The 67,390-nt window shown below is 43.0% G+C and overlaps 2 protein-coding genes and 2 long non-coding RNA genes across 6 annotated transcripts; 3 read left to right on the top strand and 1 right to left on the bottom strand.

Annotated features, from left to right (window-relative positions):
- The first annotated feature begins 17,626 nt into the window (after positions 1 to 17,626).
- On the top strand, positions 17,627 to 40,946 carry gosr1 (golgi SNAP receptor complex member 1). Of its 3 annotated transcripts, XM_019345244.2 has the most exons (9): positions 17,627 to 17,781; positions 20,090 to 20,201; positions 21,186 to 21,273; positions 21,399 to 21,506; positions 21,756 to 21,847; positions 25,156 to 25,230; positions 37,130 to 37,159; positions 39,077 to 39,159; positions 39,392 to 40,876. In XM_019345244.2, the coding sequence occupies exons 1-9, from the start codon at positions 17,748 to 17,750 to the stop codon at positions 39,514 to 39,516; spliced, it is 747 nt and encodes a 248-aa protein (XP_019200789.1). In that variant the 5' UTR covers positions 17,627 to 17,747; the 3' UTR covers positions 39,517 to 40,876. The 3 variants fall into 3 exon arrangements, with proteins under 3 accessions (XP_019200789.1, XP_019200790.1, XP_025754064.1); XM_019345245.2 differs by lacking the exon at positions 39,077 to 39,159 and having other exon boundaries at positions 39,392 to 40,946; XM_025898279.1 differs by lacking the exons at positions 37,130 to 37,159; positions 39,077 to 39,159; positions 39,392 to 40,876 and adding an exon at positions 25,310 to 26,235.
- Positions 40,947 to 42,583: 1,637 nt separating this feature from the next.
- Positions 42,584 to 64,860, bottom strand: trarg1a (trafficking regulator of GLUT4 (SLC2A4) 1a). Its single transcript, XM_025898473.1, has 3 exons — positions 63,827 to 64,860; positions 45,521 to 45,647; positions 42,584 to 45,113 (listed from the first exon to the last, which is right to left on the bottom strand). The coding sequence occupies exons 1-3, from the start codon at positions 64,229 to 64,231 to the stop codon at positions 45,103 to 45,105; spliced, it is 543 nt and encodes a 180-aa protein (XP_025754258.1). The 5' UTR covers positions 64,232 to 64,860; the 3' UTR covers positions 42,584 to 45,102.
- Positions 50,771 to 51,481, top strand: LOC109204983 (uncharacterized). Its single transcript, XR_003213903.1, has 2 exons — positions 50,771 to 50,950; positions 51,383 to 51,481. It is a non-coding gene; the product is annotated as an uncharacterized LOC109204983 (long non-coding RNA).
- Positions 57,454 to 58,237, top strand: LOC106097979 (uncharacterized). The gene is made up of 2 exons (XR_002056455.2): positions 57,454 to 57,706; positions 58,139 to 58,237. It is a non-coding gene; the product is annotated as an uncharacterized LOC106097979 (long non-coding RNA).
- Positions 64,861 to 67,390: the final 2,530 nt, after the last annotated feature.

The raw sequence follows: 67,390 nt of genomic DNA, 5'->3' as shown, positions 1-67,390 counted from the left end.
ACACTTCAAACCTCATCTGAGGACAAAAACTACAAGAACAACAGAAACAAGAAAGAAACAGCTTAGGACCGTGCATTACACAGGAGACGGCACCACTGCAGAGGTGAGGACCGGCAGCTGTCTGAAAGAACAAAACAATACACACAAACACACACAACAACAGAGGAGAAACAAACAGAGAGAGGGGAAAAAGGGTTATCACGAACTTGAGGACATTACCTACATATAAATAATTATAAATTTGTTGTTCTTTTTTTTTAAACAATGTCAGAAGGACGAGGCACTGAGGCACCGTCTTCCGCCCCCGACGCTCCTGCTGTGCCTTCTCCTTCTGACAGGAAGTGCCTACATAGCAAGTATGAATGATACCTGAGTGGACGTACACAACTCACAAGTTCCTGGCTCTCTCGGCTCCTCTGCGGAGGGTTTCCCTAAGAAGGTCCTAGCAGGTCACCGGGGACGGGGGGCTGTGCCTCACTCCCTGCCCTCGTCGGAGAAACCCTCGTGCAGAGGACTTCAGAAAGCCAGAAACTTGTGTGTTGAGTATGTCCTTGTGAGCCTCCACCATTACTGGTGGGTGCAGCCTGGACTGTCTAGAGACAGACCAGACCAGCTGCACAACACAGACACTTCAAACCTCATCTGAGGACAAAAACTACAAGAACAACAGAAACAAGAAAGAAAACAGCTTAGGACCGTGCAGGGTTACACAGGAGACGCACCACTGCAGAGGTGAGGACCGGCAGCTGTCTGAAAGAGACAAAACAATACACACAAACACACACAACAACAGAGAGAAACAAACAGAGAGAGGGAAAAGTGGTTATCACGAACTTGAGGACATTACCTACATATAAATAATTATAAATTTGTTGTTTTTTTTTTAAACAATGTCAGAAGGAGAGGCACTGAGGCACCGTCTTCCGCCCCCCGACGCTCCTGCTGTGCCTTCTCCTTCTGACAGGAAGTGCCTACATAGCAAGTATGAATGATACCTGAGTGGACGTACACAACTCACAAGTTCCTGGCTCTCTCGGCTCCTCTGCAGAGGGTTTCCCTAAGAAGGTGGGCCTAGCAGGGTCACCGGGGGACGGGGGCTGTGCCTCACTGCCCTGCCCTCGTCGGAGAAACCCTCGTGCAGAGGACTTCAGAAAGCCAGAAACTTGTGTGTTGAGTATGTCCTTGTGAGCCTCCACCATTTACTGGTGGTGCAGCCTGGACTGTCTAGAGACAGACCAGACCAGCTGCACAACACAGACACTTCAAACCTCATCTGAGGACAAAAACTACAAGAACAACAGAAACAAGAAAGAAAACAGCTTAGGACCGTGCAGGGTTACACAGGAGACGGCACCACTGCAGAGGTGAGGACCGGCAGCTGTCTGAAAGAGACAAAACAATACACACAAACACACACAACAACAGAGGAGAAACAAACAGAGAGAGGGGAAAAGTGGTTATCACGAACTTGAGGACATTACCTACATATAAATAATTATAAATTTGTTGTTTTTTTTTAAACAATGTCAGAAGGAGCGAGGCACTGAGGCACCGTCTTCCGCCCCCCGACGCTCCTGCTGTGCCTTCTCCTTCTGACAGGAAGTGCCTACATAGCAAGTATGAATGATACCTGAGTGGACGTACACAACTCACAAGTTCCTGGCTCTCTCGGCTCCTCTGCAGGGTTTCCCTAAGAAGGTGGCCTAGCAGGGTCACCGGGGACGGGGGCTGTGCCTCACTGCCCTGCCCTCGTCGGAGAAACCCTCGTGCAGAGGACTTCAGAAAGCCAGAAACTTGTGTGTTGAGTATGTCCTTGTGAGCCTCCACCATTTACTGGTGGGTGCAGCCTGGACTGTCTAGAGACAGACCAGACCAGCTGCACAACACAGACACTTCAAACCTCATCTGAGGACAAAAACTACAAGAACAACAGAAACAAGAAAGAAAACAGCTTAGGACCGTGCAGGGTTACACAGGAGACGGCACCACTGCAGAGGTGAGGACCGGCAGCTGTCTGAAAGAGACAAAACAATACACACAAACACACACAACAACAGAGGAGAAACAAACAGAGAGGGGGAAAAAGTGGTTATCACGAACTTGAGGACATTACCTACATATAAATAATTATAAATTTGTTGTTTTTTTTTTAAACAATGTCAGAAGGAGCGAGGCACTGAGGCACCGTCTTCCGCCCCCCGACGCTCCTGCTGTGCCTTCTCCTTCTGACAGGAAGTGCCTACATAGCAAGTATGAATGATACCTGAGTGGACGTACACAACTCACAAGTTCCTGGCTCTCTCGGCTCCTCTGCGGAGGGTTTCCCTAAGAAGGTGGGCCTAGCAGGGTCACCGGGGGACGGGGGCTGTGCCTCACTGCCCTGCCCTCGTCGGAGAAACCCTCGTGCAGAGGACTTCAGAAAGCCAGAAACTTGTGTGTTGAGTATGTCCTTGTGAGCCTCCACCATTTACTGGTGGGTGCAGCCTGGACTGTCTAGAGACAGACCAGACCAGCTGCACAACACAGACACTTCAAACCTCATCTGAGGACAAAAACTACAAGAACAACAGAAAAAAAGAAAACAGCTTAGGACCGTGCAGGGTTACACAGGAGACGGCACCACTGCAGAGGTGAGGACCGGCAGCTGTCTGAAAGAGACAAAACAATACACACAAACACACACAACAACAGAGGAGAAACAAACAGAGAGAGGGGAAAAAGTGGTTATCACGAACTTGAGGACATTACCTACATATAAATAATTATAAATTTGTTGTTCTTTTTTTTTAAACAATGTCAGAAGGAGCGAGGCACTGAGGCACCGTCTTCCGCCCCCGACGCTCCTGCTGTGCCTTCTCCTTCTGACAGGAAGTGCCTACATAGCAAGTATGAATGATACCTGAGTGGACGTACACAACTCACAAGTTCCTGGCTCTCTCGGCTCCTCTGCGGAGGGTTTCCCTAAGAAGGTGGGCCTAGCAGGGTCACCGGGGGACGGGGGCTGTGCCTCACTGCCCTGCCCTCGTCGGAGAAACCCTCGTGCAGAGGACTTCAGAAAGCCAGAAACTTGTGTGTTGAGTATGTCCTTGTGAGCCTCCACCATTTACTGGTGGGTGCAGCCTGGACTGTCTAGAGACAGACCAGACCAGCTGCACAACACAGACACTTCAAACCTCATCTGAGGACAAAAACTACAAGAACAACAGAAACAAGAAAGAAAACAGCTTAGGACCGTGCAGGGTTACACAGGAGACGGCACCACTGCAGAGGTGAGGACCGGCAGCTGTCTGAAAGAGACAAAACAATACACACAAACACACACAACAACAGAGGAGAAACAAACAGAGAGAGGGGAAAAAGTGGTTATCACGAACTTGAGGACATTACCTACATATAAATAATTATAAATTTGTTGTTCTTTTTTTTTTAAACAATGTCAGAAGGAGCGAGGCACTGAGGCACCGTCTTCCGCCCCCGACGCTCCTGCTGTGCCTTCTCCTTCTGACAGGAAGTGCCTACATAGCAAGTATGAATGATACCTGAGTGGACGTACACAACTCACAAGTTCCTGGCTCTCTCGGCTCCTCTGCGGAGGGTTTCCTAAGAAGGTGGGCCTAGCAGGGTCACCGGGGACGGGGGCTGTGCCTCACTGCCCTGCCCTCGTCGGAGAAACCCTCGTGCAGAGGACTTCAGAAAGCCAGAAACTTGTGTGTTGAGTATGTCCTTGTGAGCCTCCACCATTTACTGGTGGGTGCAGCCTGGACTGTCTAGAGACAGACCAGACCAGCTGCACAACACAGACACTTCAAACCTCATCTGAGGACAAAAACTACAAGAACAACAGAAACAAGAAAGAAAACAGCTTAGGACCGTGCAGGGTTACACAGGAGACGGCACCACTGCAGAGGTGAGGACCGGCAGCTGTCTGAAAGAGACAAAACAATACACACAAACACCACAACAACAGAGGAGAAACAAACAGAGAGAGGGGAAAAAGTGGTTATCACGAACTTGAGGACATTACCTACATATAAATAATTATAAATTTGTTGTTCTTTTTTTTTAAAACAATGTCAGAAGGAGCGAGGCACTGAGGCACCGTCTTCCGCCCCCCGACGCTCCTGCTGTGCCTTCTCCTTCTGACAGGAAGTGCCTACATAGCAAGTATGAATGATACCTGAGTGGACGTACACAACTCACAAGTTCCTGGCTCTCTCGGCTCCTCTGCGGAGGGTTTCCCTAAGAAGGTGGGCCTAGCAGGGTCACCGGGGGACGGGGGGCTGTGCCTCACTGCCCTGCCCTCGTCGGAGAAACCCTCGTGCAGAGGACTTCAGAAGCCAGAAACTTGTGTGTTGAGTATGTCTTGTGAGCCTCCACCATTACTGGTGGGTGCAGCCTGGACTGTCTAGAGACAGACCAGACCAGCTGCACAACACAGACACTTCAAACCTCATCTGAGGACAAAAACTACAAGAACAACAGAAACAAGAAAGAAAACAGCTTAGGACCGTGCAGGGTTACACAGGAGACGGCACCACTGCAGAGGTGAGGACCGGCAGCTGTCTGAAAGAGACAAAACAATACACACAAACACACACAACAACAGAGGAGAAACAAACAGAGAGAGGGGAAAAAGTGGTTATCACGAACTTGAGGACATTACCTACATATAAATAATTATAAATTTGTTGTTCTTTTTTTTTTAAACAATGTCAGAAGGAGCGAGGCACTGAGGCACCGTCTTCCGCCCCCCGACGCTCCTGCTGTGCCTTCTCCTTCTGACAGGAAGTGCCTACATAGCAAGTATGAATGATACCTGAGTGGACGTACACAACTCACAAGTTCCTGGCTCTCTCGGCTCCTCTGCGAGGGTTTCCCTAAGAAGGTGGGCCTAGCAGGGTCACCGGGGGACGGGGGGCTGTGCTCACTGCCCTGCCCTCGTCGGAGAAACCCTCGTGCAGAGGACTTCAGAAAGCCAGAAACTTGTGTGTTGAGTATGTCCTTGTGAGCCTCCACCATTTACTGGTGGGTGCAGCCTGGACTGTCTAGAGACAGACCAGACCAGCTGCACAACACAGACACTTCAAACCTCATCTGAGGACAAAAACTACAAGAACAACAGAAACAAGAAAGAAAACAGCTTAGGACCGTGCAGGGTTACACAGGAGACGGCACCACTGCAGAGGTGAGGACCGGCAGCTGTCTGAAAGAGACAAAACAATACACACAAACACACACAACAACAGAGGAGAAACAAACAGAGAGAGGGGAAAAAGTGGTTATCACGAACTTGAGGACATTACCTACATATAAATAATTATAAATTTGTTGTTCTTTTTTTTTAAACAATGTCAGAAGGAGCGAGGCACTGAGGCACCGTCTTCCGCCCCCCGACGCTCCTGCTGTGCCTTCTCCTTCTGACAGGAAGTGCCTACATAGCAAGTATGAATGATACCTGAGTGGACGTACACAACTCACAAGTTCCTGGCTCTCTCGGCTCCTCTGCGGAGGGTTTCCCTAAGAAGGTGGGCCTAGCAGGGTCACCGGGGGACGGGGGCTGTGCCTCACTGCCCTGCCCTCGTCGGAGAAACCCTCGTGCAGAGGACTTCAGAAAGCCAGAAACTTGTGTGTTGAGTATGTCCTTGTGAGCCTCCACCATTTACTGGTGGGTGCAGCCTGGACTGTCTAGAGACAGACCAGACCAGCTGCACAACACAGACACTTCAAACCTCATCTGAGGACAAAAACTACAAGAACAACAGAAACAAGAAAGAAAACAGCTTAGGACCGTGCAGGGTTACACAGGAGACGGCACCACTGCAGAGGTGAGGACCGGCAGCTGTCTGAAAGAGACAAAACAATACACACAAACACACACAACAACAGAGGAGAAACAAACAGAGAGAGGGGAAAAAGTGGTTATCACGAACTTGAGGACATTACCTACATATAAATAATTATAAATTTGTTGTCTTTTTTTTTTTAAACAATGTCAGAAGGAGCGAGGCACTGAGGCACCGTCTTCCGCCCCCCGACGCTCCTGCTGTGCCTTCTCCTTCTGACAGAAGTGCCTACATAGCAAGTATGAATGATACCTGAGTGGACGTACACAACTCACAAGTTCCTGGCTCTCTCGGCTCCTCTGCGGAGGGTTTCCCTAAGAAGGTGGGCCTAGCAGGGTCACCGGGGGACGGGGGCTGTGCCTCACTGCCCTGCCCTCGTCGGAGAAACCCTCGTGCAGAGGACTTCAGAAAGCCAGAAACTGTGTGTTGAGTATGTCCTTGTGAGCCTCCACCATTTACTGGTGGGTGCAGCCTGGACTGTCTAGAGACAGACCAGACCAGCTGCACAACACAGACACTTCAAACCTCATCTGAGGACAAAAACTACAAGAACAACAGAAACAAGAAAGAAAACAGCTTAGGACCGTGCAGGGTTACACAGGAGACGGCACCACTGCAGAGGTGAGGACCGGCAGCTGTCTGAAAGAGACAAAACAATACACACAAACACACACAACAACAGAGGAGAAACAAACAGAGAGAGGGGAAAAAGTGGTTATCACGAACTTGAGGACATTACCTACATATAAATAATTATAAATTTGTTGTTCTTTTTTTTTTTAAACAATGTCAGAAGGAGCGAGGCACTGAGGCACCGTCTTCCGCCCCCCGACGCTCCTGCTGTGCCTTCTCCTTCTGACAGAAGTGCCTACATAGCAAGTATGAATGATACCTGAGTGGACGTACACAACTCACAAGTTCCTGGCTCTCTCGGCTCCTCTGCGGAGGGTTTCCCTAAGAAGGTGGGCCTAGCAGGGTCACCGGGGACGGGGGGCTGTGCCTCACTGCCCTGCCCTCGTCGGAGAAACCCTCGTGCAGAGGACTTCAGAAAGCCAGAAACTTGTGTGTTGAGTATGTCCTTGTGAGCCTCCACCATTTACTGGTGGGTGCAGCCTGGACTGTCTAGAGACAGACCAGACCAGCTGCACAACACAGACACTTCAAACCTCATCTGAGGACAAAAACTACAAGAACAACAGAACAAGAAAGAAAACAGCTTAGGACCGTGCAGGGTTACACAGGAGACGGCACCACTGCAGAGGTGAGGACCGGCAGCTGTCTGAAAGAGACAAAACAATACACACAAACACACACAACAACAGAGGAGAAACAAACAGAGAGAGGGGAAAAAGTGGTTATCACGAACTTGAGGACATTACCTACATATAAATAATTATAAATTTGTTGTTCTTTTTTTTTTAAACAATGTCAGAAGGAGCGAGGCACTGAGGCACCGTCTTCCGCCCCCCGACGCTCCTGCTGTGCCTTCTCCTTCTGACAGGAAGTGCCTACATAGCAAGTATGAATGATACCTGAGTGGACGTACACAACTCACAAGTTCCTGGCTCTCTCGGCTCCTCTGCGGAGGGTTTCCCTAAGAAGGTGGGCCTAGCAGGGTCACCGGGGGACGGGGGCTGTGCCTCACTGCCCTGCCCTCGTCGGAGAAACCCTCGTGCAGAGGACTTCAGAAAGCCAGAAACTTGTGTGTTGAGTATGTCCTTGTGAGCCTCCACCATTTACTGGTGGGTGCAGCCTGGACTGTCTAGAGACAGACCAGACCAGCTGCACAACACAGACACTTCAAACCTCATCTGAGGACAAAAACTACAAGAACAACAGAAACAGAAAGAAAACAGCTTAGGACCGTGCAGGGTTACACAGGAGACGGCACCACTGCAGAGGTGAGGACCGGCAGCTGTCTGAAAGAGACAAAACAATACACACAAACACACACAACAACAGAGGAGAAACAAACAGAGAGAGGGGAAAAGTGGTTATCACGAACTTGAGGACATTACCTACATATAAATAATTATAAATTTGTTGTTCTTTTTTTTTTAAACAATGTCAGAAGGAGCGAGGCACTGAGGCACCGTCTTCCGCCCCCCGACGCTCCTGCTGTGCCTTCTCCTTCTGACAGGAAGTGCCTACATAGCAAGTATGAATGATACCTGAGTGGACGTACACAACTCACAAGTTCCTGGCTCTCTCGGCTCCTCTGCGGAGGGTTTCCCTAAGAAGGTGGGCCTAGCAGGGTCACCGGGGGACGGGGGGCTGTGCCTCACTGCCCTGCCCTCGTCGGAGAAACCCTCGTGCAGAGGACTTCAGAAAGCCAGAAACTTGTGTGTTGAGTATGTCCTGTGAGCCTCCACCATTTACTGGTGGGTGCAGCCTGGACTGTCTAGAGACAGACCAGACCAGCTGCACAACACAGACACTTCAAACCTCATCTGAGGACAAAAACTACAAGAACAACAGAACAAGAAAGAAAACAGCTTAGGACCGTGCAGGGTTACACAGGAGACGGCACCACTGCAGAGGTGAGGACCGGCAGCTGTCTGAAAGAGACAAAACAATACACACAAACACACACAACAACAGAGGAGAAACAAACAGAGAGAGGGGAAAAGTGGTTATCACGAACTTGAGGACATTACCTACATATAAATAATTATAAATTTGTTGTTCTTTTTTTTTTTAAACAATGTCAGAAGGAGCGAGGCACTGAGGCACCGTCTTCCGCCCCCCGACGCTCCTGCTGTGCCTTCTCCTTCTGACAGGAAGTGCCTACATAGCAAGTATGAATGATACCTGAGTGGACGTACACAACTCACAAGTTCCTGGCTCTCTCGGCTCCTCTGCGGAGGGTTTCCCTAAGAAGGTGGGCCTAGCAGGGTCACCGGGGGACGGGGGGCTGTGCCTCACTGCCCTGCCCTCGTCGGAGAAACCCTCGTGCAGAGGACTTCAGAAAGCCAGAAACTTGTGTGTTGAGTATGTCCTTGTGAGCCTCCACCATTTACTGGTGGGTGCAGCCTGGACTGTCTAGAGACAGACCAGACCAGCTGCACAACACAGACACTTCAAACCTCATCTGAGGACAAAAACTACAAGAACAACAGAAACAAGAAAGAAAACAGCTTAGGACCGTGCAGGGTTACACAGGAGACGGCACCACTGCAGAGGTGAGGACCGGCAGCTGTCTGAAAGAGACAAAACAATACACACAAACACACACAACAACAGAGGAGAAACAAACAGAGAGAGGGAAAAAGTGGTTATCACGAACTTGAGGACATTACCTACATATAAATAATTATAAATTTGTTGTTCTTTTTTTTTTTAAACAATGTCAGAAGGAGCGAGGCACTGAGGCACCGTCTTCCGCCCCCGACGCTCCTGCTGTGCCTTCTCCTTCTGACAGGAAGTGCCTACATAGCAAGTATGAATGATACCTGAGTGGACGTACACAACTCACAAGTTCCTGGCTCTCTCGGCTCCTCTGCGGAGGGTTTCCCTAAGAAGGTGGGCCTAGCAGGGTCACCGGGGACGGGGGCTGTGCCTCACTGCCCTGCCCTCGTCGGAGAAACCCTCGTGCAGAGGACTTCAGAAAGCCAGAAACTTGTGTGTTGAGTATGTCCTTGTGAGCCTCCACCATTTACTGGTGGGTGCAGCCTGGACTGTCTAGAGACAGACCAGACCAGCTGCACAACACAGACACTTCAAACCTCATCTGAGGACAAAAACTACAAGAACAACAGAAACAAGAAAGAAACAGCTTAGGACCGTGCAGGGTTACACAGGAGACGGCACCACTGCAGAGGTGAGGACCGGCAGCTGTCTGAAAGAGACAAAACAATACACACAAACACACACAACAACAGAGGAGAAACAAACAGAGAGAGGGGAAAAAGTGGTTATCACGAACTTGAGGACATTACCTACATATAAATAATTATAAATTTGTTGTTCTTTTTTTTTTAAACAATGTCAGAAGGAGCGAGGCACTGAGGCACCGTCTTCCGCCCCCGACGCTCCTGCTGTGCCTTCTCCTTCTGACAGGAAGTGCCTACATAGCAAGTATGAATGATACCTGAGTGGACGTACACAACTCACAAGTTCCTGGCTCTCTCGGCTCCTCTGCGGAGGGTTTCCCTAAGAAGGTGGGCCTAGCAGGGTCACCGGGGGACGGGGGCTGTGCCTCACTGCCCTGCCCTCGTCGGAGAAACCCTCGTGCAGAGGACTTCAGAAAGCCAGAAACTTGTGTGTTGAGTATGTCCTTGTGAGCCTCCACCATTTACTGGTGGGTGCAGCCTGGACTGTCTAGAGACAGACCAGACCAGCTGCACAACACAGACACTTCAAACCTCATCTGAGGACAAAAACTACAAGAACAACAGAAACAAGAAAGAAAACAGCTTAGGACCGTGCAGGGTTACACAGGAGACGGCACCACTGCAGAGGTGAGGACCGGCAGCTGTCTGAAAGAGACAAAACAATACACACAAACACACACAACAACAGAGGAGAAACAAACAGAGAGAGGGGAAAAGTGGTTATCACGAACTTGAGGACATTACCTACATATAAATAATTATAATTTGTTGTTCTTTTTTTTTTAAACAATGTCAGAAGGAGCGAGGCACTGAGGCACCGTCTTCCGCCCCCCGACGCTCCTGCTGTGCCTTCTCCTTCTGACAGGAAGTGCCTACATAGCAAGTATGAATGATACCTGAGTGGACGTACACAACTCACAAGTTCCTGGCTCTCTCGGCTCCTCTGCGGAGGGTTTCCCTAAGAAGGTGGGCCTAGCAGGGTCACCGGGGGACGGGGGGCTGTGCCTCACTGCCCTGCCCTCGTCGGAGAAACCCTCGTGCAGAGGACTTCAGAAAGCCAGAAACTTGTGTGTTGAGTATGTCCTTGTGAGCCTCCACCATTTACTGGTGGGTGCAGCCTGGACTGTCTAGAGACAGACCAGACCAGCTGCACAACACAGACACTTCAAACCTCATCTGAGGACAAAAACTACAAGAACAACAGAAACAAGAAAGAAAACAGCTTAGGACCGTGCAGGGTTACACAGGAGACGGCACCACTGCAGAGGTGAGGACCGGCAGCTGTCTGAAAGAGACAAAACAATACACACAAACACACACAACAACAGAGGAGAAACAAACAGAGAGAGGGGAAAAAGTGGTTATCACGAACTTGAGGACATTACCTACATATAAATAATTATAAATTTGTTGTTCTTTTTTTTTTAAACAATGTCAGAAGGAGCGAGGCACTGAGGCACCGTCTTCCGCCCCCCGACGCTCCTGCTGTGCCTTCTCCTTCTGACAGGAAGTGCCTACATAGCAAGTATGAATGATACCTGAGTGGACGTACACAACTCACAAGTTCCTGGCTCTCTCGGCTCCTCTGCGGAGGGTTTCCCTAAGAAGGTGGGCCTAGCAGGGTCACCGGGGGACGGGGGGCTGTGCCTCACTGCCCTGCCCTCGTCGGAGAAACCCTCGTGCAGAGGACTTCAGAAAGCCAGAAACTTGTGTGTTGAGTATGTCCTTGTGAGCCTCCACCATTTACTGGTGGGTGCAGCCTGGACTGTCTAGAGACAGACCAGACCAGCTGCACAACACAGACACTTCAAACCTCATCTGAGGACAAAAACTACAAGAACAACAGAAACAAGAAAGAAACAGCTTAGGACCGTGCAGGGTTACACAGGAGACGGCACCACTGCAGAGGTGAGGACCGGCAGCTGTCTGAAAGAGACAAAACAATACACACAAACACACACAACAACAGAGGAGAAACAAACAGAGAGAGGGGAAAAAGTGGTTATCACGAACTTGAGGACATTACCTACATATAATAATTATAAATTTGTTGTTCTTTTTTTTTTTAACAATGTCAGAAGGAGCGAGGCACTGAGGCACCGTCTTCCGCCCCCCGACGCTCCTGCTGTGCCTTCTCCTTCTGACAGGAAGTGCCTACATAGCAAGTATGAATGATACCTGAGTGGACGTACACAACTCACAAGTTCCTGGCTCTCTCGGCTCCTCTGCGGAGGGTTTCCCTAAGAAGGTGGGCCTAGCAGGGTCACCGGGGGACGGGGGGCTGTGCCTCACTGCCCTGCCCTCGTCGGAGAAACCCTCGTGCAGAGGACTTCAGAAAGCCAGAAACTTGTGTGTTGAGTATGTCCTTGTGAGCCTCCACCATTTACTGGTGGGTGCAGCCTGGACTGTCTAGAGACAGACCAGACCAGCTGCACAACACAGACACTTCAAACCTCATCTGAGGACAAAAACTACAAGAACAACAGAAACAAGAAAGAAAACAGCTTAGGACCGTGCAGGGTTACACAGGAGACGGCACCACTGCAGAGGTGAGGACCGGCAGCTGTCTGAAAGAGACAAAACAATACACACAAACACACACAACAACAGAGGAGAAACAAACAGAGAGAGGGGAAAAAGTGGTTATCACGAACTTGAGGACATTACCTACATATAAATAATTATAAATTTGTTGTTCTTTTTTTTTTTTAAACAATGTCAGAAGGAGCGAGGCACTGAGGCACCGTCTTCCGCCCCCCGACGCTCCTGCTGTGCCTTCTCCTTCTGACAGGAAGTGCCTACATAGCAAGTATGAATGATACCTGAGTGGACGTACACAACTCACAAGTTCCTGGCTCTCTCGGCTCCTCTGCGGAGGGTTTCCCTAAGAAGGTGGGCCTAGCAGGGTCACCGGGGGACGGGGGCTGTGCCTCACTGCCCTGCCCTCGTCGGAGAAACCCTCGTGCAGAGGACTTCAGAAAGCCAGAAACTTGTGTGTTGAGTATGTCCTTGTGAGCCTCCACCATTTACTGGTGGGTGCAGCCTGGACTGTCTAGAGACAGACCAGACCAGCTGCACAACACAGACACTTCAAACCTCATCTGAGGACAAAACTACAAGAACAACAGAAACAAGAAAGAAACAGCTTAGGACCGTGCAGGGTTACACAGGAGACGGCACCACTGCAGAGGTGAGGACCGGCAGCTGTCTGAAGAGACAAAACAATACACACAAACACACACAACAACAGAGGAGAAACAAACAGAGAGAGGGGAAAAAGTGGTTATCACGAACTTGAGGACATTACCTACATATAAATAATTATAAATTTGTTGTTCTTTTTTTTTTAAACAATGTCAGAAGGAGCGAGGCACTGAGGCACCGTCTTCCGCCCCCCGACGCTCCTGCTGTGCCTTCTCCTTCTGACAGGAAGTGCCTACATAGCAAGTATGAATGATACCTGAGTGGACGTACACAACTCACAAGTTCCTGGCTCTCTCGGCTCCTCTGCGGAGGGTTTCCCTAAGAAGGTGGGCCTAGCAGGGTCACCGGGGGACGGGGGGCTGTGCCTCACTGCCCTGCCCTCGTCGGAGAAACCCTCGTGCAGAGGACTTCAGAAAGCCAGAAACTTGTGTGTTGAGTATGTCCTTGTGAGCCTCCACCATTTACTGGTGGGTGCAGCCTGGACTGTCTAGAGACAGACCAGACCAGCTGCACAACACAGACACTTCAAACCTCATCTGAGGACAAAAACTACAAGAACAACAGAAACAAGAAGAAAACAGCTTAGGACCGTGCAGGGTTACACAGGAGACGGCACCACTGCAGAGGTGAGGACCGGCAGCTGTCTGAAAGAGACAAAACAATACACACAAACACACACAACAACAGAGGAGAAACAAACAGAGAGAGGGGAAAAAGTGGTTATCACGAACTTGAGGACATTACCTACATATAAATAATTATAAATTTGTTGTTCTTTTTTTTTTAAACAATGTCAGAAGGAGCGAGGCACTGAGGCACCGTCTTCCGCCCCCGACGCTCCTGCTGTGCCTTCTCCTTCTGACAGGAAGTGCCTACATAGCAAGTATGAATGATACCTGAGTGGACGTACACAACTCACAAGTTCCTGGCTCTCTCGGCTCCTCTGCGGAGGGTTTCCCTAAGAAGGTGGGCCTAGCAGGGTCACCGGGGGACGGGGGGCTGTGCCTCACTGCCCTGCCCTCGTCGGAGAAACCCTCGTGCAGAGGACTTCAGAAAGCCAGAAACTTGTGTGTTGAGTATGTCCTTGTGAGCCTCCACCATTTACTGGTGGGTGCAGCCTGGACTGTCTAGAGACAGACCAGACCAGCTGCACAACACAGACACTTCAAACCTCATCTGAGGACAAAAACTACAAGAACAACAGAAACAAGAAAGAAAACAGCTTAGGACCGTGCAGGGTTACACAGGAGATGGCAGCACTGCAGAGGTGAGGACCGGCAGCTGTCTGAAAGAGACAAAACAATACACACAAACACACACAACAACAGAGGAGAAACAAACAGAGAGAGGGGAAAAAGTGGTTATCACGAACTTGAGGACATTACCTACATATAAATAATTATAAATTTGTTGTTCTTTTTTTTTTTTAAACAATGTCAGAAGGAGCGAGGCACTGAGGCACCGTCTTCCGCCCCCCGACGCTCCTGCTGTGCCTTCTCCTTCTGACAGGAAGTGCCTACATAGCAAGTATGAATGATACCTGAGTGGACGTACACAACTCACAAGTTCCTGGCTCTCTCGGCTCCTCTGCGGAGGGTTTCCCTAAGAAGGTGGGCCTAGCAGGGTCACCGGGGGACGGGGGCTGTGCCTCACTGCCCTGCCCTCGTCGGAGAAACCCTCGTGCAGAGGACTTCAGAAAGCCAGAAACTTGTGTGTTGAGTATGTCCTTGTGAGCCTCCACCATTTACTGGTGGGTGCAGCCTGGACTGTCTAGAGACAGACCAGACCAGCTGCACAACACAGACACTTCAAACCTCATCTGAGGACAAAAACTACAAGAACAACAGAAACAAGAAAGAAAACAGCTTAGGACCGTGCAGGGTTACACAGGAGACGGCACCACTGCAGAGGTGAGGACCGGCAGCTGTCTGAAAGAGACAAAACAATACACACAAACACACACAACAACAGAGGAGAAACAAACAGAGAGAGGGGAAAAAGTGGTTATCACGAACTTGAGGACATTACCTACATATAAATAATTATAAATTTGTTGTTCTTTTTTTTTTTAAACAATGTCAGAAGGAGCGAGGCACTGAGGCACCGTCTTCCGCCCCCGACGCTCCTGCTGTGCCTTCTCCTTCTGACAGGAAGTGCCTACATAGCAAGTATGAATGATACCTGAGTGGACGTACACAACTCACAAGTTCCTGGCTCTCTCGGCTCCTCTGCGGAGGGTTTCCCTAAGAAGGTGGGCCTAGCAGGGTCACCGGGGGACGGGGGCTGTGCCTCACTGCCCTGCCCTCGTCGGAGAAACCCTCGTGCAGAGGACTTCAGAAAGCCAGAAACTTGTGTGTTGAGTATGTCCTTGTGAGCCTCCACCATTTACTGGTGGGTGCAGCCTGGACTGTCTAGAGACAGACCAGACCAGCTGCACAACACAGACACTTCAAACCTCATCTGAGGACAAAAACTACAAGAACAACAGAAACAAGAAAGAAAACAGCTTAGGACCGTGCAGGGTTACACAGGAGACGGCACCACTGCAGAGGTGAGGACCGGCAGCTGTCTGAAAGAGACAAAACAATACACACAAACACACACAACAACAGAGGAGAAACAAACAGAGAGAGGGGAAAAAGTGGTTATCACGAACTTGAGGACATTACCTACATATAAATAATTATAAATTTGTTGTTCTTTTTTTTTTAAACAATGTCAGAAGGAGCGAGGCACTGAGGCACCGTCTTCCGCCCCCGACGCTCCTGCTGTGCCTTCTCCTTCTGACAGGAAGTGCCTACATAGCAAGTATGAATGATACCTGAGTGGACGTACACAACTCACAAGTTCCTGGCTCTCTCGGCTCCTCTGCGGAGGGTTTCCCTAAGAAGGTGGGCCTAGCAGGGTCACCGGGGGACGGGGGGCTGTGCCTCACTGCCCTGCCCTCGTCGGAGAAACCCTCGTGCAGAGGACTTCAGAAAGCCAGAAACTTGTGTGTTGAGTATGTCCTTGTGAGCCTCCACCATTTACTGGTGGGTGCAGCCTGGACTGTCTAGAGACAGACCAGACCAGCTGCACAACACAGACACTTCAAACCTCATCTGAGGACAAAAACTACAAGAACAACAGAAACAAGAAAGAAAACAGCTTAGGACCGTGCAGGGTTACACAGGAGATGGCAGCACTGCAGAGGTGAGGACCGGCAGCTGTCTGAAAGAGACAAAACAATACACACAAACACACACAACAACAGAGGAGAAACAAACAGAGAGAGGGGAAAAAGTGGTTATCACGAACTTGAGGACATTACCTACATATAAATAATTATAAATTTGTTGTTCTTTTTTTTTTTAAACAATGTCAGAAGGAGCGAGGCACTGAGGCACCGTCTTCCGCCCCCGACGCTCCTGCTGTGCCTTCTCCTTCTGACAGGAAGTGCCTACATAGCAAGTATGAATGATACCTGAGTGGACGTACACAACTCACAAGTTCCTGGCTCTCTCGGCTCCTCTGCAGAGGGTTTCCCTAAGAAGGTGGGCCTAGCAGGGTCACCGGGGGACGGGGGCTGTGCCTCACTGCCCTGCCCTCGTCGGAGAAACCCTCGTGCAGAGGACTTCAGAAAGCCAGAAACTTGTGTGTTGAGTATGTCCTTGTGAGCCTCCACCATTTACTGGTGGGTGCAGCCTGGACTGTCTAGAGACAGACCAGACCAGCTGCACAACACAGACACTTCAAACCTCATCTGAGGACAAAAACTACAAGAACAACAGAAACAAGAAAGAAAACAGCTTAGGACCGTGCAGGGATACACAGGAGACGGCAGCACTGCAGAGGTGAGCCGAAAGTCACCGCTTTTCACCCCTATTCATGGATTTAGAGATCAAAAGATCAAAAGATTGTAAGATTCTAAATATATGTGATGTCAACATCCCATTACATTTGTGGACCCTGGTATGTTGTTTACTATGAGAATTTATCAGTAAGTTTCAACCTCTGTCACCCCCCTCGTCCCCCCCCAAAATAAAAATAGTGTTATTGCAATAATTAACGTTTTCTACAGTCATTGGTGCTGGCAGATGGCGGCAGTTTAAAGATGGGTCTTACTCTGCCCAGGCTGCTACCTAGAAGAATGTAGACCAATGGCACGTAAACTATCCGCTGATAGTTTTCTTGTAAATCGTAGCATTGCATTAACCGTCAAGCTAATAGTTTAGCTTCACATAGTATTTTTTTTTTACAATAACGACACATTAAAAAAAAAAAGTCCCAATTTCAAACCTCACCTGAGGACAATAACTACAAGAAGAACAGAAACAAGAAACAAAACGTACCTTAGGGTTACAGGAGACGCCAGCCGTGTAGAGGTGATCCTTTGTGAGTCTTTTTTCTGCTGCGATTAACGAACTAAAGGTCGTTGCTTTTCACTCCTATTTATGGATTTAAGGATCAAAAGATGAAAGGATCACATTTTTTGTAAGATTCTAAATATATGTGACGTCAACACCCGTAAGCCAATTAGGTTGTCATATGACATTTTTGGACCCTGGTATTTTTTTACTTGGAGAATTTATCAGTAAAGTTTCAATTTGTCACCCCCCTCCTCCACCCCAAAATAAAAATACGTGTTATTGCAATAACCGATGTTTTCTACAGTCATTGGTGCTAGCAGATGGCGGCAGTTTAAAGTTGGGTCTTACTCGGCCCAGGCTGCTACCCTAGAAGAATGCCACTTAAATAATATCTAAATGGTCTCTAGGTGACGCTGTGTTGTAGCTGATTGGCTGATGAGGTCGTGCGGCACGTCCTGTACGTCTTCTGCTGACACGTGACAGTACCCGGATTTTGGTGACGTCGCAGAACAACAAAGATGGCAGGAATAGGAAGCAGCACGTACTGGGAAGGTAAGGCAACAATTGAACCAGTTTACAGCAAACAGTATTATAACAGCAGTTTTTACCGTTTTCATAATATCAGCAATTAATTTGCCCCTGTCACACCACGTCTGGCTCTAAGAAACATGGTTTAAAAACATACATGCCACTACAATAACAAGTTAGCTCCCAACAAGCTAGCGAACTAGTCGCGGTGTAAGTTAAGTTAACGCTGTTCCTTATGCGCTTTAAGCCGTGTCGTTGATCTAAACGGCTTATCAGCCTGGCGCATCGAGTGTGTCAGCTGCTTCGTTAATTGTCGGCAGTGAGCAGATAGCGTTTTCATATTTTTCCCCCCCTTGGTTAATGTAGTGTTAAGACAATGAGCTTTGTTGCTATAACGGTCCTGTTGCTTTAGCTTTCGTCAGCACAGGAATTTTTTGTTGTTGATGTTTGATGCAGAAAAAGAAATGGCATATTTTTTTAAACCCCCCCCCCCATCCAGTGACAACTGTATCAGTTTTGATGCATTCTCAATCATCCAGGAAAGTAAATTTCCAAAAGTTGAATCTGTTCATCTGGACGTAGCGTCCAGATGAACAGATTCAACTTTTGGAGAACTGTATCAGTTGTATCAGTTGTCACTGGATTAGAGGCGGGGTACTCCCTGGATAAGTCACAACTAAAACAACTAAATTGCTCATGGGACATTTCACCTTCGTAGTACCGTGTTGGACCCGCGTTTGCCTTCAGAATTATTTTAATTCTTCATGGCATATATTCTGCAAGGTGCTGGAAACATTTCTCAGAGACTTTTGTCTATATTGGCATGAAAACATTACACAGTTGGCGCCAATTTGTGAATCTCCTGTACCACTACATCCCAAAAATGCTCTATTGAGATCTGGAGCTAGTGGTAGCCATTTGAGCACAGTAAAGTCATTATCATGTTCAGGAAACCAGTTTAAGGTGATTTGAGGTTTGTGGAATGGTGTGTTGTACTGCTGGAAACAGCCATCAAAACTGTGGTTATAAAGGGATGGATATGGTCAACAACAAGACTCTAGTAGGCTGCTGCATTTAATTGATGCTCAGTTGGAGATAAGGGACCTGGTAATAGCCAGCACACCATTACAACATCACCATCAGGTTGAGCTGTTGATTCAAGGCCGAATGGAGCCATGTTTTCCTGTTTTTTTAGGATCCTGCTATTTTAATGTTGCAGCAGAAATTAAGACACATGTACCAGGCAACGTTTTTCCAATCTTCTACTGTCCATCTTTGGTGAACCTGTGAACTGTAATCTTACTACCCTGTTTTGTCCTTAGCTGTCAGAAATGACACCCAGTGTGCTGTAGGTTATCTGCTTTAAGGTTTGATGTATATTGCATTCAGTGATGTTCTTCTCCATACCTTGGTTGTTACAAGTGGTTTTTTTCTATTTAAGTAGTTCTTGTTGCCTTCCTGTCAACTTGAAGCAGTCTGCCCATTCTCCTCTGTCTTCAACAAGGCATTGTCTGCCAGGGAATTGTTGCTCACTTGATATTTTATGTTGATATTTTATGTTTTTTGGACCATTTTCTGTAACCCCTAGAAATGGTCATGTGGGAAAAATCCTGAGTCTGAGTTTGTGAAATACTCAGACCACCCTATCTGCCATCAACAACCATGCCACATTCAAGTCACACAAATAACCTTTCTTGACACTTTGAACAACAGGTTGTCTTGACTATGTCTTGATTTGACTATGTCTTGACTTGACTATGCCTATACACCTAAATGCATTGAATTGCTGCTATTTGATTGTCTGAAAGTCACCATCTACTGGAACCAAATTTCTTGTATGTGTTTGCACATATACTTGACCAATAAACACGATTCTGATTCTGATTCTTATTATTATGATATTTGCTTTAATGAGCATTTGGATGTGTGTATTAAACAAAGTGGCTAGAAATTGTTTAACATAAGTTATTCCTCTGTATAGGTTTCGGTGTTACATTTTTTGGATATCTGATATAAAATATTTTTAATAGAAGATGCACAAAAAGATTTTCCGTTTTGAAAATCTTGTCATGGTGAAATTTTGTTCTGCATAGCTCTCATACTCTACTACACACTCTCTGCACTGTCAGCAACAGACAAAATAGACATCACAGCTGAGCAGTAGAGTCAAGTTGTCTTCATGTTAAGTTGCTAATTAAGAAAATAGCATTACAAGAAAGTTGAATGGACCATCTATCTATCTACCATCTATTTTCTACTCTGGGGTAATACTTAATCGATGGTATTTTAGTTATTTTTAAGTATTTTACTGGGTTGTGTGCTTCTGTTACAGATCTGCGAAAGCAGGCCAGACAGTTGGAGAACGAACTTGACCTGAAGTTGGTCTCTTTCAGTAAATTATGCACCAGCTACAGCAGCTCCAGAGATGGACGTCGAGGAGACACGTAAGATTAAGGCTTCTCACTCAACTGCAGAGTTAATAACTACTAAAAAGCTGAAACAATTAATATTCTTCTAGCAATAAATCTTTATCAAATGTAAAGATGTATTTATTGTATTTTATTGTTGTCATATTTAATCACATATTTAATATTATTCTTATAAACAAAGATATAGTGAAAAGATATAAAGATATAATGAAAGCAGAGATTGGTTCCAACCCTTAAACTGAATGTTTTTGTTTTTGTTTTATTTTATTGGAGTTGAAAATGGGTTAGTAGTCAAAATTTTATTATTTTTTAATTATATCCGTCATTCAGAGTTTGCATATCTAGCCTGAATTGTAATAGTCAAAATGCATATTTGTTAATCAGCAAAAAAAAAAAAGGATTAAGTCTCCAAAAGCACTCAAAGCGCTTTATACAGCATGCCTCATTCACCCATTCACCAAGCACTTTTCTCTATGCCTAATTACTTTCTGTCTACTAATCACTCACCTATACTCTGATGGATGCAACGGAGAGCAAATTTGTTTAGTATCTTGCTCAAGGATATTTTGCATGCAGACTGGCGGAGCCAGGGATCGAACCACCAACCTTCAGATCAGTGGATGACCTGCTCTCCTAAGCTACAGCCACCCCTAAAGTAGCTTGAATGGAATATTCTAACACAAAAACTACATGTTTCTTTATCGCAGACCTTAAGGATTTTGAGACCAAGTAGACTTTTGAAACATTACCAATCAAGAAAAAAAGCTTGATTACTTAATTCAGGTTGATTACAGTTATTTATTTTTTACTAACAGCTTTAAATTCTTTATTTGATGAATGTGTAATTTCTGCTATGAAATAAAGCACATTTCTTGTCCATTAAACACAAGAAAACATTAAAAGATTTTTTTTTAATGTGAGTTAAAAACCAATTACAATTACAATAAACTGCTTTAAATAAAAATTCTTAATATTCTCCCATCTTATTTTTCCTTTCAGGTCAGACACCACACCTCTGCTAAACAACTCTACCCAGGACAGGATGTTTGACACCATGTCAGTGGAGATTGAACAGTTGCTAGCCAAAGTAAGTAAATTGTCTCAGGTCAGTGGAAAAGGACGGCAAAAAGAATATAATAAGAACAGAAATTGATATATGCCTCGTCCTTCGTGTCCATCCATCCATCCACTCTGTTTCCTTCTCTCTCTCAGCTGACTGCAGTGAATGACAAGATGGCGGAGTACACCAACGCTCCGGGCGCAGCTGCTCTCAACGCTGCTCTCATGCACACGCTCCAGAGGCACAGGGACATCCTACAGGTTTGCTGTCTTGTTCCTTTTTTCCTGTCTGTCTTCTATACTTTGTTTTTTTTGTATTTAAATGAAATCATTTTCTTTCATAGCCACTTCTCAGTTATAGTTACTGAACTCAATGAAGAGCACAAGAACTACTTTCTAAAGCACATACTGAGTCTTAGTGGTTCAGTTTTGTCCCGCTTACCACTTGTTTGTTTCTCTGTCTTTCCTGTATTCCTTTTTTAAAATTTTTTGTATTTATTTTCCTCGAAGGACTACACACATGAATTCCACAAAACCAAAGGCAACTTTTTGGCCATCCGGGAAAGGGAAGACCTTCTAGGGTCTGTCAGGAAAGACATTGAGTGAGTACTCAGTCACAGCACCTTCTAATTTCATTTAGCTTTTATAGCAGCATGGGAATGTTTTTATTTATTAATTAATTATTATTGTTATTAATGTTGTTGTTGTTGTTTATTATATTATAGTAAATGATAAGATCCTATACACGCATGCTTTCTTGTGTTTTGATCTGAAAGGGTGCCAAGCAATAAAAACGGTCAAGGTCTTATGTCATAGACCTTATTCCTGAGAGGAATAATTGAAACTTCACTTCCATTTGGCATGTTCTTGAACAAATAGAAGATTCGTGCTTTCTTTGGCCTTGCATTGAGGAAGTGCGTCCTCCCTTCAGATTTGCACAGTTTGAGGGAATTTATTGAAACGAAGGTCTCCCTAGACCAAGAGTCTTCTTTTTGCAGTGGCTTATTGATCTGTGAAGGCACTGATGATGGCAAACAGTGAGCACTGCAGGATTCTTATTGATCCTTCCCTGTCCATCTAGAGTACAGAGAGAAGAGTTCTCATGCAGAGGCGTCTTGCAGGCAGGCATACATGTTCAATAGGAATACACTCACTTAACTATATATAAATATACAAAATTAGTATTCAATAAGTAATTTATAAAGCTCTTAAGGAGCTTACTATAAATTTAAAATAGTTTACATTCTTTCAGAATGACCTGAATGTGAAAAAACAACAGATTAAACAGCGTTGCCTGCAGTTTTTGAAACTGATTCGAAATTATGAAACTACGGATAGCATACAGGATACTAAGTAGACTTTTGTGTAATACCAATTTGTGTCACGAGATGCTGTATCAAGTCATTGGAGCCTCGAGTGTGTCTTGAGTCCAGCACAAGAAGAAGGTAAAATACCGATGGAATGACAGATATTCTGGTGAATCAGACACTGCTAGAAAATGATGCCTTAACCACCAGCAGCAGTAAAGGAGCAGTCAAATGCATGATTTTATTCTCTCTGTGTTTTAACAGAGGACGGGAGAGGTTATCAAATAAAGTATGAGTTTTTACTTAATAAAGTATTAATCAGGGTTTTCATTACATTTGAAATCACTGAAAGTAATATTTTTTTAAGGACGCAAATGTATCTCTTTATATTAGGAGCCACTTCATTACATATGACATTGGTGGAGCTTTTTTTTTTTTTGGCCATTTGTTTTTATTTGGGGTTTTTTCCACTTTAATATTTGTTCTGCTTTGTCACCACTTTAAAAGCACTTTTGTCTGATCTTTTAAGTGCAAAAGATGCATTTTCATACAGTTTTCTAGCATGATGTGCCAACTTATTGCCTAGCAACCGGAAAATGACTTTTAATCAAAGAGACCACTCCTCATCTGAATGATCCTAAGTATCAATACTGGCAAATAATAGACAGAAAGCAATAAGATGTGACTTGAAAATATATGACAAAATTCTGTTGTCGAAAACAGCAAAAACAATTTCCTGATCACAGAATTATGGGCTTTGTGTTTTTACGTTGTCTTCTTGGCAGCACAGTTTAAGCCTTGGCCTATCTGAACACTAACGTAGTTACAAGATGCTTTCATAAAATACAATTTTAGGGTCAGTACAGAAATGTGTAAAATATCATGACATTAATACAGTGATGCAGCTAAGCATTTTCTCTTTTGTCAGGTAGAGGGCAGTAGAGCTCTTGGTTGTGAAGTAAATGGACCAGCACACTTTTCAGAATATGTTTTCCATGTCCATACTGGTAACAAGAAGGAGTCCAAACTATCTAATTGATACAAGCACTCAAATGAAACAGTAAGGCATTTATCAAACACCATATCAATAACTTGCATTGTGCTTACAGACTACTGAAGCACACACACCACATTCATAGTAATAGCACGCTGCAGAGCTGAGCTCAGATGTAACAACCCTTCTTCTCCTGCTTTGATTTTTAAATGTCAGCAACAAAAATGACAGTTTTCTGTGATTTACATTGGTGCCCTTTTAAAAAGCCTCGCCGGAGTGATGAATTGGTCTGTCAGTACAAAGAATTCTGGTCCCACAGAAGCATCAGCCCAGTTGCTAGGGTGGTCAGATTGGGCTCAAGGCAGTCACTCTGGTGTACTATATGTGCTCATAGCCTTCCTCCTCCCCTGCTCGACGAGAGGGTGGGGCAGGGTTAAATGACCAGAAACCAAGAAGACATGGGAGTCAGCAGTTCAGGGCTGCTGATAGCTAGAGATTCATCAAACAGAAAAGAATGGGTTTGTTGTGTTTACTTTGTGAGTGGTGCAACGCCCATTCATCACTTCTGACTGCTCAGTCGAGGAGAACACTGTTCCTTTTCTGTTTCTTCATCAACCATAAAAAATCTCTTTTTTCTCCTTTTTTTTTTTTTTTTTTTTTTTTTTTTTGTTAGGAACACAGTTCTTTGAATTTTGCTTTGTTCACTGCAGCAGCTTTAATTCAAAAGGTCTGACAAAAATGACACATTTAAGGAATCATTATTTTTAAATTTCCCTGCAGTTTCTCAGACTCAGACCTACGTGGGCAGTTGACTAATCATGGCCTATAGTTTTATGGAAACTCAATATTTAGTCTGAAGAATTATTATTGCAAGGGTGACATCCTTGGTGTGAAAACACAAAAAGGAAATGAGTTATTTGATGCAGTGTTAAAAAGAAAGAATGGGTTAGAAACACAAAAAGAGCCATGAAAGACAATCAAGTCGTACAAAAATGTTCCTCAAAGCATCAACATTTTATGTTTAAAAATGCTTACCTTCTCTGTCTGGCTTTTCTGATTAAATAATCATTACGTAATCACTGTATGCAATAGCCACATATGCTACAAATATTAGCAGTTTGTGTGAATTAGTAAAGCGCTACCATACCAGTAAAGCGATTAACACCTTTAACGATGTTATCACATTGCTAATGTGCAGTTTAAGGAACAAGGCCTTTACATTTTTATATTCCTTGTATATGCTGTGTTTTAGTGGGAAGAGTGAGATCTGCAGGATAAAACACGGAACGTCACCTCACTTTGAAAGTTAGCCAGCCTTTGGTACCCTGTGGCAATCTGCTTGTGAAAATTACATTGGCAGCCTTACAGATTGCTCCTGTTTGATTGACTTCTGATTCTGATGTATGCAAAGTTACAGAGACGAGAATTGGGATCAAGGCTGTCGCCTGTTAACTTGGGCTATCATTTTAGATTTATTTCTTATCTACACTTTGAGAACTTGTTTTTGACACACAAGTAATTCTGACATTGCCTAAATGTTGAAAATTACCATTCATTTAAAAAAAAAAAAAAAAGTATTATTCACGAGTGTATCTGCCTGCCTTTTTAGGACATACAAGAGCGGTTCTGGGGTCAACAACAGAAGAACAGAGCTGTTCCTAAAGGAGCATGAGCATCTGAGAAAGTAAGTTCCCAAAGCATTTGTATCATTTAACCATAGCAGTTAAAAGTAGAATAAGGTTGCCACCCTAAATGTGGAATAGTCCGATTTTTCTTTTAGGAAAGCAAGCTGGAATAACCTTGATGGCGCAGGTCCACGATTTGGGAAAAACAAATAAAAACATGTCTTTTTCTGACACATTCATTTGTTCTCTTCATGCGTTTACTTCATAGCAGATGTGAAGTTCTTCTGTTAATTCATAACTTAAGGTCTTATATGAGCATGCATGACATAGAAGATCAAATCCTGATCTCTAGCAACCTTAGCATCCCGCAATCTTTTGGCTGACTCTCAACCCCTGCAGAACAGCATGTGGTTCTTTTTTTATGCGTTTCCCTGTGTTTGTGCCAGAGGTGTTAGATGCACACTGCATGGAAAGTAAAATTGGATAGCAGCAGGACACACACACACAAACACACCCACACAAAGAAACAAAACACAAATTTACCACAGAGCTATTTACATGGCCAATACATAGCAGTGTGACTGATTAGTATTTGCATTTGTTTCCCATATCAAGTTCTCAAAGGAATAATGCCGCAATTATTCGCTCTCAAAGACCTCTCCATTCATTTTCTAACAGGCTTTACCTGCTCCCACAATACATGGCTAATATTTATATACTGAAATTGATGTTTATGTAATGACCCTTTAAAATACGGTGCGGTCTAGTTAAATAACTTTAATCCCATAGCATTTTATGGATTTTTTTATGTCTTTGAAATAAAGCAGTAACACTTTTACTATATGTGCAGTTAAATATAAATTTGCTAATTTACTAATTTAAATTAGTAACTAACACGAAGCAACCTAACTAGGGATGGGTGGAAGCATGACAGTGGATGGATTTGGTTGCATTAAAACCACATTCCTAGCTTGTGTACATTAGATTGGGGGGAAAAAAAGATAACAACATGGTAATTGATACTAAAAATTAATGAAAGATTAGAAATTCAATTGAAACAGTATTAAATGGTCTGGTAAATGGCCTGTATTTATATAGCGCTTTACTAGTCCCTAAGGACCCCAAAGCGCTTTACATATCCAGTCATTCACCCATTCACGCACACATTCACACACTGGTGATGGCAAGCTACATTGTAGCCACAGCCACCCTGGGGCGCACTGACAGAGGCGAGGCTGCCGGACACTGGCGCCACCGGGCCCTCTGACCATCACCAGTAGGCAACGGGTGAAGTGTCTTGCCCAAGGACACAATGACTGAGACTGTCCGAGCCGGGGCTCGAACCGGCAACCTTCCGATTACAAGGCGAACTCCCAACTCTTGAGCCACGATCGCCCTAGTCGTATTAGTAACATCAGTGCCATCTTTGCCTCCTCCAGGCTCACAGCCAATAGCCACTAAAGTAGTTAGCAGCAGTAACAACACTAAACAACACTTTTCAAGAAGCAGTCCACTGTTTTTTGTTTTGTTTGTTTGTTTGTTTGTTTGTTTTTGAGAGGTCAGTAACGCTCCTGTTTCAACAACATTAAATTGTATTAAACAGGTATCTTAAATGTTAATCTAGCCACCTCCTCCAGCTTGTTTGAGGAAACACCAAGAGATTCCCAGGCCAGCCGAGAGATATTATCTGTCCAACGTGTCCTGGATATGAATATGAGAAAGCTCAGTTGCGCCGCTAGCATCCAGAATCTCATTCTTTTGGTCACTACCCAAGGCTCTTGACAATAGTTGAGGGTAGGGACGTCGGACGACCAGTAAATTGAGATCTTTGCTTTTTCGCTTTGAGTCTCCCACTCCCCTTGCCCATCACTCCTAAACAAGACCTTGAAATATTTAAACTCTTCCGTGGGACAATAACGCATCCCCGACCTGGAGTGGGCACTCCATCTTTTTCTAGCTGACGACCATGGCGAAAAACTTGGAGGTGCTGATTCTCATTCCCGTCGCTTCATACTCGGCTGCAAACTGCTCCAGTGTATGCTGGAATCCACCACCCGATGAAGCACGAACCACGTAATCAACAAAAAGCAGAGACGAGAGTCTGAGACCGCCCATATGGAAGCCTTCTGCCACTTGGCTATGCCTTAATCGTCTGTCCATTAAAAATGAACAGAATCTGTGACAAAGGGCAGCACTGGCAAAGTCCAAAACCCACTGGGAACGAGTCCGACTTATTGCTGGCTATGCGGACAAAGCTTTTTCAACAGTTTCTGTGGGATTGAATGGGTCTTAGCAACGGGTCAGACCACGCATACTCCCGAAGCATTTCCCACAGAATACTCAGATGGTATGGCTTCTCCAAGTCCACAAAACACATTCTCAAGAGGATAAAGAGCTGGTCCAGTGTTCCGTGACCAGGGCAGTTATTTGGGACAAAAACCACATTGTTCCTCCTGTATCCCGAGGTTCGACTAACCATCTGTTAGTTGAACCTCAGATACTCTACTTTCCAACACCCTGACATAGGCTTTGGGAGGCTGAGGAGTGTGATCACCCTATAGTTGGAGCACAACCTCTGGTCCCCCTTTTTAAAGATGGGAACAACCACCCCAGTTTGCCAATAAGACCTTTGGATTGGCAAAGATCTTCCACCGTCCAACAATATTCTTAGTTAAAGTCAGCAGCGCTCCACCCGCACTATACACAGTGCAGGTAGACCACCACTTTCCTCTCCTGAGTCGACTGACTGTTTTCTGGAAACCATTCGAGGCAGTCAAAAAGTCTTTTTCCATGGCCTCTCCAATCTCCTCCCACAGCCCAGTTTTTGCTTCAGGCACTGCCCGAGATGTGTTCTGCTTGGCCTGTTGGTAACTATCGGCTGCCTCCAAAGTCCCACAGGCTAACCAAGCTAGATAGGACTCCCTCTTTAGCTCGATGACACTCTTCACCTTCAGTGTCGACCATTTGGTTTGGGGGTTACACCCATGTCAGACACAAACTACCTTGCGGCCACAGCTCTGTGCAGCAGGTTCAGCAATGGAGGTGCTGAACATGGTCCATTCAGACTCAATGTCCCTAGTCTACCAATGGAATGTTGTCAAAGCTCTGCTGGAAGTGGAAGTGGCCTAGGGTGTACCATATGTCTCTGTGTTTTTTGTTTGTTTGTTTGTTTTTTGACGGTATGTCTTTATAGCACCTATTTAATAGTACTGATAAACAGTATCAGTAAATTTAATACTGCTGTGAAAGTGTTCCGGGCTCCCTCATCTCTCACCTGGGTTGTGATTCTGGAGGCCTATTCAGTTCCATTTTTCAAGTCAGTTTTATTTAATACAGTGCCAAATTACAACAACAGTCACCTCAAGGCACTTTATATTGTAAGCTAGACCCTACAATAATACAACAAAGAAAACCCCAACAATCATATGACCCCTATGATCAAGCTGTTTGGCGACAGTGAGAAGGAAAAACTCCTTTTAACAGGAAGAACCTCCAGCAGAACCAGGCTCAGGGAGGACGGCCATCTGCCGTGACTGGTCGGTGTGCTGTGTCTATTTTTTTCTTTGTGTTCCCCCAATTCTTTTGTGTTGTCCAAAAGGGCACACATGTACTTCTGAGTTATGGACGAATGCGGTGCTGCAAATGCTGTGACTCTTCTTTACTGAGCTAGAGGTGGCAGCAACATGTCAAGATATACAGCAATGTGCAAATAAAGACGAAGAAGAAGAGGACTGCAGGCCAAAAGAAATGGATGTAAATAATTGAGAGGAAGGAAATGGATTCAACACATTTGTTAGAGCTCAAGGATATAATCAAAGGTATTGCTGAGTTAAACAGAATAAAAAATGAGGAGAGGTATTCTAGCGTTCACAAAACACCCAATAGGGCATTTTAAGTGGACTATTTGCTGGTTAATTGCAGTAAAATTCAGCCTGTGTAAGTTCAGTGGTTTTCAAGAATCACATAGGTACTGTTGAACTGTATAACTTAACATTTCATTACCATGAATTGTTCAGGTGGGAAACATTTGGTCCTAGCATTCATATGGATGCTAATCTAACACATTACTGCCCATGTTATTGGACACCGAGCAACCCCCTGATGGTGGTGGCGTCCCACAGAGAACAGTGTATCTTACCACACCACAGAAGCTGCTCAGTGGATATATCATACAACCCACATAACACAATGGATGCTTTAACAGCATCCCAGTGCTAGACAGTGCTCCGGTGACATAATAGCTACATAATAATATGGAGATGGCTTCAATTTCATGGCTGGTCAGTGAATACTTAGGTGTGCTTATTTTGGCACACGAGGGAGACAAGTTAATGCTTTCAGTGCTTGAGTGGGTCGAAGAACATATTTCTATGAATATTATTTATTCACAGTGGCTCCAAACAGCTTAACTCAATATGCAAGATAAATTATTTCAAAGTTAAGATTATTTAAAAAAAACAAAAGACACATTCTGCTAAACATTACTATCTTGAGATGCTTTCTCAGCAGTCATGCTGTTTTGCCTGTGACTTACATTTGATTAGGATATTGTTAATTAAATTATGTTATTAAACTACAGCCCATACTATCTATAGGGCTTCCCCTTACCATTGGCATAGATGGGAGGGAAAGTGGATACTGGAGATGAGGATTGAGTTACGCTTGATTGATCCTATTAAAGCCATAAAACAGGAAGGGGAAAAGAGAGAAAAGAGATGTAATGTGTTGGTGAGTATTACTGTTATCCACAGATACCCAATAAAGATGAGAGATTTGAGTGAAAATCTTCCTTTCCTGATTCCTGCCACAGTCTGTGATGATCTCTTATCAAAGTTGACTTTTATAGAAAAGTAGCATGAATAATGAGATCTCTTTTATGTAAAGCTACATGATCTGTTTTAATTTATTCAGCTTTTTTTGCTTCATCATGCTGCCCCAATAATTTAGTGTGGAAAATTTAAGTAGGAAGTAGGAGGCCTTGTGTAATGACTGTGTTTGAACCAGTTATAAATTGGCAAATGATGGCTTGAGGCTGCCAAACTGGTCAGCTAAGACTAATCAATTTGCAGCCTATAAAACAACTCTCTTGCAGTTAATCTACAAACTACTGCAGTGAGTGAAATGCCTGCAAATCTCTATTGTTTCTTAAGAGAACCTACTGAAACAGATATCAGTGATCACCTTTTATTTATTTCATGACTGCACCTTCAGACTCAAGATATGAAGATACATACCTATGTTTTATCATCAGAGAAGGGGTCCCCTTTACCATAGAAGTGAAAATATTAAAAAAAAGAGAAAATGTGGCAAGCATCTTAAAAAAAAAAATGTCATCCTTTTTCTCCTCACCTCAAGATTCATCACCTAAACTGAAGTCAGGCCTCTAACACATGAAAATGTGTGTAAACATGTTCATGTGTTCTACATATTGTTGCAATTATTTATTTTCAGCAGCTAACAATGAGCCGGTTTTAACAACAGTAGCTGGTTAGAAGTTATTATGCCAGCTAACGTTAGGCTTCAGTGTCTTATAAATCACATTTTCTCTCTGATGAACAGTTTGAGACTCAATGAATTAACTCTCATATTTGCTCTCATGTAAGGATATAATTTGAGTTATGAGTAATGTTAGATCCACTTAAAAAAAGTTTCATTAATGCCAGCTAAGAGTGGATAACAGTAACTAATAGCAGTGCTTACTGACAGAAAAGTTCAATGTATCCTCAGCATCTCACCTCAGTATTGCTGTCCTCAGGAAGAAGTGAGCTTCTTGGACTCCATGACTTGTATCGGATTCTTTTCACAAAGATTTACAGCCTCCTCCAGAGTAAATGGTTACGTAAGCTTGTCATCTGGCATATAAACAGAGCAACTGCTTAAACTTTCTTAACCATATCTAGTTGTTAAGTGATGACGTATGAACCCTGCTTCCAGGTTCCAAACTGCTCTGCTTTTATTAAGTGATCACTGTCGGCCTCTCTCGGTTTTTATTAACACTGTTCATTTTAAAGCTTGGTTTTGTAAAAACCTTACGATGTAACTACAGCCTAGCCAATACAACAGTATTGTGGATGGATTATTTCAGTTGTTCTCCTGACCTAAGTTTGGTCCATTTACAGCATCCTGCCATGCAATTGCATTTATCCCTAACCATCGGGAAACCTCAGGTTAACTTTTATCGACTTGAAAAAAGTTAGCGTTCATCCTTCAGCTTTACCATTTTTATATTATGCTAACCATAGCTGTGTAGCTAGCCACAATGTAGCACATCATTATATACCAGCGTGCCCAACTTCAGTAACCCTACAAATGTCACTGCTGTTTAGTTTTCTGTCTTTGTTTATGTCAGAAGTGATAGCAGAACTGTACATTTTAATTTCTCAGATATCCCTCAGTCAGAACATGGTATAGCATCTTTAGATGGAAACTAGCGAGCGAACTCTCTGCTAACTTCGAACTCCGTTAAACTTCATTAATTCTGTTTTCGTGGATGCCTGGATGTTAAATTTAATTGTTACACCTGGTAGAACAGCCACACTAGTCATTTTATTTAAGATCAAAGAATTTAGACAGTTTGTAACTCTCAGTGATGCTGTAGCATTCGTTTGACTTTGGGACCTGAAGTGGAGTTTAGACCCAGAAACGGCTAATGATGTCAGACTTAAAGACAGGATAGCAAACCAAATAGTGAAAGACTATTATTTATTTGTTTGTTTGTTTGTTTGTTTGTTTGTTTTTTAACACACAAACAGTGGTTGAAACACACTGACTGGCCACAACTATTATTGGGTACAGTCTAAATTTAATGTTTTTGATCTCTCTTGGTTGACTACAGCGGTGACTATAGCTAGGATTATGCACTTGAATTGGAAGGGTAAGAAAAAAAACTTGAATGAAGTTGAATGCAGTCTATAATCTACTGACATCTAGTGGTAAGGTTTTATACAATGTAACTTTAACGTAGCTTTCACTAGTTTTCAAATATGGTTCCACAGCAGTCAGATGTTTCTACATATTAGAGCTCAAAGCTGTTTTCAGTTCTGTCACTGATACTCATTGCTTTAGCTTTAGTTTATAATAGTGTTTGACAAGTGTAACTGGATGCCATTTAGTTATTAAAGCCACTATAAATGCTGCTGATCCGTTATTTCGCCACATCATTGCTTCTTTCCATCCTTGTACATCTGTTTTTCCATTTCTCTCCACCATAGAGGTTAGTCTTCATAAATAAACAAGAGGGAGGGAGGGGTAAGTCCATTAAACGTTCATGCTGCAACAGCTTTAATGGTAGTGGACACATAAGGACTTATAGTTCAAACTCACAAAGAAATACAGTGATGATTCTCTGGATGCTTTTCTTGTCACTCACAAAGTTGAGTTATTAAGCTTTAAGATACTCTCTGAGTCTTTATTTCAGTAAATACTGTCAAAACTCATCATTTTCTTTCCATGTGGACTCTATAGTCTGTCTGTTTCCAAATGTATAGGCTCTGTTTGTCAAGCTCATTAGAATTGCATGTGGTGCTTTGCTTCAAATGAAAACCATGTAAATATCACGTACACATCAAACAAGACATTTTAAAATTGTGTATTTTCATAACAAATAAAAAAAAATGAGAAGTTAGTGTAGCATAATGAACAAGGGCATTAAAACCGCACGATCCATGAGCCACATCCCAACAGCTGCAAAGAACCTGCAATTTGTGAATGTTTCTGTTTGCTAATCATTAAGACCAGCATGGTTGCTGAATAATTGTGTACTTTGCTAAATTACCGCAGTAACGTAGCAAAGTACACAATAGTAATTTGGTGGGAGTTAGCTATTTTACAACTACAGTGCTCAGGCTGTGTGGGTTAATTATCTTCACAGTTGTCCAGTTCACCTGTTTTCATTTAACTAGGACAGTTTATTGCCCATTTTAATAATGGAAATACTCAAATAGCCAGGGCTGGCACTTCTAAAACTGTATTGGCCAGTATATCATGCTCATATCTCTTTTTTTTTATTTTTTGCAAGGTCTTGATCATGGTGAACTGTCATATGTTATAGAAGCTGCATTGTAAACTGTGGTGGATAGAGTGATACAGAGATGTATGTGCTTCGGGTTTTCCACCCAGCATTTTAAACAAGTGTTCTAACTCTCTCTGCCACTCTGTCCTTTTCAACATGCCTGCATTTAGTCTGCCTAGCTTGTTGCAGATTTTTAAGTTTGCACCATGGATACACGATAAAGTGCCTGCCTCGTATTCTTTCTATCACATTACAACTTACCATAGAACTAGTTAGATTTACCCAACAAGAGTGTTTGTGGACCAATTTGGGTCAGTTAATTTATGCTTTTTCACACTTTTGTAATGACATGAGGATAATACCACAGCTTATTTTAAGTCTTTCAACCATATTCACTGCATAGCTCACACAAAGCAGTCCATTATGATCCATTTCACGTCCATTTCCCTGTAAAAGCAATTTCAACATTAAGATTGTTTACTATTTGGGAAAGAAAACTCATTTCAGTGAGTTGAAAGTGTTTAGCTGTTTACTGGCATGTTCTTATTGTCCTCTGGGTACTTAATGTTGGTAATGTTTTAGTGGGGCTTCTTAGTAGCAAAATGCTTACCATAGCTTCGTTGACAAATGTTTCTCCTACCAGAAACGCTACATCCAGATGAATAGAATCAAATTTCTGGGATTTCCTTACCAGGATGATTGAGCGTTCAGTTTATATTATCTGTTGTTGTTCAACTAAAATTTGATGTAATCCTTGGAGGTCATTCAAAGCCCTTCTTTGGATGTTGGCTGCCTTTTCTTCTGTTCTGTCAGGATGATCCCACACTGCATCAATAATGTTGTGGTCCAGGCTCTGAGGAGGCACACCATGCTGACATAGGCCAGGTTTTTGGCTAAGAGCTCTTTGGAATCATCATGTTGATGCAAAAATACCATTTTATGTGTATCAAACTTTGTTATCTTTGGCATCTGTCATAGACCCAGCTGAAAAAATGATGTGTATTAGTGACAAGTTGCTAGAAACAAAGTGCTTTGCTAAGTCGACTGTTATGTGTAGACACAACACTGATTCATATTAGGTTAGCTAGGTGCCTATTTATCTTGAGTGGCTTAAAAGACAAAAAAACATTGCTCTGAAAAGGGTGAGGTACAAGGATTTGACTGAAGATGAGTGAAAAAGCAACCAAACAGAAACTATGAAAGACCTTCAGAAAGCCTGAAGAACTTTTGGCTCGAGACCACTTTAAAGGTCTGGCCCTTTTGAAGCAAAATAGAAAGAAACGAGAGTGGCTCAAGACTTGTGGACAGTACTATGTTAATCCTTGTAGCCATGGTTTTGCCAATGCATGTAGCATTTTTTAACATACTGTTCAGATGAAACCAAAGTGTGTACATGATTGTCAGTAAGAATTCTGTCTGCGTGGTCATTTGTTTGTGAATCGCAGCAGATCGTGTGGATAGTATGGGTTGATTCATCAAAATGGAAAGGGCAATTAGCTTGAAGCTAATGAGTGACTTAATGACTGCAGGAAATCAACTGACCAAGGGAAACAGAAAGAACCCCACTCAAAGCCGAAACCACAGAAATTCTAATATACATAAATGGCACAATCAACCTCACCACTATAGCTGCAGAATGATTATGGAGGATATAAAGCATAAATCTTTTGCCACATCTCATCTCTGCATATAAAAACTCCATAAATCAAGGCGGATCCTGAGCTTTCTTTTTCCTCTTCAGCTCATGATTTATATGCAGAACAGTGTCAGGTGAAGGACAGTTAAAGGCTTCGTTTTCTATGTTGCACCTCCCCCTTCCATCATTGAAGCAGTCTCTGTCCATATTGCATTCTTCTTAAGTTGCCTTTTTTGGCCTCTTTCAGACATACAGTGTTTGTTTGCACCAAGTAATTTAATATTTTATTAACCAAATACTCATTTCAAGTTTTTATACATTTTAAAATCTCAGATCCCAGAATATAAATTTTGACCTTTTTTATGCTATAAAGTCTTATTCCTACTTCATAATTGCCTAATTGCAGTGTTCTGCCTCCACCCACCATCTCCCACAATACATTTATTAAGTGAAATGGTAACTGGCATCTAACTAATAATGAAGTTATATGCCAGTTATCATTTCACCTCCTGTAACTGATTCCATTCAGTCAGACAAATCCAGTTACAATCTTACAAACTAGTGCCAAAAAAGCAGATTGGTGCCAGTGTGGGCAGTTGTGATCCAAGAACAGAAGGATGCACAGCCCACACTGTATATATGCATTATAGTGCAATTGGTCCTGCCCACTCGCTGTCTAGAAGACAAAAAGTTAAATAAGACATATTACCTTTGAATACTACAGATTGTAGGGAGCTCTAGTGGAAAAAGGTCCCTTGCTATGTCTGGGCTTGGCTTTCTCTACCACCTTTCCTGTAAACACTCACTGCAAAGCAAAATAAAAGTCAACTGGAACAGAAAAGAGTATATCAAGTCACAGATATAGAAATGGACTGCTAATTTGTGCCCAGATATCTGAGATTGAGTTTAGCTCACAGCATTCCATAATAATATTCAAATAAAACTGTGCATTTTTCTTTTTATTCTGAGTAAATTCATATGTTTCCTAGGTCAATATATTTAAATTGCTATAGTACAAGATAACAGGGTGATATTTGCAGGTCAGGTACTGGAGCCTAGAACGGGAGGTTTGCCCACAGGAAGCGTAAATAAAAGTTATAAGATAATTGATTATCTACTAGTTAAAGAAAAATTGGCAGATTAGTCAGCTATCAAAACGGTCTTTAGTTGCCCTAATTGCCAGTATCCAGTATGCCAGTAACCTAGAGGAACTATAGTTTTTGCCACATTTTTCAGCTCTTGGTGGTTTTCCCTTATGTTTGCCCACCAAGAGAGAATGAGAGTATCACAAAAACTGTGTTGCAATCAGGAAGATCTTGCATCTTGCAAGTGAGGTATAAATCTTTTAGCGCCTTCTCTTACTTCATCTTAACATTGTTAAGAGCTTAACGGAAACCACACATTGAGCATGCAGGTGGAGGATGTGGAGCTGCTGAATGGAAGATGAATGATTGTTGAGCTATGAAATACAATCCCTGCAGTTTTGTTTGTTTGGTTGACTTTAGTTCTCTGGAACATTATCCAAATTGATTGCAATTAGAAGATAAACCGCTGAGAGCTTTTTTGCCTATGAGCAACCTGAGACACAAAACAAGTGTTACAGCATAAGAGGTTTGTGTGGGATTGGGAGTGTAGCAGTGCCTTCCACTTTTCCCTCTTTTATGCAGTGATGCAGTGATGCAGAATGTTAACCTCCGGGCATCTGAGTTGATTTATCCATGAGGGGAAAATGAACAAAACAAATTAGAAAAAAAAAAAGATTAATATGTGATTAATATCTTTTTTTGTGCAACTCAGTCACTACTACATGGGCCCATTACACTGGCTGTTGTCGGCCCCACAAACAGCATTGGACCTGTTGCACTTGGCGCACAAGTGTACAATTTGCTGGATTTTGCTGCCATTTTAATGACAAATCAGTAAAGAGCTTCAGAGACTCACAGATTATACAGGGGGAGACCTTAAAAGACAATCAAAACTGTGCAGGTTTATTTATGTTTTATTTTTTAATTTAACACAATCTACCACAACTCTTTTTTTAAAGTGAAAAAGTATATCAGTCTTCCAACAGCTTGTCCAGACTAAACCATACTGTAGCATGCCCTTTGGTTTTGTGTCAGGAAGTATAAAAATTCTGCCAAATCAAGCATGCAGAGCTACCCACTGGGGTGACCTTTGTGAAAAGGGAGCAGCTGGAAGTAGCTTTTATGTCATTTGTTTATTACCATTACTTGTTTATTCTGCAGTGCTTGTATCAATATCTAACCAGTGCCCTTCCCCTGCGTTTTTCTCTCCTTCTCACTGTCTATAGCTCAGATCGACTGATGGATGACACAATAAGGTAAGCCTTCTTTCCCTTATTCATCCGAGTCTGGTTCTAACAGAGATTTCTTCTTGGTTTTTGTTGCCAAGTATGTGCTCACACAGCATTGTTTTCCCCTCTATAATGTGCCAGCCTCTTTTTTTAATATAATTTAAAGTCTCTTAAGATGAGTATTGTTCTGGTTTCTGGTTATAGTTGGGAAAAAAATGGGGATGAAAATTTGAATTCTCTCAGGTATGACGGATAACACGTTATCTTTTTAAATATAATGAAATGTAGGTCTAGCCTTTCAAAAAGTTTTGTAGATGTAGTTTAATCTTAATGGCCTCAGTCCAGGGAGAAGAGGCGTTGTGTGCTGCACATATTGTAAAGCATTAAGAGGCACTGTCATAATTTGTGATTTTGGGTTTTATTTACCAGTTTGCTGGACAGTTTAACATTCCTCGTTTAGGTCACCAAAAAGCAAAAACTGACTGATCACAGAGTGCACTTCTGTCCTCCAGCTCTGATTCTCATGAGCCGGTTAACACTGACTAGTCGAGGTTGCTGGTATCAGCAAAGTGGTTCTTCCTGACTGAGGAAAACATGATCCCCAAAACACAGCTCCAGGCCAAGACTGCAGACTGTCCCCTCAGCAACCTCCAAAACCACAGGAGATGCCAAGACCCCACCCACCCGTGCTCACACATCACACTCTCAACACATTCAGACGAACACAGTCGTCATAGTTTCTCAGTGCTCAGTCGAAACACACGCACCAGGCCTTCAGCTCATCTTCTTTACCAGCCAAAAGAGTAAACAACTGGTGATTTCATTTACTTTGTTTTCACCAGCTTCCTCTGGGGATCTTTTACTCTGAGATGGGAGGAGTTGGTCCCCTGTGACTAGTTCTGTTTGTCACCAGTCTGAATGCTAGCATAATCCTATATGTAATGAAAAGTTAGAATAATTGAACATTTTTTTGCTTGAATCAATGTTTTTCCTTTCTAATAATATAATGGCATATGTTCAAATAGTATATTATTCATTATGTCATATATAAGGGGTGTGAATGGGTCTAAAAGCTTTTATAATTGGCTGATGTCACATCATCTTTAAACGGAGCACTGCTTTATTTCTACCAAGTGGATTAAAAGAATTAAAATGGACAACCCAGGGAGGCTGTAAAATTATACCTCTCAGCATGCCATGTCTTTTTAAAGTAATTTCTCTCCTTGCATGAAGCAAACCAGTACCACTCACAGCCACTGCTGCTGGCATCTAGCCTTTAGTTATTGTTTATAGAACCTGTGTGTGGATCGTTTTTAGTACAGCTGTGAAGAGCTTACTGTAAGAGAAATGATTATTGGGGATTATTTCTTACAACTAAAAGTTTAACAAAGTGCTTGAAGGTGGGCTGTGTAGCTTTTATTGATTATTTTGTGTAACATAGAACCTGAAACTTTTCCTGCCAGCTGCTCAGCTGCACTTTGCTGCTCTGAAGATTCCCGAAGCCCAAGTTTGAGAACAAGAGGGACAATACCACAGCACTTCTGTACTGCCCTTATAGATGCCTAGTCATCTCATAAAGATACTGCATGTAGGAGGGAGGAATAGATGATCTGTAAATCCTATGATGTTCAGTGTAACATGGTGCAACTATTAGCAGTGTTTGAATGGGCAGGAATTATCACAATTTTAGGTTTTACCCTTTAAATCCTTTTCTGTAGATTTGGCTTACAAAAAAGTTTAGAAACAGTAGTGAATGACACAGGGGCTTTACAGCACCGCGAAGTTAGGTGGAGACGACCAAAGTGAAAAAGAAAAGTTAAAAATTACATTTTCCAACTCGCCTACAGTCAGAGGTACTTTTAAATTACTAATAAAGAGCAAAGACATGAAGGATTGTCCCTTTTCTCCACTCATCTGTCTTGCTACATCTTTCTTTTTCTTCAGCATTGCTATGGCAACCAAGGAGAACATAACCTTCCAAAGGGGCATGCTGAAATCCATACAGAGCAAGGTCAATACTCTGGCCAGTATCCTTTATGCTGCACATGTGCAGTGTTGTGTGCGGGGAACCAAATGGAAGAAAGCACTCAGTTATCTTTAAAGGATTTCTAGTGTGAAATCAGTATAGGACATTCAAAAATCAGTGGTCACATATTTGATAGAAAATGGTCTGATTTATAGAAATGTCGCCAGTAATAGTGTTACTGAGGTTTCTATATCCCATATTTGTGTATTTTTCCTTAATTTACACTCTTTCAGACCGTTTCCCAGCTATCAACAACCTCATCCAGCGAATCAACCTGCGAAAGAGAAGGGACTCTCTGATCCTTGGCGCGGTGATTGGCGTTTGCACCATTCTCCTCCTGCTCTATGCCTTTCACTGAAACTCAAGCCCGGTGAAGTCTTTAAAGAGGCAGGATTCATCTGCTCTTTGTAGCACGGAAACACTCTGGGGGCTGAGCTGAGTGATTGGAGGACCCTGGAGGTTCCCGAGCAGAAGGACATTAAGTTGGTCCAGTTTTGGGACAGGAGCAAATTTTGGCCAACATTTTCTACTGAACCTGTATTTAGCAGCGGGGACAGATGGCAGGTTGGTGGTTGGGTGTTCTTCTGCCAACAAGAGAACGAAGACCAAAACTACAAATAAGACTAGATAAAAATATATATTGATAAATCACTTTGAGAGCAATTCTGTGCCACTGAAAGTGTAAAGAGACTGTGAGATTGTGTGATGGATTTATTATTTTTTTCACAGGTGAAGGATTTTTAGCTGAATGGTTGTTTTTAATTGGTGGAGTGGGATGGATAGTTAATTGTGGGCTGTACAATGTGAATTAATAAATTATTCATATCAGAATGTACATCAAAGTGTGTGACACTAGAAGATGCTCATTTAAAAAACATTTTTGAAACTCTATCATTTGAAACTTCATCAACATACTACATAAATTTAATGCCACCACAAGGCTCCAATAATAATAATAATCTTATGTTAAAATTTATGTGTTTTACTCGTGGAAAGTGAATTTATAAAGTTAATAACAGGTGGGATAGAGATTCAAGAAAGTGATATTGAGGTTCAAAGGAAGAGTCATTTGTATCCTACATTTCTACATTCAGAGGTTCTGAGCAAAAGTTTTAAGCCACACCACATTTCTTCATTTTTGTTTGAAAAATGGAAAATATGTGCAGCAGTTTGTTGAAACTTTAGTAAGCCTATTGAAGTATAGTTTATAAGGCAAAAAAGGAGTTTGTACAGTTCCAACAAGCTTGAAAGTCAATATCTCGTGTGACCAGCTTTCTTGTAATTTCTTTAGTCTTCGGGAAAGGTTCTCCAGACTTCTTGATAGAGCTTCAAAACTCTTCTTTGGATGTTGGATGCCTTTTGTTCTTAGCAGAGTATTTCGGATCAATATCATGCTGAAGGAACTGCATGGTGGATCAGTCTGATGATACTATGGTGCATTCATAATACCATCAATTTTGACAGGAATCCCAACCCCACTGGCTAAAATACAGCCCGACGATTTGAATAAAAACCTGTGTAATGTGGCCTTTCCTCCCGGTTTCTCTCCCTTAAGATTGGCTTCTTGATAGCAGACCTTCCATTGAGACCATTTCTGATGAGGCTTCAGTGAACAGTAGATGGACAGAAAATTAGTGAAGAAGAAGCCAATATCCAAATAAAACCTTTGAAAGACCTTCAGGAAGACTAAAGCACTATTGCTCAAGAGCATGTTAAAACATTCAAGCAAGTCTGACTCCGTGGAAGCAAAACATAAAGAAATGAGGGGTGGCTCAAGACTTTTGGACAGCACTATAAATAAATTAACCCACAGGTTAATCAGCAGCCATTACTTGTTAAAATAAGGCGTTTCTTTCCCTTTTTGTAGATGCTGCCACATATTTGACTGTTATTGAAATTGTCATTAAAACAATGATAATACACAGTCATGGGATAGAATGAAAACAATCATTACTTGCACACATCCACATTAATATATGCATTTCAGTTACTTCTTACTGTAATCTTTTGAACTTATATTAAAGTTTTTGTAACTTGCTTGATCGTCTAAGTTCAGTCCTAAATCATTGAATATAAGAAAGCATTAAATAAATGGCAGCTTTACTTTTTTGGGACAGTTGATCCACAGGTTTGCCTGATTGGCTGTTTTCAAAGCCATGCAAAAGAAAAAAAACAAACCAAAAACAGGTGAAATATATTCAGTCACAAACCTTTTTATAGTGCACTGCTTCAAGGTTTCCATAGCAAAAAAATGAAAGCCGGGCTTGACGACCAGCCTCTGGAGGAGTTAAACATTTTGCACATTTCACAGCAGCACAGTGTACCTGGCAGAGCCAGAGTCGGACTGACTGCGTCTGGTTTGAATCCACTTGGAACTCAATGAGGCACTAGAGGAGCTGAAGCCTTCAGCTGAGAAGGGAATGACTGCAGACGGGCTTCGACTCATTCGATTAAACTCTTAGTTTGTTGGTGCCGGTGCTGGAAAGCAAAGCAAAGCAGCTGTGTGAGAAACATCAATACGCTTTTCTCTCACTACTTCAGGCTATCAGTTGACTGTAATCCAGTAAAAATAAACGTCCACTGGTGTGGATTGAAGAGAGCATTTGGTTTCTTGTCCTCATCCCCTCTGATGCCTTCCTCACAAAGAAAACTAAAAGATTTTTTTTTTTTTTTGTCTGTATCCTGGTTGGGCATTATGAAACGAATAGCCTTTTCTTCATACTACAAAAACCGCCACCTGCTCATTAATATCTTACGTCCTTTAAGGGGTAAATCCTGTACTGATGTCTAAGTATAGCTCAGAAGTGTGTACGTGCTGTCGGAGGACCGCAGAGGTGCAACTCCTGAATATTTTAGCCACTCGACTAAGTGCTAGATTCTCTCAGAAGAGTCCTGCTACAGTAACTTCTGGCTAGCAGATTTGCTTATTAGGAGCTAAGGTGTAAAGACAGAAATCTTGTCTTTTTTTTTCTGTGAGCCAAGCAAATATTTAAAAAGCTGTTTAAGCATTTGAAACTAAGCCAGGCCTTTATGTGTGAGTGTGTGTGGTTGAAGAGAGCCATAAGAGCCATATGTTTACCCCCCCACACACAAATTCTCTCCTACTCTACAGTCTGTAACTGTGGTGACCATGATAAATGGTGTTTGTGTTCCCTGCAGTCGAAGTGTGTATGCCTTACGTACAGGGCTTAGATACAATAAAAGCAACAACAGCTGTGCAGTATAGTGCAATCCAGTACAGGACTGCAGACAGCAGCACCAGTGCAGAGTTGAATCAATATCAATATCTTTGTCTGTCAGTCTCAATGAAAACTGAACAATACACAAATATTACATTCACAAATGTGCCACAGTGGATATTTTTTTCTTGTCTGTGGGAAAAGCCTTTTTTATTTCTTTCTTTAGACATTATCATTTTTCGCCAGTGATGAGACTGAAAAACACAGATGTCACGGACGTGCAAGAAGGTTGTTGGTTGATTCAAAAATGTTGTTTCATAGTCTGGCTGCCTAACTTTGGTTGTTGACTGTCTGACCTGTAGTGCCGCCACTAAAATTAAACTTTTAAAGCAAATGCAATGATTATTAGTAGATAAAGTGGAATATGTTTTGGCTTTGACTGTAAATTCTTGCCAAAATGCAATAGTAAAAGTGTCCCCTTCTAAAACAATCATTGAGCAGATAATACCTGAGTTTACAATCAAATACCTGCAATATTAACGATATTCTGTTCATGCTTTAGCCTTAGCAACCAAATTTAGCAAAGCAAATATCTAATTAGCCAGTCACACGGCAAGTCAAGGCATTTAGGTATTTAGGCATGTAGACACGGTCATAATGACCTGCTGAAGATCTACTTGAGCATCAGAACAAGGAAGAAAGGTGATTTTAGCAACTTTGAGAACTCTGAGTTTTTCAGAAAGGGCTGATCTACTCACACAACCGTCTGTACGGATTACAGAGTGGTCCAAAGGCAGTTCCGTAAATTGGGGTCCGACCCATAAAGATAAGTGACGAACATCAACATGTTGGTTGGTGTTTTTATTGGTATAATTATTGTAATATTTACATTTATCTGAAACAACATGCTATCTATAGACTACAGATTGAGAAAGCTGCTTAGCATGGCTGTGGTCAACAACAATTCCTTGTGTACTGGAAGTTACCATGAGAAGGCACAACTTGGACCATGCATCGTAATGTTTATTCCTGACATGCAAAATGTACACCACAGAGATGTGAACTGGCACATACAATATACTGGAAAGGAAACACATTAATACATGGAAATGAAGTGGAAAAGTTTGAGCTGTTTTACTGACATTTGGCTTCTGGTCACCAGTGGTTCCAGATGAAAACTATAGATGTAAGAAAAACAGCAGGGCTGTCGCCTGCACTAAGTAAACAGTAGGGCATCTTTGGATTTTGCTGCTTTCGGATATTTTGCTAAAGTGACTTTTTGTACAACCATGAGCACAAACAAGGACGATGAAAGTTTGTTCACTCGACAGTTTGCAGTTGTGCATCCTTACGCTGATGATGTTGAGGACTTGGTAGTATCACTTTAGCAGCATAGTATAGCTATAGGGTTTCACTTGTTTGAACTGTATGAGCAAGCGAAAAGAATACTGTAACTTATCAAAATAAAAATTATACAAAATGTAAATGAACCCTGCCATCCAAATAACATTATTGCCCCAAATGATCTGAATAATGCAGCATAGCTTTACAGTGATTTTATCTCTGCTCACAGTCTCATATATGTCACTGTAACACTTCTTTTGTGTATCCACAGGCGGATCAATACACTGCATCTCTTTGATAAAATTATGAATACAGACAATTTGTCAGGCTTGAACTTTAAGGAATGCTTTTGTTTTTTGTTTAAATGCTTTTCATTGTTACTAAGTTAAACTTATAGACCTGCTCGTTGTTTAAAAAAAGAAGTTTGTGTCAGCCTGTTTGGCCCATAGCATGCGTACATATTGCATATATATTTTCCTATATAAATACGTTTTATACCAATACAACAAGCTGGAAAAACATTCCGTGAAACAATCGGTGACATTTAACAGTCAGTGTATAACAATGCAAAATAGGGAGCTATGGTGTAGAAAGGCAGCAAACACACACGCACACACATGTAAAATTAATTCTAAGGGAATATGGTGAGGAGAAACAAAACCTGTTTGTGGTAAATAATTAAACGTACACAAAACAGTCTCACATGTGCAAACCTGCTAGTCTCTCAGACTCCTGGAAAAGGTAAGAAACATGGAAATAACAGTCAAAATGAAGGCAGAGATTCGGTGATCTACATTCAGGCATGCACTTGGTCTTGTTTTTTTTTTTTTTTTTCAATGAAAAATTATAATAAATAAAAAGAATTATGTCCCCTGCCCACTTTCACAAACCTTTGAGTTTCCACTGAGCATCCAGGTACTGACAAAGCAGCCACTATGACAGCCTTAGCAAACCCAACACCGCTTGGCATACAAACATTATATAAAATGTACATATACAATGTATATATGTAATTTTTTTCTATCCACATTTCAAATATATTTGTAACTGTATATGCTTTGAATGCAAAAGGTTTGATAAGGAATATATGAGGATTATATGCAGCTGTCCAAAGTTTGGAGACCAAACCCCAAATCCATTTTTCCAAAGTAGCTCCATCTCATACAGAGAAAGTCGCTCTCTCCTCATACACAGATTATTGTCTTTATTGTGAGAAGTCCATGTTCCACACTGGGAAACACACGGGGTTCCTTCTGACCACAAACAAATCTGCATTTTCTTCCTCTTCTGTTTTAACCTGACAGATTTACATCATGATTTTCATTATTTTTGTCAAGCAAATGCTAACCAGATTCTAATACATGCATCTCTGAAGGGTGTTTTTCTTTTGTTTACTTGCTGAAAGATCATCTCTCACGAGTTCATGTGGAAACTGTAAAAAAAAGGGAAAGAGAAGAAGTATGTCACTCACTTATGATTGTAGCAAAAGTAAGTGTAACACACACACATCACGTCATTCTTTCTGTCTGTAAACAAGATCGCTTGAAAAGTTTTGGATTCTGATTTCACTAAAACTTTGTGGGAGTGTACAGGAGGCTTATCTTCAAGGTCAACTTAATGATTTATTGGTTAAAAATTTACAAAAAGCCTTATAACCTAGAAACTATTATTGCTACAAGTGTGGGGTGTGTTGTCAACTTATAGAAAGTACCTTATAAGAATGTAAAATGTCTCACATTTGACGTCACTTCAATCTAAATCTCAGTGCAGCACACTGGACACCACCATGATAACATCACTGTCCTCAAAAATGTGTCCTGCTCGATTCATCTAATGTACCTGAAACTGAGACGTAGACTATGATGATGACCACGCCCATGACAATGGAGACGATACTGAGCAGACGAGCCAGTTTACCCAGCCTCCTGGCCCCGTCTATATCCCCTGCCTGGAGACTGTTTCTGGACTGGGGACACACAAAAGCAGAAAAACTATTAAACAAATATAATTTATTAGGTAGCAGAACAAGCAGCGCATTTTTAGGAAGACCTGTTGAACCAGCCAAACCAAGGTTACACTTAGGGTGGAGATTTTAATCTACATATTTATGAATTCCTGGATAAAGATGGAAACAGTGAAGTAGCAGGAACCCTATAAAGTATTATTTGTAATTAGTCCAGTTCTTCTTCTTTTTCTTTATTTTTCCAGTTTGTGTAGGAAAAACCATGAGACCAAGCAGCATGAAGACTTAGTGAGTTGTCTTATATTTCCCCCGACACCACCCAAAAACCTGAGTTACTGCACCCGCACACATTAGTTCGGCAGCATCAGACGGTAATCTGTAGAATGACTTCGGACACCAAGAAGAAGTAGAAGTCAGCTGAGACATGCTCTGGGTGGTGGGGAAAAGTTACTAGATGACTGGTGTTTTGTGTATATTCTGGGCAGAGGAGACAGGACAAGGAGACTTTGTGGTTGAATGAGAAAGTACAAGAAAACATTCAAAGGTTAGTGAAGAAACAGTGGGATAGTCAGGAAGATGAATAAAGTAGACAGGAGTACTGGAGGCTAATAACATAAAAAAGAGAGGTGGCAAAGGAAAGCATTATGAGGTCAGGCAGGGGTCTCTGTGGACTCTGTGGAGCCTGGAGAGGTGGAGGTATGCTCTGGAGAGAAAAGGAATGAAAGCCAATAGAAGCAAAACAGAATACATGTGTATGAATGAGAGAGCGACAGGTCGAAAGATTAACATGTAAGGAGCATCAAAAGTCAAAGGGAAGGTTTAAAAGATGGTAGTGAGACCTGCTGGGACATGTGGTCTGGAGATGGTGGCACTGACAAAGACACCATGATGGACAGGGTTAGAAATGATTACATCAGAGGGACATCTCATAGTGTTTTGGAAACAATGTTAGAGGCAAAGATGAGATGGTTTTGACATGTGCAGAGAAGGGATAGTGGCTTTACTGGACAAATGATGAAGTTCCTGGGAGGAGGAAAATACTGAAGCAGCTCTCCAAGAGTTACACTTTAAAATATTTATCATATAGTTAATCAATACTTATTTTAAAAAGAAATTGATAAACATACAGCGCAGTAATGTTGACTTGTGCAATGCAGAGAGTAATTTATTTCAACTGTAAACGGTCAAATTTCATGCCGGCAGATTGGGACTGATGGAAGAATGTGACTTGCAGAGCCAATTGGATGGAGTCGGTGAGTGCAGCAGCATGAAGGGGTTGTATATCATTTTAATGCTGAACGTATATTGCTTTGCTTGTACACTGCAGATACGGAGACAGGGTGATTCATGCGGATGGGAATCCTCAGCCTTCTGCATTGCTTTACGTGAGTCACCGCAAAGATCAAATCTCCCATCACTGATGTCTCAGGCTTTTCACTGGATTGGCTATTTGGTGTTTTTATTTTGTAATAGGGAGTCCACATAAAGGAACACTTCACAGTATTGCAGCATGTACATGCACACATCAAAAAAAATCCTATGATGCTGTTTTTCATTTATTCAGTCATATAACAAAATTTCATCATGTGTGTTTTGGCTGTAGTTTACATATTTACTCTATAACTGAACAAATTTCACTTGAGCGCTAGATAAACAACCTGATCAACCTGAATGCAGATGGAGTATAAATACTTCAGCAGGTGCAGGTGATGACTCTCTCTGATACAACAGAAATTGGACCTTTCACCAAAACTTGTCTGGTATCAGATGAAAGAAAGTGCTGCCCTACTGTCCTAAGACTAAACTACATATAAGCTCTACGCAGGTTGGAGTTACAGATATGACAATATGAAAAGTTAAAAAACAAAAACAACACAAAGCAATTCATCAGTTTGACAGTTACTAAACTATCACATTCCTCAAAAGATCTTTCCCCATTTTACATATGAAAGTTTAAATGCTTTAAATATAAACTGCATTGTGTGTATGAAAGTGTTAATAAAATAAATATCATTAACACTGATTGAAATTAAAAGCATTTTAATCAGATTGTAAAAGTAAAAGTTGATTTCCTGGTAGAAGAAGGATCATGACTGAGTCCATGTGTGACTGCAGCAATGAAACCTGTTTAGCAGCGATTGAGAACTTCATGCTTCATAAGAGAATTTCAGGAAGTAATACACTATTCTTAATTTTACATTACCCTCACGATTTAGTTTTAAATCGTGCTAGGGTGTCTCTGTTTTCTTGCTTCATTCAGTCACTGAATACTGAAGAAATAGTGTCGGGGGTTAGGCGGGGACTGCCTCAAATTCAGATTGAATTACAGAGTATTTCCCCTGATTACTAACTTGTTACTCCATCCTCTCACTCCTGTGAGATGCTCTGCCTCCAGGCTGTCTGGTAGTAAGATACTACTGTGCACTAGTGCACGTGGGTTTGGGACAGTGCAACCTTAGGGTAGAGTGGAAACCTACTTTTAAATATGGCACTCATCTCTTCTTTTAATGTGCCTGATGTTTGGGAAATAATAACAACAACCGAGCTTATGATATACTTTCAAAGCAGAATGTCTTCACGATCTTGCATGATAAAGGATTTCAGCTGCCCAGTAAATAATGAACTCAATATTAAGAAGATGAGGACGTGGTACTAGGCATGGGTGAAATATGAATGTTTTGGATTATTAAAGATGCAGGAAAAAGAGGAGAAATAAATTAAATACACAGCGGTTAACAAATTTATTAGGTCAACACAGCTGCTCTAAGTTAACAGCTCTGGTAATTCTTAAAATCATGGGTTTTTTTTGTTGTAAATGCAAAGATGAAATACACTGACAGTAGTTTTTTGAGATCTTCCTGAGAAAGGCTCATGGCTGCTTTTAAGGAGGACCTTGGGACCATGTGACGAAAAATGTACATTCTTCAAAATTTTACATTGAAAAATATTCTTCTTACCCCTTCAGGTTTGAACCCTTAAATAATTGCAAATAAATGGAGAATTTATTGAACCTTCTGACATTTAAAAAAAGATGAAAAATGCAATAATTTGCAACAAACAAACAAAAAAACAGTCAGATTTAGCAAATATGATAGCTACACCTGGCAAAGAATTATTTCTTAAAAGTCTATTATCCAAGATATTTATATTTTTTAGGAAAGAAAAAAAAATCACACTGAAAATGCTGAAGTCTCAAAAAAACTGTATGTATCAAATGTAATACACTAGTCGTTATGGGGTTAAATTACTGACTGATTTGCTCACACAGTTTATCGCAGCTTCACAAACGCCTCCCAACTTTTTATTCTGAAAGACTCAAACCCAACTTTTGAAAGATGCTGCATCACAATTAAAACAAAGACATTTCAATAAAATGCAATTGCCTTAAAACAATCACCTAATGTCATGTGCTCCTATATACTGCATGGTAAGAAACGTAATCACAAAAACTATTTAACTGGAGGATTATTTTTAGGACTTATTCAGATTTGATCAAATGTAAATGTCTACTACATGTAATGTCTCCTCCCACAATCCCAGCTCATGACAGTAAAACAAAAACAGGCCTTTTTTTTACTCACACTCACTCACAGGGACACACTCCATCTTCTTGCTCTGAGGACTGCAATGTGAAGCTATGGTGCAAAGTCCCGCTGGAGCCTGTATTGATCTTTTCTCATAGAGAAAAGCAGCATCAGCACCTTAAATCAATGGAAGTCCCTTTCAGAAAACACAGCCTATTTGGCCAGCTTGGAGAGAAACCATCAATGGAGAATGGAGGTGATTTAAAAAGATGATATTTTACTTGCATAATGATAATAAGAAAGTAAAAAGAAACAAAGGAAGGCAATGTCAGCACTCTCATTTGGACCTAGTCTTGTTTGATGTTACCTTTGAGACCTGCAAGAGGTTTTCATTTGTGTTCGTGAATATCTGTGTGTAGTGAAAGGGAGGCACCCTTTGCTTCACTGAATCACGCCTGTATTGATTCACAGCATGACTACGGGTCATATTTGTTTTCAGAATGGGAAATTCTACCCTAATTGTAGTGTTCATTGTGCTACCTTTGTACACACACACACGCACACTCATTCTCTCTAATGTGTTCAAATGTTCAGCAGACAAGTGTGGGTGGTAGTAAGTCAGTAAGTGCTTCTTTTCTCACTTGCCATTAATAATGGAGAACCAACAGCAGCTATGGTGGAACGCAGAAGTGTACAGTGAGAGGATGTTTTCTTCTATGTCGATTTTCGTGTTTATACATTATATCTTTCAAAACTTTTAGATTATATTCATTTCATTGCTTAAATTTTTTATCTTTAAACTGTACTTAACTTTTTTTTTAGTTCAAAGATGACAATCATTTATAATTTGGTAGTGACAGACATTTTTAATCCCCAATTGAATTTGTACAAGGGTTTTGCAGTTTTTTTTGGTATGTTAAGTTAAATCACATTGGTCCAGTCAGGGATAAGGAACATCCCAGTCTCGGAAGTGGCTAGCAAGGCTTTTAGACTTTTTTACAGAAAATTTCCATTAAAATTTCAAACCACCCATGCGACCAAATGATCAAACCTTACACAGCTATGACAGCACACTACCTATTCTAGCTATAAAATGCATTGTAGCTGATGGTTACAGACAATTTTACTTGTATTTATATATTCGCTTGTGAATTCAAACAAACTAACAGAGTGCTAATGCTTTAAAAGACTAGACCATCACAGTGTATACCTTTATCCATTGGCAGATCATTCATAACTGAACCACTGCCAGGCATATTTAAATAACTCAGAGTCAGGTTTCATTGTTTAGTTCATAGCACAGTGCACTATAATCGGGATAATGTATGCTATTATTAGCATTCTGTTTGTTAAACCAAACACAGTTTATCGATATACTATACAACTACAAAAACAAAACAAAAATGGGTTATTCTTACCAAAACAGGGCAAACACTAAGAAACGCTTTCACCAGAGGTGAGATTTCTAAAGCTAAGAGTTGTCTAGTTACACCGCTGTCATTATCTAATGTGATGCAAATCACACAATGAAAAGTAAGTTTAGGATCTGTTACTTAGCAACTGGAAAACACAGCTTAAGCTGGTGCAAATGCCATTGTAGAAAAGCCTGTGTTAGGGTGAACTACATTACCCAGCAGCCTCTGGGCAGTGATGGGATTCATGGGATTTCGGAGCTGGATGGTGTTCGTTCGTTCCTGGGCTGGCGATTGAGGAGAGAGCTGCGGGGAAGGGAAGCAAATAGCCCATCCTGTATTTGTTGGGGATGGTGTGCGTCAATTAAAAGTGAGTTAATGTTCCATGCTCAAGAAGTTTACCCTGCTACTTGTGTGTATTGGGTTTAGTGGCCGTTAGCATATGTGCTAGTTAGCGATAGCTATTACAGCCCAGTTATTTGATTGTTTTGGGCTTGTTCTTGCTCTGTTTGGTCCACCTGCCAATTGATGTGAATTTGTACACTGTAACAGCGCTGCATTACGTAGTGGTTAAGTAGGGGGCTGACTGTTTACTAGGTGCATCATCATAAGTGGGTCATCTCTTGTGTTGGAGTGCCCTCTTGTGGCGCCTTTTGGGTAGTGCCTCAGTAAATGTGAAACCGTAAGTGATATCAAACTGATTTGTGGTGGAGGGATTTGTTACCAGTTTTCTTAATCTTTGATCCGTATTCATGCCTGTTCTATTATTGTTCTGTTTCCTATGCCCTGTTCTTAATCATAGAAACCACACCATATCACCCCTCCACATCCTCCTACTGTATGCCATACCTTCCTGTACCATCCATCTGACCGCCAATAAACTCCACCTGTGGTAATCTAATCCCTGGATGTCAGCCTCTCCTTCTGACCGAGGATAGTTACTATTGCAGCACACCCCAGCATTAAACTGACGTACACCATTCTGTACAAAGTGGTCCTTCGAGCCGGATGTGCTGCACCTGCATGACATGGCTGCCTCCAGAGATCAGGATGATGCACAGAGTCCCCGTCCTAGCAGGAGCCATCGAATCCCTGGACATCTGGAGGACTATGAGTTGTCCTACCGTACCCGTGGGCCAAGGCTGTCACCCAATCTAACAGAGGAGGTTATGATGGCACCGTCAAACTCCCACTACACAAGGAGGCCGGATGTGGAAGAGATAAGATGGCGAAGAATGGAGGATTGTCTGATTAATATCCAGCATCAGATGCGATCTCTGCAAGTGACTGTAGCAGAGTCCCGTGACCTTAACAAACGGGTGCAGCGACTAGAGCAGCTCACCCCTCCAGTGCCAAAGGGGCCATTAATGGAGGTGGAACCAATGGCTTCAGCTGTCTCTACACCAAATCCTACGGAGAGGGAGCCCAAATCGATTCAGGAGGGGGAGAGAATTACAGAGCCCGTCCTTGTGATGTCAGCTCCTTTAGCCCTACTCCCTGGCACTTCCACTGCACCCGTTGGGCCACCCACAGAGCTCTCTATGGAAAGATCAGCGTCTGCTCCGAGATTCACTTCACCATGTCCTGACTATCTTCTCACACCAGTGCATCCAGCAACTCCTGCTCCACCTGCTGTAGCCAGCACTGCAGCTCCACCAGCAATACAGATGTCTGGGCCTCCTGTGCCATCGCAGACACCTCAACCAGACCCTCCCTTAGTGGCCCAGCCGGCCACTATGCAACCTTCTACTGCAAAGGAGGACGTCACTCGGGGTTTCCAGCCATGGATCCCCCCACTTCGCCCTCTGCCTCAACAGCCTCGATATGCTTCATTCCAACCTGTGCTAGCTGCACAGGGACTTAGACCTCCACCAGGTATGTTCCCAGCAGTAAACCACACGAGTTCAGAACCCAGTATGTTGGAAATGGTGATTGCATCCTCCTATGGCCTCCCTAAACCTAAGCTCACTGTTTTCAGTTCTGGGAAGGAGAGTGACTTTGCCTTACTGAAGAAAGGACTGGATAGTGTTCTTGGGCCTCACAAGCACTTGTCCGAGGATTACAAGTATCAGATCTTGCTAGATCACTTGAAGTTCCCAAGTGCATTCCAAGTGGCTAAACGCTACATCCATGACCCAACTCCATATACTAGTGCAATGAGGGCTCTTGAGCAGAAGTACGGCCAGCCAAGACAACTGGTACAGAGTGAACTCAGCGCCATCCTGTGCACACCACACATAAAACCAGGTGACTCACAAGCCTTTGAAGCTTTCTCCCTGTCAGTTGCCAGTCTAGTGGGGATGCTTACCACGATGGACGGGGTGGCAGAGAGTGAACTCCACTGTGGATCCCACGTAGACCGATTACTCACCAAACTCCCTCTGAGTTATCGGGATAACTTTGCAGAGTACTGCCTTAACCGAGGGATCCTGCGGCCCGGATCAAATCGCACTTATACCCTCTATGATCTAGCCGAGTGGTTGGAGCGCAAGACCCAAGCAATGCAGGTCTCCCGACGGGCCACGGAGCTGTATGCCTCAGAGAAGCCCTGGTTGGAGGGGAAAGTCAGTAGGCACTTGGAAACAAAACCCAAACCCAAGTTGGCCTCTGTGTATTATGGACCTGAAACCACGGCCACCAAACCACCTGCTTTGGCCCATCCAGGTCCGAAGAATGTTGCAATGCAGAAGAAAAGAGAACGTTTCAAGCCTTACTGCCCTTTCTGTGAAGGGACAGAGCATTACTTGAGTGGATGTAATGAGTTCTCCCGGCTGGATGTGGCTGCGGTTGTGGACTGGATCAGAGACAAGAATAAATGTTGGAGGTGTGGCAGGAACCATTCTGCTGACAACTGCACGCTCAAGAAACCCTGCAGCACCTGTGGTGAGCAACACCTCCTTGTATTACATGGCCTTGCCAAGGCTAAAGAGCAGAACCCCAGTATCCTGACCATGTGCACAGCATCCAGTGTCATCTATGTTGACCATTCCAGTCACTCTGGGAGAGTGATGTTGAAGGTGGTAAGAGTTCAACTCCACAATGGGAAAAAAACCATGGACACCTATGCTGTGCTGGATGATGGTTCAGAGAGAACCATAATATTGCCTGCTGCTGTAAAGTTCCTCGGCCTAGCCCCAACAGACGAGACTCTGGCCCTCCGAACCATCAGGCAGGATGTCCTGCAGCTGCATGGGGGAAGCCTATCATTGGAGGTGTCCACTAAAGCTAAGCCGAAGGTGAGGCATCAAATACTAAATGCATTCACAGCAGAACAACTGGCTCTGGCAGAGCAATCTTGCCCGGTGGAAACACTCAAAAGGAAGTACAGTCACCTGCAACGACTTCCCCTCACAGGTTTCAGCAAGGTGAAACCTATGATCCTGATTGGATCAGATCACCCGCACCTTATCACTCCGGTATGCCCAGTGATTCGTGGACCACCTGGAGGGCCAGTAGCAGTCTGCACGGAGCTGGGGTGGGCGCTGCAGGGACCTGCCAAGAGTCTTCCACATCCAGCGGCTGGACAGGCATGCTTGCACTCATCATTCATCCCACAGACATCAGAGCTCTCCAAGGATGTTGAGAGGCTATGGCAGCTTGACGTCCTCCCTTTTAGGAATGAAAAGGAGGTTACCAGGTCCAAGGAGGACCAGCAGGCAATCGACATTCTTGAATCCAGGACAGTCCGAGTACAGGTAGAGGGAGTCCACCGATATGCTACTCCCTTGCTGCGCCGCGCAGGGTTTCCTCAGGTGAAGGCACCTGAAGGGGCTGTCATGGCTCTTCTGAGAGCCAATGAGCGTCGGCTACGCAAGGACCCCAGCAGAGCACAGACATACAACGAAGAGATCAAAAAGCTGGAGAAGGCAGGCTATGTGGTAAAGCTGACTCCGGAGGAGGTGCATGGTTCCACTGAATCCTGGTACATTCCACACCATCTTGTGCATCACAACAACAAAGCCCGCCTAGTCTTCAACTGCTCCTTCCTGTACCAGCAAACTGCCCTTAATGACCTCCTGCTGCCAGGCCCCACGCTTAGCCCCTCACTCCTTGGTGTGTTAATCCGATTCCGCCAGCATGCTGTGGCCATAAGCGGTGACATAAAGGCCATGTTTCATCAGGTGCGCCTGCTTCCCGAAGATCAGCCTCTACTTCGCTTTCTGTGGAGGGATGGACAGCAGGAGCGCCCACCTGATGTGTATGAATGGCGAGTGTTACCATTTGGTACAACCTGCAGCCCCTGCTGTGCCACTTACGCTTTACAGCGGCATGTGCGAGACCACCGTGAGGGGAATGAGGAGGTGTATGAGTCTGTCCATACAGCTTTTTATGTCGACAATTGTCTGCAGTCTCTTCCGACTCCCTGCCAGGCTAAACAGCTACTGGACCAAATGAGACAGCTACTGGCCAGGGGAGGATTTGAGATACGGCAGTGGGCTAGTAATGTGCCAGAGGTGGTGTCCCACCTGCCTACTGCGGCCCGTTCTGACAGCTGTGAGCTCTGGCTGACCTTTAACCAAGCTGATCCACAAGAGTCGATGCTTGGGTTACGTTGGCATTGCCCCACCGATACCTTGGGGTACAAGCATCGCCCAGTCTCCTACGCAACACCAACTCTTCGCAATGTGTACAAGGTGCTTGCCAGCCAGTATGACCCTCTAGGGTTTATCATTCCCTATACCACTAGAGGGAAGATTCTTGTACAATCGATGTGGCAGAAGGAGATGGGCTGGGATGAACCTATCACTGGTGTCCTTCGTGCCACCTGGGCAGAATGGGAAAAGGAGCTGCCGTACCTGCAGAACATTACCTTACCGAGGTGTTATGTGCCACCTGCTACAGACTCTCCGAGTTGCACGTTTGAGCTGCACGTGTTCTGTGATGCCTCCGAGAAAGCGTATGGATCGGTAGCTTATCTGAGGACCACAGATTGCCACGGACATGCCAGCACTTCATTCCTGTTGGCCAGATCCCGAGTCGCTCCTCGGAAGAGATTGTCCATGCCTCGGCTCGAGCTCAGTGCTGCTCTCACTGGCGCGCAGCTTGCCAAGACTCTCCAAACTGAACTTACCATACCCCTGCAGAATACCATCTTGTGGACTGACTCTACTACCGTGCTGAGTTGGTTGCAGTCAGATTCCTGCCGGTACAAGGTCTTTGTCGGGACTCGAATTGCTGAAATCCAGGAGCTCACCAGTTCTCATCAGTGGAGGTATGTCACGTCAGCAGAAAACCCGGCTGATGACATCACCAGGGGGAAGGAACTCTGTAGTCTTTCGGCAGACAGCCGTTGGGCTCAGGGCCCCGAGTTCTTGCAACAAAGTTCGGCACACTGGCCCTCCCAACCTACTGGTAGGGCTGAGACTACAGATGAGCTGCGCAAGGGGAGGTTATGTGGGCTGGTCACAGTGGCCCAGACTCCTACTCCAGACCCTGGAAACTTCACATCTTGGGAGGAGCTTGTGGAAGCTACTTACTATGCGCGCCACGGGGCGGCTTCTCCTCCAATGACCGCCATTGATCGTGTGGAGGCCGAGATAGCCATTTTGAAGTCAGCTCAGTGTGACAGTTTTCCGGAGGAGGTGGTAGCTCTGATGAAGGGACGGACTCTGGCCCTGAATAGTCGACTTTGTTCGCTCTGCCCTGAGTATGATCAGGTTACTGGCCTGATAAGGGTTGGAGGACGCCTGAGACGTGCCGAAGGTCTGGACTCAGACACCATACACCCTATTGTGCTACCTCCCGAACACCCGGTAACTAAGCTCCTTGTCCAACACTTTGACACGATTCTGTTGCACCCTGGTCCAGAGCGCGTCTTTGCAGAGATACGGCGCGCTTATTGGATCATTAGAGGGCGACAAGTAATCCGGAGACATCAAAGACAATGTGCAGAGTGCCAGAAATGGCGGGGGAGGCCTGCTTCCACCAAAATGGCTGATTTGCCGGCAGCGAGACTCCGGATCCACAAACCTGCTTTCTGGTCAACGGGAGTTGATTGCTTCGGTCCCTACACCATCAAGATAGGCCGGAGGCATGAGAAGCGCTGGGGCATAATCTTTAAGTGCCTAACCACCCGATGTGTACACCTGGATTTGCTGCCAAGCCTGGACTCAGACGCTTTCCTCATGGCTGTGCGAAGATTTGTCTCTCGACGGGGTACCCCATTCGAGATATGGTCAGATCAGGGCACTAATTTCCGAGGGGGTGCTCGAGAGTTACAGGAAGCTTTCTCTATGATGACGCCCATTCTTCAGGCACAGCTAGCAAAGCAGAGGATAGCCTTTCATTGTAATCCACCGCATGCCCCCCACTTTGGGGGAGCATGGGAACGGGAGATAAGGTCGGTTAAGGGGGCACTCCAGGTCATCCTGAAGAATCAGATTGTGACGGAAGAAGTCCTCTGCACGGCTCTCCTTGAAGTAGAAGGGATCCTTAATGCGAAACCTCTTGGTTACGCATCCTCGGATATTGCTGATCCTGACCCCATTACACCAAATCTCCTGCTTATGGGGCGGCGGGACGCTTCACTGCCGCAGGTGATTTACGGACCAGGGCATTTTATCACCAGTCGAAGATGGAAACAAAGCCAGGTAATTGCTGACCACTTCTGGAGCCAGTTCATTCGGAGGTACCTCCCAGGTCTTCAGCTCAGACAGAAATGGCGTGATCTGACACCCGACCTCGCTGTAGGTCAGGTTGTCATGATCGTGGACTCGCAACTGCCCCGGGCCATGTGGCCAGTTGGGAAGATTTCAAAGGTGTTTCCCGGAGCAGATGGTGTAGTGCGTTCGGCGGAGGTGCAAGTAAAGGATCATACTTACATACGACCAGTTGTTAAGTTGGTCACCCTGCCTCAGATGCCAGGGGAAGAGACCTCCGCATAGTACAACACAGACTTTTTGTAATGATGTGTATTTGTTGCACAAATACAGGGGCGGCTGTAGAAAAGCCTGTGTTAGGGTGAACTACATTACCCAGCAGCCTCTGGGCAGTGATGGGATTCATGGGATTTCGGAGCTGGATGGTGTTCGTTCGTTCCTGGGCTGGCGATTGAGGAGAGAGCTGCGGGGAAGGGAAGCAAATAGCCCATCCTGTATTTGTTGGGGATGGTGTGCGTCAATTAAAAGTGAGTTAATGTTCCATGCTCAAGAAGTTTACCCTGCTACTTGTGTGTATTGGGTTTAGTGGCCGTTAGCATATGTGCTAGTTAGCGATAGCTATTACAGCCCAGTTATTTGATTGTTTTGGGCTTGTTCTTGCTCTGTTTGGTCCACCTGCCAATTGATGTGAATTTGTACACTGTAACAGCGCTGCATTACGTAGTGGTTAAGTAGGGGGCTGACTGTTTACTAGGTGCATCATCATAAGTGGGTCATCTCTTGTGTTGGAGTGCCCTCTTGTGGCGCCTTTTGGGTAGTGCCTCAGTAAATGTGAAACCGTAAGTGATATCAAACTGATTTGTGGTGGAGGGATTTGTTACCAGTTTTCTTAATCTTTGATCCGTATTCATGCCTGTTCTATTATTGTTCTGTTTCCTATGCCCTGTTCTTAATCATAGAAACCACACCATATCACCCCTCCACATCCTCCTACTGTATGCCATACCTTCCTGTACCATCCATCTGACCGCCAATAAACTCCACCTGTGGTAATCTAATCCCTGGATGTCAGCCTCTCCTTCTGACCGAGGATAGTTACTATTGCAGCACACCCCAGCATTAAACTGACGTACACCATTCTGTACAGCCATTATTATAATTTTTTTTTTGCAGGTAGTTAATATCAAATTAATGTGCTGAAGCGATTTCTGTTGCATTTGTCCAGTTTTAAAAAGTAGTTTACATATAAAAAATTAATATACAATACTGTGGAAAAGTCTTGAGATACCCCTCAGTTTTATATTTTGCTAGTAAAATGTGGAATAGGTGCAATGTTTTACTGAAACATTTGTAAGCCCACATACAAATACGGTATATAAGGAAAAAACAGAGTTCCATTGAAAATATTTGGATGTTGGCTGCCTTTTATTCCATTGTCTGTCAATATGATCCCACACTGCTTCAGTAATGTTGCAGTCGGGGCTCTGGGGGAGGCCAGTCCATGACTGACAGAGTTCCAATGTGTGTTTTTCTATCCAGGTATAATTTTACTGCACTGGTGGTGTTTGCGATCATTGTCATGCTGAAAAATGAAGCTATTACCAATCAGGTGATTTGCAGATGGTATTGCATTAGGTATCAAAATCTGATGGCACTTCTCTGCATTTACAATTGTATCAATTAAGCACCTTGAGGCAACTGTTGTTGTCATTTATATAAATAAAGTTAAATCTAATCAATTTTGTCAAGATTTCCAACACCACTGGCTGAAGTGCAGCTCCAAACCATGACAGAGCCTGCGCCACTATCGTATCTCTCTCCTGACCTCTTTTGTACATACTGATTTCACATTTGGATTAATCACTCCACTCAACTGTTGCCACTGACTTTCCAGTCCAGTTTTTGTGTAATTTGGCCTTTTCTCCCAGTTTCCCTTCATTAAGAATGCCTTCTTGCCAGAAAAAGATGGTCCCATCCACTAAGACCATCTCGTGAGTCTTCAGTGAACATCTGGCATCTGAGATCAACTGGAGGGCCAGATGCATCTCTCAGGTTCTGTCAGGCTGGATTTTTTCCCCTATTAAGGAAATGAAATTCGGGTAACTTTCATCTTCTGAAGATTCTTATTCTTTTGTCCTCCACTTCAAAACACAATTTATGTGTTTTGTAGCAGGCTGCTAGTAACAAAGTGCCTGAAGATACAGTTCTTTGCGTAGAGACAAGACTGGTTCATTCCTTAACTTATCATGTCTTTTTATGTTTAAATGAGTCATAGGTCAGTGTTAAGTGGCCTAACAAAAAACATTCCTCTGAATATGGTGAGGTAGACGCACTGGAATGAAAATGAATGAAGCTAAAGAAACTTCTGGACCTTCTGGAAGGCTGGAGAGCTATCACACGAGAAAGTCTTGGTCTTTGGAGGCAAAATAAAAAGAAAAGAGGGGTGGCTCGAGATTTCTGCACAATATTGTAAATAAAATGTTTTGCTTTGATACAAAACAAGCGAAGTTGCGTTAATTTTTAATATTAAATCCTTGAGTAGTGGGATTTGAAGATTTTAAAAGCTCCTATATTATCAAAAAAGCCACTCATATAGCTATGGATGATCACATTGTAGCATTCATTGATTTCAAATGATAAATGAGCTGTAGCACACGGGCTTTTCCTTTCTCTCTGTAACACTCTGATGAGCTCACATAAGAGTAAGAACAGTGTAAAATGCTCTCTGATGGTGACTGCAGCACTTGACTGCTAATAAGATCTCATTTACCTAGACGCACACACACGCACACACAAACAGAGCCATCCCTCCAGTGCAGCATTGTGAGACCATATTTTACAGGCAAATCTGCAGCGCATGCAGTAATGCTCTGCAGTTTGGGCATTCCCATTACTGGGATAGGCTAGTGCGCACTGTAAAAACCTATTACCCCAACCTCTCCAGTACCCATAATTGACTGCGTATCTTCCGCGTTTGCCAGCCGCAAGCCTTTCCCACCAAGCATCTGTCAGAGATCTTTGGCGGCAGCCAGCTGGAAGTTGGCTTTTATGTGTTCCTGCTGCTGAAAGTAGTGGGAGATGATGATGGATGTAACTTGTTCCTGTTGTTAGCAATGCACCATCTACAGTGTGGAAAGATGCTGACTCTTTTACAAGGTTAAATGGGACCAACACAGATGGATATTTTTACCTGTTTAAGGGATTAAAAGATGGATATACATCTTATTTAATGTTTGCACTGTCTACATACACAGAAATGTGTATTTGCTCAAATTCTGTGATATAGTTTATGTTCTGCATAATAGCAGAATCTACTGAAGTCTGCATCTACAGTTAGACACTCAGTTTTGTGTGAAACAGGCTGGAATACTGGAATACTGTGTCAAAGCTTTGTTGCTTGAATCTGCTGCTAAAAACAACTGTATTTCTGAAGAACTAAAGCAATGAGCTAAAATAGGCTTAAATGCCACTTAGAGCTACGGGACAGTGCCAGGGATGCTGCTGGTTATCACTCTGATCACATTACACAGCCATTTTTGAGCCATTGCTTAGCTACAAATGTTGATTGCGTACTATACTTATAGAAAAAAAGCTATATGGTTTACATTAGGATTTAATTTAATACACAGTACACAGCACAGTTAATGTTACATAATAGGACGACTGTTAAGCACAAACCCTCTTGGCATGAAATGAAGTCTGAATCCAGGTCACTGGAAGTTAAAGGCTCATCAATAATGCAACCGACCACCTACTGTGGCATTTCATATCAGGCTACCCCTTAAGATACTCTTTTTTGATCTTTCTGTCTTTCTGTGAATGAATTTCTAAAGTCTGTTCAGTTTCCTTTGAAACCTCCCCATTGATACCATTTTAAAAACTGCTCTTTTTTTATTTGACTTTCCAGCAATATCCATTTCACAGTGGATGATGAGTAGAGAATATTGGCACTTAGCACTAATCTTGCACTCCAAAGCTGTATTGTGTGGTATCAACCACATTACTTTTGATTCATTTTCTCACAAGCGAGCGTTGTACACCTCTGTTTTTCCTGTTCTGACTCACTCGCACTTATCTGACTGTGCTATCTGATTCAGCTTCTTTCTAATCAAGTGATAGGAACTACTTTACGGCCATTTGCTGTCTCTCTCACGCCCATCTGCCCTTGTAGCGAATGATGTTTTGATCTTCTTTGGGAGGCCCATATTCCCTTTCCTTACCCCCCAGGAAAGAGAGAGGATGTTGATCGCTGCTACTGAGCTGGCTAACTGCTGCAATCTGCCCTCTGCAGAGAAACTAAATTGACTTCTCTCGCCTTCTATTGAGTTAGTGGCCAGCTCCAGTTTCTTCCTCCTTCACTTTTCTTTCTTCTGCCCTCTGCCAAAACCTCCCTCTGCCACACTTTCTCTCTCTCTCTCTCACACACACACACACGTACACACACACCCTCTCTCTCAATGCCATTAGCCAGCAACTGACTTGTGAATGTCAGTGGGTTCGTGATGATGGCTCAGGGAAGTACAGGCTGTCTTGTGGATACCGTCTGATATTCCCCTTGGTGTGTAGTGCCCGCAGGAGTGATATTACAGAACTAATGGCTTACTGCATTGCCTCTGCCTTGTTTCTCTGTAGATCTGAGAATTGGCTACTGGGCAGTGTCAGAAGTAAAGTGCGCTGAAAAACACAAATGGCTGGAAACTAAGGAGCCGTCAGTCACCAGGAGTTAAAATCGTGACTCCTTATCTCCTAATCGTGAATCGTTATGGCTAACAGCGCACTTTGCTCAGCTCTGTTGAGGCTGTTACAGGGCTTGAAGAGCCTATATACACACGATTTGTAGTTTACAAGCCTGTTTTCTTACTTTAGATGTTTTACTGTAAATGTGGAAAAGAATAAAATATAGCAACTGTGCTGAATTCTCCATTGCTGATTGGTGCTGATTGCTCATTGAAGACTATTGTAATTTAGGCCGGAATTTGATATGGTTTCAACATATTGGTAGACAAGAAGATATATATACATAAAATTTTTGGCCTTCACACTATGTTCGTTTATGTATTACTTTATTTCAAAAGTTGTGTGTGTATAATGCATGAAGGCAAATTTACATACGTGATTTAAATATACCAAGCTTTTTGATATGGTCACTTTTTACTATTGTTTTCAGCCTTGCTGTAAAACACTTACTGGTGCTAAAGTGGAGGAAATGTCACCATTAATAGGATGTAGACTTCATGTAAAGTGTCAGAGTTGATTAGTTTGCATGGTGACCCCCCCCCCCCAAAAAAAAAAAACCCATGTGAATTAACCTAACTAACACAATAGAAATACATTTTTACTTTAGTCAGGGTGATTCCCGGGTTTGTGGAGTTAAAGCTCTGGTTCTGCTGGCGGTTTCTTCCTGTTCAAAGGACATTTTTCCTTCCCACTGTCACCAAGTACATGGTTGTTTGATTGTTGTGTCTCTACCGTACCATGATGGTGATATTCAGAGCACATAAGAAAGGTTGTTGGTATAATGGAAAGGAAAAATACTGAGGTTATTTATTCACTTCCCATTTGACAAACTAGATAGCAAACAACCATGAAGACACTTCCTGATCTCACACTGCTGCTGGTGTCCTCAATAGCGTAAACAGTGGACTTGTTGCTGATTGCCAGACAAATTATGTGAATGATGCCATTTTTAAATAAACACGAGCATCTTTCTTTGCATTATGCTCTAAAGCACTTTTATAAGCTCATATGTGCAGCACACGCTGGTACTGATGTATCTTTGAGAGATATAGGCATAGTATTGTGTAAAAGACAATACTAAAAAAACAGGGCCTCAAACAACAGCTCCACCATCTTCGCTCCAGACCTCACTGCAGAGGGAGACAGCAGGAAAGTGCATCCTCAGCATCACAGATCAGTTACATGTGCTGCGTTTTGGAATGCGGCCCATACAAAGACCACATGGTCTATCAGCAAAAAACACAACATTTTATTTACAGTTCTGTAATGCTATACCTATATCTGACTGAAGTAAAGTAAAGTAAGTAGTGTCTTAGCTGCACCCTTAAATTTCCTGTGAAGGGATACATCAAGTATCAGCCCCTCTGAAGCAGACCATCTGGCAGCTGAGTGGAAGCAGCCAGCGTGAGATCATTTAAAGCTTCAGCAATGGTGAAAGATGATGAGGCAGTGAGTGTTCTGTGTGTATATGTCGGCTTTACACATACATTTGCACTTCTGTTCTTTATATATATTCAAAAATTATAAACCTTTAAGTGTAAAAGTGTCAGAAACTGTCTTTTAAATTGTCATCTGAGCTCTGCTAAATGGTCTTTCTGTCTAAAATTAATAGTCGGATGACCATTCACCCAAACGCAAATGTGGTTCTTAGTTAGGGATAATAGCCATACTTTAAAAAAAAAAAAAAAAAAAAAAGCTTCCTTCATATATCAAAAGGCTGTAAAGGTAAGGGGCATTCTCAAATATAAAGTGAGCTGCAAGAAGCAGTGATGGAACCTCAAGAACTCAATTCAGTCCTCTTTTGTTCCAAGATCTTAATTTACTTAGCCTAATACCACTGACCCATCATGTGCACCAGCAATAACATATTTAGGGTTTTAACACTTTTGATGAGGCAACAAGATGCTCACCATGATGGAGTACACCAGTGCCACGATGCTGATGGGCCAAACGGGGCACAAGCAGGAGATGATGACCAGGATGAGGTAATCCCGGGGCTTCGGGGTCTCCTGGACTGCGTTCCCGGTGGAGGAGCGGCTCAGACTCGCCTTGGAAGGGGAGAGAGGGGCGGAGGCGGCCAGCTGCCCGATGGAGCCCGATCTCACGGAGACGCTGTGGCCGTTCTCCTCGGCTTCCAGACCCTTGTCGCTGCCCACGTTGACCGTGAAGGAGGTGGACATTTTCATCTGGTTTCCTCCAGGCTCAGTGGTCACTGCAAGTAGTTTCTCAGTTTCCTGGAAGTCTGGCGGCGGAGCGCCACCTCCGCCCTCACCCAAACTGGATCTCTGGAAGTTGGCATCCGTGTTGATCGCCATGTTCACCTCTCAGTTAGAAAGATATATATATATATATATTTATAAATTTTGAAAAAATAAATATCTGTTAAAAATGTCTTAAGATTGATTACAAAACAATGACGGCATCCCGCAACTAGTCAAATTTTAGTTTTTACAACAAATCTCTAAAGCTGGGATCAACTTTGATAACGACGAAGCTGACACGCCGAGGTGCGGCAAATTAGATTATCTGAAAGGCGGAGAGATTTGATGGAAAAACTTCCTAAAAGCAACGAATAAAATCAGATGAAATCAGCCTGATTTCGGTAAACATCATTTTCCTCCTTCGATCACTTGTCTTCTGTTCACACCCGACACTTGAGTCATTTCAAAAGGAGCTCACAGCACAAACCGTCCCTCCTCTTTGACACATCCAGATCAGTGAGAGGAGCTTCTGTCACCCATCCAGATCTAGATCCAGTCCCACCACTTGAGCCTGTGTTTGTCTGTTCATGCAATAGTAGCTTCAAGGGTTTCCTTGTCCTTTCATAAGAAAGAAAGATCAAGGTGAGACGTGATTTTCGAAGCAGACCCCCCCAAAATCAGACACTTTCTCCTCCTCTGTCTCCAGGAACACAGCCACTGCACTCAACTTGGGACCAGTGTCATGTTATCGCATTTAAACTGGGCACTTCCGGCGACGATGCACAAAATAAAACTAGCGCGTTCTCAACAAAAAGCCAGTAAGGGAAAATAAACGAGTTCGTCCTAACTGGTTGTACTGGCATCATGTAGGTTATTTTTTTACTACGTGAGTAACCGACAAAAGACGTTTTTTTTCTTTTGTTTTTTGCACACACAGTACTGTGCAAAAAGTCTTGAGCCACCCCCTAAGACTTTCATTAGCCCATATATCTGTGGGAAAAATAGAAAATAGGTGCAGCGATTTACTGAAACGTGCAAACATAAATGAAAGAACAGTATATAAGGAAAAAAATATAGTTTACACTATCTTAATGAGAATGAAAGTCAATAGTTGAATCCTGGATGGCTTTTGTTCTTTTCTAGGTGGAGGCAAAAATTCATGATTGATAGTGTGTGTGTTATAAGGTCCATGCTTTGAATGCATTGGTAGTGTGTTTGTGATCACTGCCATGCTGAGAAATAAAGCTGTCATCAATCACACGCTTAGATAGTATTGCATGTTGAATCAAAAGAATACCAATTCTGACAAGATCACCAACGCCACTGGTCAAAATCCAACCCCCAAACCATCACACTGCCTCCACCGTGTTTTAAATGGCTGTTCACATTCACTGTTGTACCTCTCTCATTAAAAGAGAGGCCCTGAAGGGCCAGATGCATCTCTCAGGTCCTATGTTGGATGTTTGCTGGATTTTTTCCTACTTTGTAACAATTTGTGTGTTTTTGTGAGCATTTGCTAGTAACACATTGCCTAAAGATAAAATTAAATATGGGTTCTTTGATAAGATGTCTGGTAAGTGTCAACACTGATTCATCGGTTGAGTTTGAATGACTCATGGTCCGCGTTAAGTGACTTAACAAACAAGCAAGAGCATTTAAAAAAAAAAAGGCTCAGGACTTTTGCACAGATCTGTGTAACTCATGCATGGGCATGACCCCAAACTCCAAATAGCTTATAGTGAATGAAATTCCGTGGACACATGCCTTTATCAAGTTACTGCAATATGAGTATAAAAAATAAGAGACAACAACTTTTTTGGATAGGTTAGCTACACAGTATGAAGCAGCCTACGCTCTAAAATAAAATAAAATAAATACAAAGTTGACATTCAATCACAGAGCCTAGTCCATAACAAAGTGACAGAAAATCTCAGAAATCATGCCTTCATGTACTTCTCCTATAATGTGACTTTCGCAGCGTTTTACTTTGCCTAAATGATCGCTGTACTTCCGCCGTGTAACTAGCTCTCTGTGGCTAACTTGGCGCATCCCACTGTTGAAAGCGGGCGAAGCAGGGCTGTCGAGCCCCCTCCCTTCTTCCTCCTTCCACTCCTCCTCCTCCTCCCTTCCCTGCCCTGCTCCCAACATCAGCACCAGCGCTTTATGGAGGAGAGCCAACGGCGGATTGTGCTGCTATGCAGAACTTGCTGTTGTGGCATGTTTGGGCAGCACTTCAGTGACACAGTTCACCATAAAGCAAATCTTTATAAATCAAAGTTTGGGAACAGCTCTAGATACATATATTATTTATTTATTTGGAAAATACGTTGATAGATGTGTGAAGAGAATCCTCTTGAGATAGACAGTATCCGGTTTCTAATGGGCTCTCTATTAAACCACCATGTTATTCTACTTGTTTACTTGCGTTACACCAGGCAAACCTCCCGAGTAACAAATGCATAAAGGGGGCGTTAATGGCCTGTGTTGAATGTCATGTGTGTGTGTGTGTGTGTGTGTGTGTGTGTGTGTGTTTCTTAATACATTTCTATTGATTTTCATCATTCATTGATGGTGCATTAGCATTCAGCAGTGACCTGTTATAGGGATGCTGGGTGGAATGCACTGATAAACGGAGATTCCCTGAATGAAACCCAGCTCTCAGTATGATGTCATGCTATTGAGCTAGTATATTATCTCAGTGTACACGCAGAAGCACGTCTGCTTTCACTGTATTTTCTTCTTAAAGCATTTACTTAAAATCAGTGGTGTCAGTCACGAGTGTTTCTCTCCTGTTTAGTTTATGTTCAGCTTACAGTACATTTGTAAATATATGAAGGGAAGGGAGGAAGGAGTAGTTTTCAGTGCCCACACTCTTGGGACAGATGTGAATGCTGCTGAGACAGAGTAATTTCCCAGTCAGGGATCAGGTTGCTGCAGAGGTATAGTTACAGTTAGAGCTCCATCTTGTGGACGTTCAGCGTTTCTGCAAGACCAAGAAAGTAATTTCTCAGTTTTTAACAGGACACAACATTCACACAACTCAGGTCATTGCCACTTAGTTAAATTACTGGCACATTCATAATGAACATCTGGTCCCGAATCGAGTCATTCGATGGAAAAATTATCAGATGATTGATGAGTTCGATGAGTCAACAACGTCACAAACAGGAACAGTAGTTTTAAAAATATTTTAATTTGTGGAAAATAAATGTACTCCCTTTCTTTGTGGGCTTTAAAAACTAAGCTAACCACAACCGTGTCTCCATAGTATAG

Source organism: Oreochromis niloticus, linkage group LG14 (genome assembly GCF_001858045.2).
Source record: "Oreochromis niloticus isolate F11D_XX linkage group LG14, O_niloticus_UMD_NMBU, whole genome shotgun sequence".
Taxonomy (NCBI): domain Eukaryota; kingdom Metazoa; phylum Chordata; class Actinopteri; order Cichliformes; family Cichlidae; genus Oreochromis; species Oreochromis niloticus.
Note: the sequence above shows the minus strand (reverse complement) of the source record. Positions and strands in the feature narration are given on the sequence as shown.

Coding starts and splice junctions, on each gene's coding strand:
- gosr1 (XM_019345244.2), top strand. CDS start 17,748: ATGGCAGGAATAGGAAGCAGCACGTACTGGGAAG. Junction 17,782..20,089: donor AAGCAGCACGTACTGGGAAG/GTAAGGCAACAA, acceptor CTTCTGTTACAG/ATCTGCGAAAGCAGGCCAGA. Junction 21,274..21,398: donor TTGAACAGTTGCTAGCCAAA/GTAAGTAAATTG, acceptor TCTCTCTCTCAG/CTGACTGCAGTGAATGACAA.
- trarg1a (XM_025898473.1), bottom strand. CDS start 64,231: ATGGCGATCAACACGGATGCCAACTTCCAGAGATCCAGTTTGGGTGAG. Junction 45,648..63,826: donor CACTGGTGTACTCCATCATG/GTGAGCATCTTG, acceptor GTGTGTCCCCAG/TCCAGAAACAGTCTCCAGGC.